Consider the following 72,089-nt stretch of genomic DNA (forward strand, 5'->3'; position numbering starts at 1 on the left):
CTTTTCCCTTTCGGCTTCTATTTCTTCAAGAATCTCCTGCAAGAAAAAAGGTGAAAATGAGATTAAGCAATTAGAACTATCACAATGGGAGAAAAAAAGTACAAGTTCAAGGGGAAATTGTTCTTAGTAATAACTAATAACTAATAAATCCACATGTAGAGACCTCAAAACTTGAATTATATATATTTATTGCACAAGTTTAAATTGATGTCTGCAAAATATTATTCACAACAAAAAGTTGAACTCACTCACTCACACGCAACACCTTCCACTTTGGTGCCTCCTCCAAGACTTCCTCCAAAACTACACTACTATTGCCATTTGTCACCGGAGAATCTATAAATTCACACAAAGAAATTGGTCATATAGGCTACAAAGTAGTAAGTGACATGAATGTTTAAAAAGAATTAACAGAATTGTGGCCAATTCTGGAGTGGTAAGGCTTCAAATTAGAAAACATTATCACACATAAACATTTCAAGTTACAGGAAACATCGGAAAGTGATTGGAAAGTTCACATGCAAGATTGTCACCTTCTTTATCATTGCTGCTATCATCCAACTTCCTCTTTTTGGACTTCACATTCTTGGCTGAGGTGGTCAAATCTTCACCCTTTGACCTACTAAAGTGATAAACCCGTCTTTTCGCATATTCAAAGATCTTATAACTGGATTCTGCAAAGATCCATACAGAACGAAAACTCTCTGATGCTCTCAATGAATCTAAATACTTTAAATAAGTCACTGCATCATACCTGAATCAAAATAGAAACATCAGAAAGTCAGATTTTAACAACATAACTTATCATTGTAAATGGCTAAATGCACTGAGAACTTACTGATTATCAGTCTCTATTATTCATAAGACAGATGCTACAGTACACATTGAAACCAATAAAAGCCAAACATGTATATGTTTTGAGTAATACCTAACAAGATAATCAAGCAACTTCCGCAAGGTTTTCAAATCTGAGACAAGCTGCTTAGTCTTCTTCCCCAATGTATGCCAGATTGGATCTAGTTGCCGCCTTACAATCTCATCAAATGACTTGAACAAGCCATTCTCCACAGTCAAATCCTCCACGTCAACCTTGTTAGTCTTCCTCATCTCCTTCAAACAAGCATCCATGACCTCAATCACAGCTTTCTGAATACCCACCATGTAAGCAGACATGGGGACCCTGATGTCCACTACTTCTGGTGGATCCCTCTCTAGTTCTTCTGATACATATACCTGAGAGAGTACATCAGAGATTACAATTGAACTAATGACAATTGGGACAAATGTTTTTTTTTGTATATTGAAAGCTTAAACCAAAACTCCAAAAGTATATTTTTGTAGTTTGAAATATGGAAAAACAAAATGGTTTTGACAACAAAAACGAGCGACTATCAGTTGAAAACACAATGGCTAATCAGAAATTCCAAACATCACAAACTCAACTACTTCCATACCTGAAACCTGGGCCACAGATGGAGTTTCCTGAGAAACAAGCATTTGAGTGTTCTCTCGGCCTTGGCAAATCCAGAGACCATAGCGTGGGGCTTATCCGAAAACGCACGAACATAAAGATTCTTATTCGACGACCTAAGAATTCTGACAATGAAAGCCTCAGTACAAGTTTCTGATAAAGAATGTGCATTGAGGAGGATGATCCCAGCCACGGCAGATGTAGGAAGGCGGCGAGTGAGGAGGTCAACGATGAGGATACGAGAAGTGATGAAGAAGGTGTTGCCGGAGGAGTAGAGAGAAAGGCGATGATGTGAGGGGAGGTCAGAAGTGATCTCGGACGGAGAATGGGTGATTTCGTTGTTAGGGTTAGGGTTTAGGGAGGTGAGGATTGAATGCTTCTGGGAAGGGGATGCAGAGAGGATGAGAAGAGTGCCTTCGGAAGTGTCGTGCAGGTGGAGAAAACCGGCAATAAGTTTGTGTAGAGCAAGCCCGGAAGAGATAACGACTAGGCCGCCGCCGGTGGTGGGTTCTTCAAGGAGATCGGCGATTATGTGTTCGTGAAACTGGACCATTTTCTTCTTTCGTTTGCCGGTGAAAGTTGAAACGCAGATTAATTTATACGGATGAAAAAGTGATGCTTAGATTTCGTAAACTGCAAATTTGGTACCTGTGGTTTACTATTTTTCGTGTACGGATGGATTCGTTTGCAACATCTAAAATCGTGAATATGTAAAAAAAAATAAAAAATAAAATAATGATTTCTATGCTATGCATTTTTTTTGGGTTTTAGTCCAAACTATAATTTTTTTGGATTTGTGGTCCTTTTAAAGTAGTTTGCTTGTAATTTTGGTCCTCCGGTAAATTTAAAAGACTAAAATACCCTTCAACTATTTTTTATGTTTTCTTCTATTTAATTTAAAGTTTTACTAATAAAAAATATGGGATCTCTCTCTCTCTCTCTCTCTCTCTCTCTCTCTCTCTCTCTCTCTCTCTCTCTCTCTCTCTCTCTCTCACACACACCAAAAAAACCCACCTGAGTATCATAGGGGTGAGCATTTGGACCGAACCGGACCGGACCGGCTCTTGGACCGGACCGGTTATGGATAATATTGTGGACCGGACCGGATGAGTCGTGTCCGTGTCCGGGTCCGGGTCCGGGTTTTCCGGTTCTTGGACCCGTTTGGACCGGTACAACTTTAATTGCATAGAGTACAAGTCATTAAAATATGTTTTTGGGTTTGATAGAACTCATTAAAACGAATATGTTATTGGATTTGATACGATATAACTTGTAAAAATGATTACGTTTCCGTTTTGTGCATAGAGTACAAGTCGTTAGAATATGTTTTTGGGTTTGATAGAACTCGTTAAAACGAATATGTTATTGGGTTTGATACGATATAACTTGTAAAAATGATTATGTTTCCGTTTCATGCATAACTAATCTACCTTGATGTTAGAATATTATAACTTGCAAAATTAATTTTCCAAATAAAAGCAACTAACATATAAATCAAGTTCACCATGATCCCTTTCATATGATTTACCTTTCAAAGATACATAAAATTCATAATTATAGTCTAAAATAATAGTTAAAAAGTTGAAATATTTCAGTTTTGATAGCTTAACTTTGAAGGATTGTAACTCACTGAATATAATACCAAAATCAACAAAATTATAGTCTAAATTCATCTACAAATTGTAAACTAAATGTTGGAAAAAACCGCAGGTCAATCCGACTTAAAACGAACGAGTTATGATTGTTTAAAAAGTTTCACAGATTACAAAATTTTAAAAATCTTGCTGAAAAACTAAATTTTTTTAGTTTTGACAGCTTAACTTTGGAAGATTGTAACTCATTGAATATAATACCAAAATCAATAAAATTATAGTCTAAATTAATCTACAAACTGTAAATTAAACTTTGAAAAAAACCGCGTGTCAATCCGACTTAAAACGAATGAGTTATGGTTATTTAAAAATTTTCATAGATTACAAAGTTTTAAAAATGTTGCTGAAAAGCTGAAAATTTTCAGCTTTGATAGCTCAATTTTGAAAGACTGTAACTCATTGAATATAATACCAAAATCAACAAAATTATAGTCTAAATTCATCTACAAACTGTAAATTAAACATTGGGAAAAAACCGTGTGTCAATCCGACTTAAAACGAATGTGTTATGGTTGTTTAAAAAAATTCACAACTTACAAATTTTTTTAAACCGGGTCCAACCGGTTCTAAACCCGGTAAAAACCGGACCGGACCGGGATGGATTCCTAGAACCGAGAACCGGCCCGGGGGTCCAAAAAAACAGTCTGGTCCGGTCCGGTCCACCGGTCCAAATGCTCACCCCTAGAGTATCATCTTCTTCCCACGGGTTCGTCATCTTTTCACCATCGACACACCACCTGCAACCTCATATTTCTTACAGTTCATCAACAACCAACACCCCTTTCACATCATCATTCTCATCGTCTACCAACACACTCTTAAACTAGATCTGCAAATCAGAGATAAAAGTCACACAAGTTCATATTTCTTCAACTGGGTTTATAACATTTTCGTCTCCTTTGAGTGTATGTTTTTTCAGTTTCATGTGTGTATTTAACTTAGATCTCAAAACTTCAATTGTATATGGAGATCTGCTTCGATTTATGTTGTTCTTCACCAATTTCTTCTTAAGAACCCTAATTTCTCTGATGGTGGTGGTCTAGTGGTGTTGAGAAAATGGGTTTAGAGTTGCGACAACTTGGTGGTAATAAAAATTCTAATATGTTCTTGAGTGAAAATGGAGCCCTAATCGTGGGTATTACCGATGATGAACAACATGGACAAAAGCCCTTACGCAGGTCTGGATTTGTAAACGAGAATAGGGACAGAGGTGAGTTTGGTTTTGAAATTCAATGCATTGTGTTTGAGTTTTGTGGATTCCGATATGGTATTCTTCCTTCACCGGGGAAGTAGAAGCAATGACCCAACCCCCCATCATCGATGAGCACACAAAAACCAAGAACCTGCAACATGTTTTGATTGATTCTTCTTCCTAACACCATTAACAGATTAATCCTCGATGGAATCGCATCTCACTGATGGATAATTGATTGTTTCACATGGCTACATCTTCGACTCTATGCACCGCCATACCGAGCACTGATTTGCATCTAATTCTTCATCATCGTTATCTAGTCCCCGATGCCCCTGGTCAAATGGTGGAGATCAAAGTGTCAGATTACACAGAAGAAGAAATGGTGTAGAGGAGCGAAACTTAGTTGTTACCGATGGAGGCTTCGTTAAAGGTTGATGCTTGGTCTGTACAGAGATGGTGATTTCGATCTGGTAAGGGGATGAACTTAGAGACAAATTGGAATACTGAGAGAGAGAGAGAGAGAGGGAGAGAAAGAGAGTCATTTTTTGTATTTATTTATTAATTATAAAATAGTTAAAAAGGAAAGAAAAATGAAAAATAAATATATTAAGCGTATTTTAGTCTTTTCAATTTGGAGAGGGACCTTTTCCACATACAAACTAACTCAAAAGGACCATCAATCCAAAAAAATTATGGTTTGGGCTAAAACCCCAAAAATATACATACTATAGGGACCATTTTTGCAGTTTTGTCAAAAAAAATTACAAGGAGGTCTAAAACATATACTCGAAACTCGAATTGAAATTTTATATTTATAGAATAAATATGCAATTCAGTCCACTTATTGTGTGGTTACTATTATAAATCAAGCATGGTAATAAAAAAATAAAAAAATAAAAAAAAATTGACCATTTGAATGAATAGCTTTTACCTTTAATAAGATTATGTTATTAACATTTTACATAAATATTATTTGTTTGATTCTTTACAAGTCGCATTGTGACTATATCAAAACTATAATGTAGAATTAATATTGTGTTTATATAACTAGTCACTAGTCAAATGAGTAATGATATGTTAAATTAGAATCCCAAAATTGGAACAATAACATCCCGAGAGTTTTTAATATAAAATACATTTAAATACCGATATCTAGAGTTCTACACCTTCAAATACAAGAATACAACCGTATAGACCTAAACGCGCCTAACAAACACAAAATCGGATGATTGGATTAAATTGGGTGTTACAAAATCCCTACTAACATTTATAGGATGTGATACAGCCAAGAACTTTCAACTGGAAACTAGACACATCATCAGCTGATATCGTTGCTACTACTGCTAAAGATGTTAGTAGTGAAAGCAATTGCGATACTATGAAGAACAACAATGTCACGACAGCAATAATAGATACAAAAAAGAGATTGACTTCATTCTCGTTGAATCTAAAAGGAAGGAAAAGATTTATGAGATGTGCTAGAATGTATATGAAGCAGATACAAAAACCCATCTTTTTGATCCCCGAGTGAAATCAGCAGTAGAAAAATAAAAAAGTATTTAACTTCTTTATAAATTATACAGATGTAATGTGAAGAGTGGTTTATATAGCTAAGGAATCAACCACGAGGCTTCCATGGGAAGTTTTAAATAAGCTGGTTTCAACACGAGTGCTTTAGGTATCTTGTTGGTAACAAAAGTAACCCTTTAAATATCTTGTTGGTAACAAAAGTAACCCTTTAAGTATCTTGTTAGTAGCAAAGGTAGCCCTTATGCTTTAACGTGGGCTACTTTCCGTTAGTAGCAAAGTCAATCCTAACTTTTTCTAGCTGCCGACAAAGTATAGTTGTTATTTGTGTCGAAAGGAAACTATTGATATACCTTTGAAAATTAAAATGTTTATCGAACTCTCACTAATTATCATTTTTTTGTACGATTATAAAGTTAACATGTGTGTCGATCTCTTTGTTGAACAAATAGATAAAACCTCAACTCTTGTAAACTAATGAAGCAAATATATAATAAAGAAAGGAATAAAATATAAGTCAAAATTATAGAAATTGTTAGGCCTTGATCGAAACCTTGTTAAACTTTCGAACCGAAAAGGACACGGGTTTTTCTAAGACGGATACGTTAATGTTGTTCCAAACATCTGGGATTGTGGGAAGTGTCGCAATTTTCTCTGCAATTTCCATATCTTCCGGAAGAACTTGTCCAAAAACCGTGTACGACTTTTTCCATTCTTCATGATTCGCTAAACTTATAAAAAAATCGGGACCCGAACCGATCCATGCAACCGAACCCCTTTGGATAATGGGACATTCTTCGGTTGGTATTTTGTTGAAAATAACTCCTTCGGCTTCAAGTGATCCTTGAATCAATGCAAATGGAGGTCCGAATGAAGCCTGAGAAAGAGGATGATTAGATTTATTTGTTTATTATAGCATCCTGCTAATGTTTCTTCTTATTACAGTATTGAAAAATCTAGCCAATTATAGCAATGTCATCCTATAACCCGGGAGATTATGGGATTGACTTAATATGAAAAGAGAAAAAAGTAGAGTGTTATAATTGGGTAGAGTTTTCAAAATACAATGTCTTAATAAGAAAAAAATATATATTGAAATCGAAAAGTATAGAGAAATGTTACCGATTTCAAGTGATGTCCTTTTGAATTCCAAGATTGGCCACGACCTTCAGCTCGATAAAATTGGCAACCGACACAATGACGCATTGTCAGCAACTCAAGAATGTACATAACTGAACGTGGAGCACATTCGGGGAGAAGCTGCATCAAACCATGTATTTCATTTTAGAATCACGCAAAAAAATAAAAAAGATGTATTTTGACTTTTGAGGTCAAACATACCGAGTTTGACCTCAAAAGTCAATGTTGCTAATAAGTGGCATCATGAGATGCAAAATTTGAAAGGTTTTTTACAGTCTCCACTTACTTTTATGCGAAGAGCACCATATTTTGTTTCCATTTTCACAATGCCCTGCAATGAAGAAAATAAAGAAAAGTAAAGTCAGCACATTTCATTAATCATAGGAAGCCGATTCTAAAAAGATTCACAAGGAATAAAACTTTGGTTGTGTAATTTCAAATCAAAATTTGAAAATATATAGGGCATCCAGTAAAGCAATGCAGTTTTCAACTTTAGTAGTGATATGAATTCTTCAGCTTTTTGCCAAAAAAAACTGATAACCAAATCAAACTTAATAATAAATGAAATATGAGGATATATTTTGATATCAAGAAATCTTATAAACAATTTTGGATCTGAAAACTCATAGATTAGACCTCAAAAGTCAAAAGTCAAAAATCCAGCATTCTCATTTTGTATCAAAAGGATCATGGAAATCAATGCTTAGGCAATTGACAGATTTACCCTTTTGGGAACACAATCTATACATTAGCCAGTTATTCTACAGTAAGAGATTAGATTACCAATGTGGCAATGTGTTACATTACCTCGCCTTTTCCAAAAATAAGGCCAGAAGTCCAGATGGTGTTTTCTCCTGCTTCTTGCCTATCAGGAGCCATAGGATCCTTCTGTTTCTTCAACCAACACTATATTATGTACAAACCAAGTGTATTAATTAGTTTCAAAGATCACAAAAGTGATAAAACAGATTTTTTCAAATGTTATTTGCCAAATCCCAACAGGATTCTATTCGATAAGGCCTTTTAACATTTCAAATACGCAAGATTCCTATTTTGGATCAAAATTTTCAAATGGATTGAGTTATCATACCTATCAAACTAAGCAATGTCCATTCTCACAATACTATTGTTTGATTTATAGAAACCTAAAGATCAAATCTTGAACTTTAAAGTATGAATCAACACAAACGTTAATGCTAAAACAAAGACCAAATTCAGCCTTTTCCTAAATGGGGTTAAGAAATTCTAACTTGCTAGTTTTTTAAGACACTAACAGAATCACAGTTTAATTGAATAATAATCTCAATTCTCAAAAGTCAATGATCGAAAAGTCAAAATTGCAACCTACCTCGCCGAATTTTGACCCGCAAGCATCAGGGTTGCCGCAGAACACCCAAGAATCACACAGACAAGGCCCATCATTGACATTACACATCGCCTTACAAGCATTACAGCACTCAATTGACGAATTGAACTTGTGATCCGAACCCCACTTCACAGCAGCACCCCACAACTCAAAGTTAGCAATTCCTCTGCAACAGCCACCATCGTTTTCTTCCACTTCCATAGATTCAACTTCTGGAATTAATGAAAATTTGGCGTCTTCATTGGGTCTTAAAATCGAAGACATGAACATATACACAAGAGAGCAAGAGAAAAGACCCATCACGAGGAGGATCAGTGAGACCCAACGCGTTGGTTCAGAATCGATCTGCCTCCGACCCATTAGGGTTTGATCAGTGAGAAACAAAACCCAGCAAAGATTTCAATTGATTTTGGGTTTATATTGTGGGTTTGGTGTCAATTTGGCGGAGGACGAAAAAACTTTGACCAAAAAAGGGGAAAACGACTCTGTTTCATAAAATTCTTGTACATTGTAGAGTATATGCAGAGATATGGAGGATTCTGATGCCAAATTAATTAATTTAGTCAGAAATTGAGGCACGATGTTGTCTGATCCTGATTAAATTAAGGTGTAAATTAATGGGAAAAGGAATCGCAAGAACCTAACACGAATTGGTCAATGAAGCTTTTTGAGTTGCTAGTGACATGTTTGCTACAAGAAAACAATTTGATCATCAATAATCTATTTATAGCTATTTGACAGATTACCCATGTGCTTGCATCGTCTATATATGGAGGTGTTGAAAATCATCCCATGCTTTGAAAAAGGTTGTTTTGCACGGATTCTTTCATTTGTTAGTTTTGAAAGATCTGATTATAAGTTGATTGAATGGACGTTTGTATATTGGCACCTAATTCAGGAAAACTATTTATTAGTTCTTCGATAATCATGTAATGTTAACATCAAGATTAACACATTCAAGTTGTAACGTAATGTTTTATCACAAATGAGTCCAACCTTAATATTAAAAAACAAACATAAATGGTAATTTTAAGCACCAATAGTGTTTCACTCCGATCGTATACTAAAACATAGCACGTCTCATTTGTCTTGTCAGACAAATTGTCATTTTCAACTACCACTTGGAAGATGTCATTTTCTTTTTCAATCTCATTTTGAAGTTCTTTTTTAACAGAAATATAGTTTTATTGACTTGGTTTGAGACCTTGATGCACTTAACAAACACATCATCAAATCTCTCTCGTTAACCCATGCTCCCCCGGCAAGTACTATAAAAAATATTCACCTAAGTTGCATATCAAAATAATACGTTAAGAAACTTACTAAATATTTAATGGGGTTAGACATAGTAAGCATTTATATAAAATTCAGTAAATTTAGTATGTAATACCAAAAAACTCAATCTCAAAATACTCTTAAAACTCATCTTTATAAATCACGGTTGGAGAGTTTATTTTTTGTTAAAAAATACTCTTCAAACCCCTCTTGAATACATTTTTAATATTAGGTTAAAACATGTGGAAACCATGGTTAAAAGAAAAAACACTATTAATAATTTAAAATTATAATAAAAAATAAAAAAGTATTAAATTATAAAGTTGAAAATTTTGTCTATAAGTTTATAATGATTAGTTAAAATTAATACATACCTTATTATAAGCTTATGGTGCTTGTTGTTTAGATTTGGTTTTTTGCACTATATAGTTTTTAAAAACAACATCAAACAAAAATCACTTGTTGATTCTATTACTAAACATAAATATGATAGGTAAAACTTATTTAGTCAAATATTTGTTTTCACTTGTATATATCAACATGTGATTACCTTTGGTTGGTACATATATTCGCCAATATAAACATGTTCTATTGCTAATTAATTTTGTCCATTTATGAATATGCATATATATCCATCAAATTTTCTTCATCAAGTAGATTAAAATATATTTGTTGCTAACAAAATAATTTTATATCCCAAATTTACTATAATATTATATTCAAGATGTCTTTAGTTATCAAAAAATAAGTAAGAACACAGTTTATGTAATTAATATGGCCATAAGGGTAAGAAATTGCAAATACATTTCCAACATGTGTGAGTAATAAAAATATGTTGTTATTATAGGTAAAGTGATATAACTACATTGCCTTTATATGTAGAAAATAAAGTATATTACCTATGTTGGTTGAAGGGGCCGGGTAATGTATGCTGCAATTTTCTGCTATCATTCATATCCACACACCCAAAAGGAAAGAAAAGAAAAGAAAATTACATGGCTAACTCCTTTCATTTTCATTAAAGTAAGGTGTTAGAAAATAAAGCTTCATATATAACATGCACTTACAATGCTATGCATGTGCTTTTTAATTATGTCAAACTAAAATATTTATTGAACACTTTACGTGTAAGGCCTAAAAGTTTAACATAATACTCTTGAAATAAATTGAGCATGATTAAACTGCTAGTGCAATCCCCCCACCTAAATATAGCAATTGTAGTTCTAGCTTCCACATTTGCTTCTTTCCATGCTCCAACCACCCTTAAAGACACAATGTAAAATTGGAATGGATTATGTTACCCATTTATCATCAACTTAGTAAAAATACCATAAAAATATAACATAAAGAAAAGGCAGTTTATAAATCGATATTGAAAATTCATGTCCTTTTGAAGAAACAAATAATATTAAATTTTGTAGTGTTATATAGTTTCTGTTACAGTTGTGAAACCATGTCCTTGACGTCATAAAAATACCATAATATGGAGAAAACTTTAGAAATGCATCCATTTAAAAGGCCTAAACACAAGCTTATAACCGTTGGGGATCATGTATGTGACACCACTTAATATCTTTCAAATATATGAGAGTTTTTTCACCTCTCTTTGAAATATGATGTAAAAAATAAGTTGTAAAACTAAACACTGCTTTTACTTACAAAAAAATGTAACAAAATGCACCTAATTAACAAAATTAGTACATCCTTAACCACTATTTCATTGTTTTTCATTGCATTTAACCATAATTTTGGCACACGCTTTTCTTCATAAAAATTTTGGTGATTGTTTGCCAATTAAACTGCTCTTTCTGACTTAAAGAAGTAATTAATAAAGAAAATCATGGAAAACCTAAGTTCCAAGCTTTTACAAATGTGTGATCATTTACTTTTTCCTTTCATTTCGAAAAGTATATTTACATTGTTTATCAAGAAAACATGGAAAATACTGCTTTTTAGTTGACATAAGCAAAAAAATTATACATTTTTTAGCTTTATCATCTACCGCATCCATAGTAACTTCATCATTGCCTCCATCCATAGTAACTTCATCATTGCAAAAAAATGATCATTCTATTTCAAGATTTTTCAAAATATCATGCTAATTAAGAAGGAATTAAAGTGAGACGGTATAAATAAAACATATAAATAAAAGTCTATTGTTATTTCTTGCATTTAGCACAAAGAATAACAACACATTTCCATATAAGTGTTAATGTTTCAGATTAATAAAGGATCCAAATTAAAATTTTAAAACATTTTTCTATTTTTTGAATGCCTACAGTCAAAAAAGTCAGTTAAATCTAGAGAGCAGACCTTATATAAATCTATAACAATAAAAACCAAACAAATATCTAAGTGAGAGAATACATTAAGCACCTTATGTGCAAGAAACCAAACAAACTCAATAGATATAACTTTATATGTTTATAACTGATACCAAATAAGGAACAATTTCATATAGAAAATATCATATTTACACAAACAAAAGCATTTAATTCAAAAGAAAAATTCATAAACCCAACAACAATATATCCATCTGATCCCATGTCTTTTAGAATCATCATACACAGTCCAAGGCTTTTAAAAAATCACAAAATAAGCTTTTACAAACACTATGGTCTGTTAGTGGGGGTGTGGGTCCTAATTGATGGAGATTGTTATATAGACTGAAACATAAAGCAGTATATAAGGTTTACTTTTTGTTACCAGCGATGATAAGATGGTGTTGAACATACCGATAAAAAGATGGTGGGACGATGATCAACAAAGTGAAATGAATTACCTTTTCTTACCTAAGATAGAAATGTTTGACCTAAAAAATCACCATGGAAAAAACCCTTCCACTACAATGGAGGACGAAATTGGCTTTTCGATTTTAAGCAGGTTGAAGAAGGTGAAAGGACGGTGGGGGTTTGGCTTTGATTAGTTCAAAGTAGCTAGACAAAAGTAGGAGAGTTTCGGAACTTCACTTTGGAAAATTAGGCGGGAAAAACAGCTGAAGGGGACGAATGACATGCCATGTCGCGACTCCAAAACCAATTACATAAAAGAAATTACACCCAAATCGATTGTAGCTTAGTTCAAATCTGAAACCAAAGGCTAATTACCTGGATGTAGCGTTTCGAACGTCGTTTCTTGCAACGAACCATTGATAGAGAGGGGAGAGGATTAGGGTTTAAGAGAGAATCTACATCGGTGATTAAGGTTGGATATGACTGATTTCTTTCTATGGAATTCTTGATTTCTTGCTATCAAATTTGGAACGCCCATAATTTGCTATATCAATTAAAACTTCAAACGTAAATGCATGACTATTAAAGTCGAAGGAGAAGGGTATATGGAGAAATTCACTTTAGTGTTTTGAGCGGGATAAATTGATTGGAAGGGGCTAATTGAAAGCCACGTGGCACAATTGCTCTTGTTTATCAGATTAGGGGACATGTCATTTTAAACCTTTAAAAAAATATGCACTTTAAGACGTCCTAAGAAATCATCATCTTTAAAATATCTTTGTGACTTCCTAAGAAATCATCTTTAAAATGTCTTTGTAAAACACACAAGAACTGTTAACAAGGAATCGCCTCTTTTACTCGTATATTAAAAAATAAACGTCCTACAAAATATCTTTTCAAATAAATCATTCTTATAACCCAAAACATTTTAAACACTTCTTAAATGACACCTATCTGGAAAAACCTTATAAAGATAAATATCTTACATAATCACTCTCTTAAAACATCTTAAACAGTCATTGTCTTAAATTACACACACTTTCCACTTAACTCGCCCTCTCATATTGATTAGAATCAAGCTTGTCAAGATCGGAATCTTACGTAGTATCGTTTTTACGTTTGCAAGGTCAAGATTGTAAGATAGGGATCGGAATCTTAAGATCCCACAAAAATGAAATAAAAGGTAATTGATCATATATAAAACTTTTTTCCGTATATCATGGTTAAATAGCTAAAAAATGTAATTTTCATGTAGTAGTTATCATACAATAGTAGCAACTTGCAACCTTCATATTATTTGCTTTAAATACTTAACACGTTAATTGTTTCAAATATAAGTAAGAAATCAGTAACAGTTTCAATATTTGAAACTCAATTAAAAATGTAATTTCTCAAGCTCTCAAAGAAAAATGGGACTTAAGCAGTAAAAGAAAATAAATTGGAAAAGGCTCACTTTATTGTTGAGCTTCAATTCTACCATCGAGTGTAAAATGTAAAAGGGGAAAAAGAATTGTATTTTGTTGGTCATTTACGATTTATAAAACATGACAATAATAGGGGTGTTCTTATCGATAAACGGGTCAAGATAATAAAAAATAGATTAAAATTTGGCAATTTTCATTGAGTGGTAGGATCGGAACAGATCTCGGTCATAATCCTACGATCATGTATATGATCTTACGTATAAAACGATCCTATTACGATCCGACAAGGTTTTCATAGGTAGGATCGTGGGATCTTACAATCAGGATCCCATGTATATAGAGAACTTGGACTTATGTATATAGAGAACTTGGAATTATGTGCCTCCTCCAATATCTTCTGTCTCACTCCCCCAATCATTGGTACCCACACCAGACACACTGCCTATCCTGAACAAACAAGGGATACTGATCTCGAGTTCGCTCTATCTTCCAATTATCTTTCTTCACCCCCTCGACCCGAGCTTGCTTGATCATATCCAACAATGGAGAGATCACCGTCATCCTCAAACAAACGTCCATAATCGAAGCACTTGCCGCCTTGCGGATCAAAGCATCGACCACTACATTGGCCTTCCTTGGGTGGCATAAAATCTCATAGTCATAATCTTTCAGTACATCCAACCACCTCCTCAGCCGCATGTTCCAGTTCTGTTGATCCATCAAATACTTCAAACTTCTGTGATTAGTGAAGATGGTGCCCCAAACTCCATACAAGTAGTGCCTCTAAATCTTGATGGTGAACACCATTGCCCCTAATTTCAGGTCGTCAGTGGCGTAGTTCGCCTCGTGAGGCTTCAACTACCTCGAGGCGTATGCGATCATATGCCCTCTCTGCATCAATACATCGCCTAACCTTGTGATAGACGCATCACAGTACACCACCAAATCATCCAACGCATCGGGTAATGTTAAAATCGCAGCCTCACATAACCTCTGTCTCAAGGCCTCGAAAGCCAACTACTAATCTAGGCCCCATTGAAATGTCACATTCTTCTTGGTCAAGTGGATCAAAGGCACAACAATCTTGGAGAAATCCTAAATGAATCTCCGATAGTACTCTGCTAAACCCAAGAAGCTACGTATCTCTGATGCATTCTTCAGCACCTCCCATCGCATCATTGCCTCAATCTTGGCTAGATCAACCAAAATGCCTTCTTGGTTGATGATGTGCCCCCAAAACTACACATCTCTCAACCAGAAATCACACTTTGAGAACTTGGCATAAAGCCTTTTCGTCCTCAATGTCTCCAATACCCCCCTCAGATGTTGCTCGTGTTGTTCCTTGGTCTTAGAATAGACCAAAATATCATAGATAAACACGATCACTGACCGATCCAACATTATCGTACACACCCTGTTCATGAGATCCATGAACGATAATGGGGAATTTGTGAGCCCGAATGGCATTGCCACAAACTCATAGTGCCCATAGCGAGTCCTGAAAGTTGTCTTCGGTATATCCTTATCCTGAATCCTCATATGATGGTATCTCGACCGAAGATTAATCTTGTAAAACCAAGATGCACCCTGCAGTTAATCGAACAAATCATCGATCCTCGGAAGCGGATAACGTTTTTTCACCGTTAACTTGTTCAAATCTCGATAATCAATACACATCATGTGTGACCCGTACTTCTTTTTTCACAAAAATGATCGGTGCTCCCCACGGAGAACTGCTTGGACGAATAAACCCTCGATCTAGCAGCTCCTGAAGCTGCGTAGATAGCTCCTGCATCTCGGGCGAAGCTAACCAATACGGTGCCTTGGCTATCAGAGCGACACCCGACACCAAATCAATACGAAACTCCACTTGCCTCTCCGGAGGCACTCCAGGCAACTCCTCGGGGAAGACATCCCGAAAATCTCGTACAACTGGAACACTATCCAAATCTGTCGAGGCCTCAACCCTCGTATCCGAGATATATGCCAAAAATCTCGTACAACTGACACATTGGGTTCTAATGATATGTTCACCAAATGTTCAAGTGAGGAAATTTTAAGTCAACCATCTTTCTCTTATTGATTTTACATCAAACTCTTGTTTTTGTTGAATTTTCTACTTAAATCTTAGTTTAATTCTAGTTTTATTTCAAGTATTTCAAAAGACCAAACCCCCCCCCCCCTTTTATTTTTATTGTCATTTTACAAGTATTTTTGCAAAGAGATTTTCATAAAGTTATTAAATTGAACCAATCTCCGTGGATTCGACCCTTTTACCACTATACACTATTTTAGTGTACAAGATTTAGGGTTATTTATTTTGTTGGCCTTGACAACCACCACTAACACCCATATTCGTCGAGATTAGGGAGAAGTTGACCATAAAAAGTGTGACACGTGACAAGCTCCGGATGGAACCATGAAGAAGTGCACGTCGCGCATGAAGTGCGCCGCACACACAACCACTATAAATAGAGGTGCTCACTTTCTGATTTTCTCACCCAACCACTCTTTTTATACCTCTCAAGCTATTTCGAAGATCCTCTCAATGGCGTGAAGTTTGGATGCAAAGGCTTGGATGCTTCAGAATACGTTGTTGCCTACTAGGGTAAGTTCACGACCCCAATTTCACTATTTTAAATATTTTACGGGGGAATACATGCTTACCAAATGGTTTTATAAAAGTATATTTGTATCTATAAATATCAATCGTTTTATAAAGCTTAAAGCCTTAGGATAATGTTGATATAGATACTATGCCTAATTTTAAGTTATGATATTATACCAAATAGTTATGATGTCCGATAGTCTAAGAAGAGATAATACGTAGATGTTATAATGACCAAATCCTTATGATAACATAGTATGTAGTAGGGATGTTATTCGGGTCGGAACCGAACCGAATCGAACCGAACCGAATAAACCGAAAACCGAATAAAGCAAATTGTATGAACCGAAAACCGAACCAAATAAGCAATACAGGTTCGGTTCGGTTCGGTTCGGTTCGGTTCCGGCCCGAATAACCCAAATAACATGTGCAAGATGATTAAGGAGTCAAATAACCCGAATAACCCGAATATTTTGTAGTCGGATAACCCGAATAACCCTTGTAGTCGAATAACCCGAATAACCCGAATATTTTGTATTACTTTTGAAGCTTATGATTTCATAAGTATATAACCCGAATAACTTGAATAACATGTACAAAATGAATTTGTAGTCGAATAACCCGAATATTTTGTATTACTTTTGTAACTTATGATTTCATAACAAATCTTTTAAAGAAACAAACTAAACACTAAATATTAAACATCCAAAACACCCAAAAATCTATCTATAAGTATATAACCCGAATAACCCAAATAACATGTACAAGATGATTAAGGAGTCGAATAACCCGAATAAATATTGTATTTTTTATGACTTTTGTAGCTTATGATTTCATAACAAACTTTTTAAAGAAACAAATTAAACACTAAATCGACTCACGCAAGTCCGTGAGTGGAGCGGCTATTTGAGCATAATGTTTGACCAATCGACGATAGTAGCCGGTCAAACCAAGAAATCCTCGCAAGGCGGTGAAGGAAGTCGGGGTCGGCCATGTTTGTATCGATGTAAACTTTGCCGGGTCAGCAGTTACTCCTGTGGCAGAGATAATGTGGCCCAAGTAATCGATTTTGGTGACTCCAAACTGACATTTAGAGTATTTCGAATGAAAATCGTGTTGTGCCAGTGTTTGAAGAACGGTCTGTAGGTGATGGTAGTGTTGTTCGAGGGATGTGCTGTAGATGAGGATGTCATCGAAAAAACCAAGACATATTGTCTAAGGACGTGGCGGAATAGGTCATTCATTGTTGCTTGAAACGTGGATGGTGCGTTCGAAAGGCCAAAAGGCATGACGAGAAATTCGTAATGCCCGTCCACTGTACGAAAAGCTGTCTTGTGAGTATCACCGGTTGCCACTCGAATCTGATGATATCCTGCTCGTAGGTCAATTTTTAAGAAGACGGTTGCACCATAGAGCTCATCTAGTAGCTCATCAACTGTTGGAATTGGGTATCGGTCTTTGATGGTGATGGTGTTTAGGGCTCTGTAATCCACACAAAAACGCCATGTACCATCTTTCTTTTTGACGAGAAGAACGGGTGATGAGTAAGGGATTTGGATGGGTTTGATTATACCGTCTTCAAGCATTTTTGTGATCATCTTTGTCATGACTTGCTTTTGGTAGTGTGGGTACCGGTAAGGTTTAACATTGACCGATGTAGCTGTGGGAATGGTGGGTATGTGGTGATCTTGGGAGCGTGATGGTGGTAAGTGTTTAGGAATGTCGAAAACGGAACCATATTGCTGGAGGATTTGTTGAATGGCTGGGTTGGGGTGTAGGAGAATCGTATCTTTGGTTTGAGTGTGTTCTATTTGGAAGTACAGGGCATGGAAGGACGCAATGCTATCTGTATGGATTAGGGTTTTAAGTTGTGGGTTGGATAGGGCTGTGGTGTGGGTTTCGCCTCTCAAAGTAATAGCCTTAGGCCCAACATTGAAGGTAATTTGTGGAATAGCAAAATCTGCTAAGATCGGGCCCAAAGTACGTAACCAGGCCAAACCTAAGATGAGGTCGGCACCCTCAGCTGGCAAGACAAAAAATGGTATGGTGAATGGCGTCTCTTCCAGATGGACGAGGAGGTCTGGGCAGAGTCCATTACATTTGAGATTGTCTCCATTTCCAACCATCACAGAGAACTCAGGGATTGGGTTTGGGGTGAGTTTGAAAAACGAAACAACCCTGGGTTGTATGATGTTGTGTGTACTACCACAATCAATTAAAATAGTAACTGGGTGTTTGCGAATGTACCCGGTTATTTGGAGTGCTTGTGGTGATGTACGACCAAAGAAGGCAGTTGTGGAGAGGGAGAAGAACTGTGACTCTGGAGGCTGGTCAATGTTGATATCCCCTGTTGTGTCGTCATCTTGTTCTTCATTGTCAATCACCATGAGAAATTGTGGTGGGTTACACTTGTGCCCTGGTATGTATTTTTCTGGGCATTTGAAGCACAATCCTTCAGCCCGTCACTTCTGTATTGCTTCAGGGGAGAGGCGAGTAATTGGTAAGGTGGTTTTTGGTGGTGGTGGAAGTAGTAGTAGACCAGCAGTCGGTAGACGAAGAGTGGTGTTGCTGGTAGAGAGTGTTGGTAGTGTGGTGGTTGGGCTGCCAGGGACCATCGTGGTATATGGACAGGAGTAGGGAAGTCTACTTTTTGCCATTTGTAGTTTGTCTTCCACAAGTTTTGCCAGACCATAACCTTGGTTAAGAGAAGTGGGGTGATGGAGGGCGAGCTCGTTGTGAATATCAGCACGAAGGCCCGAGAGAAAACAGTTAATGAGTGATTCAGGGTCGAGTTTGTTGACATAATTACTGAGACGTTCAAACTCAGCTTGGTAGGAGGCGACTGAAGTCGTTTGACGGAGCTTAAAGAGTGCCGCCTGGTGGTTTTCGTATGTTGATGGTCCGAAGCTGAGTTCTAGCGCACGTGAGAATGCATCCCAAGTGCTCAGTAGGTCATTAGTGGCTTGGTGTTTGTACCAACATAGAGTGTCGCATGTGAAGTAAAAAACGGATAAGGATAGGCGTTGATCTGGTGGAATGTCATAGTAATGAAAATAATTATTCGCCTGGAACAACCAATCCAACGGGTTACTACCATCGAAATTTGGAAGGGATATTTTAGGTGGGCGGGGTTGGTGCAAGGGCTTTTGTTCTAGTTTAGGGGGGTGGAGGGATCTTGCTGGTTTGTCAGTGGGTTTTTTGAGAGTGGCGATGAGGTTGTTGGTTTGTTCATATTGGGTTGTCAGTTGTTTCATAATGATGTCAAGTTGGGCTTGGGTGTTAGATTGGCTGGTGGAGGAGGAGGTGACCAGTTTGGAGATACTGTCAGCCAAAGTGGCCAAGGATGCTTCTAATGTCGAGCTTTTTTCGATGGTGGCAGATGAAGAAGATGAGTCGTGTTTAGGAGGCATGTTGAGGACGATGAGATGAAAGCACCAGAATGATAAGAGTCAATTATGGATGACCAATCCCCAAATAATAAGTAGGAAGGATAAGAGTTTGGAACAATTTTCTGATATATTCTTCACCACTTCCAGTTACAATTTATAAGAATATGAAAACCAACTAAGCTCTAAAATTAAGGAACATTCATGCATAAAAAAAAACGTGGCCCTACGAGAAGCACTAGCTTCTTTATTCAGTCAAGAAAAGAGAATAAGTCTCCTCCTAACTTTGTGCAGAGTGGTGAGTGATCCATGACTTAGTCTTTCAGCCTAGCTGGCAGCCTCCGGTTCCTCCTGGGTCTAGCAAGTGGGTTCTCTTCTGTTAGGCTTACATCAGTGGTCTCTTGGGCTGCATCAAGGAAATTCCTGATTTCAAAAAATTGACCCCCATAATTAACGGTACCAGAGGATGTCTGTGGCTGGAAGACACTTTGCTAGTTGAATACCAAAGGATGAAGAGTGATTGAGGAGGTGGTAGGAGATTTGTGGCTAGGGTTTCTTTTAGAATGTCCATGATAGTTGAACCTACCATTTTCGGATCAGCAGAGAAAAAAAAGATGAATGCCGATGATTTCTGAGATTTAGGAATAACTACCATTTTTGGATTTCAAATTTTGAAATAAGCCCTCTTCTTATCCTTAATTCGTGCAAACTGATAGTCACTTGCCGTTTAAAGTCGCCGGGATTGGGGGATTAGGCTTATTTACTGTACAGCTGTATGGCCACATGGCAAAATTGCTAAGGAAGCGACATGTGGCGGAATGGCTATTAAATTGACACGTGGCATAGAAAAACTACTCTTTTATTAAGAAGGTAGATATATATATATATATATATATATATATATATATATATATATATACACACACACACACACACACAAATAATTATGAGATCAAAAGATATAATTATCAAATATGAAATTAAAAGTGTTTATATTAGGATAATTATAGGAAATATAAAACATAAAACACCTAAGGTTAACGTGTTAGTGGGTTGTTAATATTCATCCAATAGCTGTGATTAAATTCGGCTTCCCCGATACCTATAATCGTTAATCATGTGAGAGTTAGAAAGATATATATAGATCTATATGAGGATTGACACCCCCACCTGCGATTGCTAGCTATAATCCCGACATGATAACTTTCTTATATATCACTATGCGGCGTCTGATGAAACGTCGTGGTGGGGCAGTTATTAGTCAAACAACGTTGATTATGGGGGCTCATGGTAATACATTGCAAACACCTTAGAGATCCGACTACTATTAGGGGCACCTTAGAGTGGTAGATAAAATATGTTAGGATCGTTAGATATCCTAAAGGATGATAAGATAAGATCGTTAGATATCCTTCAAAGATAGTAAATTAGGATTAATAAAATATCCTAAAAAGATAATAAGATAGGATCGTTAGATATCCTGCAAATATAGTAAATTATGATAAATAAAATATCCTAAAAAGATAATAAGATAGAATCATTAGATATCATGCAAATATAGTGAATTATGATTAATAAAATATCCTAAAAATATAACAATATAGGATTGTTAGATATTTTGCAAAGATAGTAAATGAGGATTAATAAAATATCCTAAAAAGATAATAAGATATGATCGTTAGATACCTTGCAAAGATAGTAAATTATGATTAATAAATATCATAAGAAGATAATAAGATAGGATTAGCAGAAGGTCCTAAAAAGGTAATAATGTAGGAAGTGATATAATAAAACACAGGAAGCTAGGAGATCAAGAATCATAAAGATTTCTAAAAAGTTTTCAAAATAGTTTATTATGCCTTTATCTCAAAACATGTGAACTCACTAACATCAAGTTGACGTTTTCAGAAAATCGTATGTGTTCCTATGATGGAGTAAAGATCAAGTCAAGAAAAAAGTTATCAGCTTGAAGATACACATGCTTTCATTTAAATAGATAGTTATGATTGACACTTTATGATTTGGGAAATCTAGTACCGTCACTACTCGACATTTTCGTCGGCGGGCGGGTAAGGTGTGACATTGCCACGAAGTGGAAAGCAGGGATTGATCGGGATTTAGTTGAATGAGCACGACGTGGCCATTGGTTGGGTACGATGTAAAAGTCAGCTGGAGTGGACTTTGACTGTTTACTTTTTGACCTGGGTTGACTTTTAATCAAATTGCTAGTTTTTTAAGGTTGACTAAGAGTTTACCTTGTATGATCCCTTAGGAGGTGTGTATCATCCAATTTTAAACGGTGTGAGCATGTTATCTATTAAATGTGTTTGTCATGTGAGTCTTCTCATTATACCATGCAGGATGCTAGCTGTCTGTATGACTTTTACATGTATGTTGGGGAGGGGGAGGGGGAGGGGGAGGGGGTATGGTTATGTGGTATTTTGGGGAACTCACTAAGTTTTTTGCTTACGGTTCTATGGTTTAAATGTTTCGGGTACTTCTGGTTCCAAAGGGAAGTGCTCGACATGATCGCACAACATCTCCTGAAGTTCATTTCACACTATTTATTTGATTCATTATAATGTTTGAGAATACTTTATACATTGATTGGTTTTGGAAACAAATGATTGTATTGTTTTGGTGTTTGAAAATGAGAAATATTTACTAGTATTTTGGGACCTTACAACCTCATATTAATCAATTTGGAAAAAAAAATTGTATGGTTAATTATCTCTTGATATAATATAATACGTAAATTTGTGTTTTGAAAAAAAAATATTAAATTCAACATTTTTTTACAAGCAATTAACACTAGGGGTGTTAAAAACCTTTGGATATTTGAAAATTTCGAATAATAGATACTTATATGAAAATCCGTATTCGAAAAATCGAAACTTTAAAGAAAAATCATCTTCCTCTCTCTTTATGTAGACATTATATATCATAAACCAATATTATTTTATTTTTTATTTGACTACATCAAAGTCCCTTTAACTCTCCAATCTATTATATTTTGAAATAAAAAAAATTAAAAATGATTAAAAAAATTAGTTTATTTAGATATCAGACATTGAAATACCTGAAAAACCTGAAAATTCAGAAAAATATTATCAGTATCAAATCCAAAACCAGATATCTGAGAATTCGAATTAGATTTTGGCATTTTTCTAGGTACATATATCTGTGAACACCTAGTTAGCACTATCAAAAAGAAAAAAAAACTTTAGGATAAGAAAAAGGGAAAATGACTATTGAGGGTAATTAACTTTTGCGTTTGTACTCATTTGGTCCCTTTTTTTTGTATTCAATATACCATTGAACTTGTTGTTGGTGTTTACCATAGCCCTTTTGACCGGTGATAGCCGGTCAAAGGGTTATGGTGAACACAAACAACAAGTTCGATGATATATTGAGTACAAAAAAAGGAAAGAGACCAAACGAGAACAAACGTAACAGTTGGTTACCCTCCTGATTCATTTTCCCTTTACTCATTTTACAACAAATCCCACATCATCTCCTACTGATATTAATGACTTTATGAGATTCATTCTTGCTTCTCTTCAAAACATAACCTACGAAAGGACATTATTCATACATGTACGCCTTTGTAATGCACTTGAATATTTATTAGAAGAATCTTGACTAAGCAGGCGCATTTCATGACTACATTTACATTTGCAATCAAATGATTTGTCGTATCATGGATTCTAGACAAGTCTACAAACGAGTGGAATCACAAGTGTTGTGATTTTGGAGTTTACTTAGCTTTAAGATCGAACTCATGGGATAAGATGCAATATCAATATGTACAATATCATGCTGCTTTTGTAGACACATCACCATCATATTGTACATATTGATGTTGTATCTTATCCCATGAGTTCGATCTTAAAGCTAAGTAAACTCAAAAATCATAGCACTTGTGATTCCACTCGTTTGTAGACTTTGTCTAGAATCCATGATACGATAAATCATTTTATTGGAAATGTAAATGTAGTCATGAAATGCGTCTGCTTAGTCAAGATTCCCATAATAAATATTCAAGTGCATTACAAAGTTGTACATGTATGAATAATGTCCTTTCGTAGGTTATGTTTTGAAGAGAAGCAAAAATGAATCTCATAAAGTCATTAATATCAGTAGGAGATGATGTGAGATTTGTTGTAAATGAGTAAAGGGAAAATGAACCAGGAGAGTAACCAACTGTTGCGTTTGTTCTCATTTGGTCCCTTTCCTTTTTTTTTTTGTACTCAATATACCATCGAACTTGTTGTTTGTGTTCACCATAACCCTTTGACCGACTATCATAGGTCAAAAGCCGGTCAAAAGGGCTATGGTAAACACCAACAACAAGTTCGATGGTATATTGAATACAAAAAAAAGAAAATAGACCAAATGAGTACAAACGCAAAAGTTAATTACCATCAAGAGTCATTTTCCCTGAGAAAAAATAAAACTACTTGAAATGAACCCGTATATTTTTGGTACAACACAACCAAAGAAAAAATTTTATAAGCTGCTCTAAAAATAATTACAAAAGTAAAGGGGGTAAGTGAAAATTCTCAAAGGTAAACATAAAACATCTATCCTTCAAAGACGAAATTTAAAACGCAAGGGGAAAAAATAAAACATATTACTCTCACCAAAATTTAGGGTTTTGCGAGGATTAAAGCAGTAGGGTTTGCGTTCATCTGCTGCGCAGCCTTAAATCTTCCCCTTCGTTCTCTTCATTCGCTCGGCACTCACTATCCAAGAATGGCGGTTGGGTAATATCGCATCTCCTTGCATTTTCTTTATGTACGCATTATACGATGGCTCATATGCTAATGCTTTTGCTCAAATTTTAATATTTTGCAGAAAGAACAAGCGTATTTCCAAGGGGAAGAAGGGTGGCAAGAAGAAAGCGTTAGTTTATTTTTCTTTTCTACTTTCTAATGGCCATCTTTCCATTGTTTTCGTAAATAACTTCAGGATTCTAATATTTTAAATATGCATATTTAACAGGGCCGATCCTTTCTCAAAGAAGGATTGGTATGATATCAAAGCGCCATCGGTGTTCAACACTAGAAGTGTTGGCAAAACCCTCGTCTCACGTACCCAGGGTACAAAGGTATTTTTTTTTTGTTATCATCCCCTTTTATTACTTCACATTTGATTTTTGTTATCGTTCAAAGTTACTGGTAAATTGATATCTTTAAGTTCAAGTTTGATATTAAAAACATGATTCATATGAATTCAGTTCGTTTTTTGCTTCATTATCAGATTAGTTTGATCGGTGTTTATTTGCTTGAGAAGTTATTTTTGCCTAGAGTTTTTTTAGCCGAAATCACGATTATTGTGTACTCTAATACAGTCTCATGTTCTTGAAGATTTCCAAGATTTATGTATACTCTCTTAAGTCTGCTATATGCGTTTAGGTATTAAGAACTGAAAGTAATGTTCTTTTTTTATCAGATTGCTTCAGATGGTCTGAAACACCGTGTCTTTGATATATCTTTGGCTGATCTCCAAAACGATGAGGATCACGCCCACAGAAAGATCCGTTTGAGAGCTGAAGATGTTCAAGGAAAGAATGTTTTGACAAACTTCTGGGTACACAATACAACACAACGAATATCTATTTCCATTTTTTAACTATATACAATCCAATCATTCACATTCATTTTATAACTTTACATTTCTTTTTAGGGCATGGACTTCACAACAGACAAATTGAGATCACTTGTGAAAAAGTGGCAATCTTTAATTGAAGCCCATGTGGATGTGAAAACCACAGACAGCTACACTCTAAGGATGTTCTGCATTGGCTTCACCAAGAAACGTGCTAACCAAGTGAAAAGGACATGCTATGCACAATCTAGTCAGATTAAACAGGTGAAAATCTATCCTATTGTCACTTTTGACTATTTTTTATATGATGAATGACACTTTTCTCTATTGGGTTGTGTTAGATTCGTCGCAAAATGAGGGAGATAATGGTAAATCAGGCACAATCTTGTGACCTAAAAGAGCTTGTGCAAAAGTTCATTCCTGAGTCAATTGGAAGAGAGATTGAGAAGGCGACATCCAGCATCTACCCTTTACAGAATGTATTCATTCGCAAAGTCAAGATCTTGAAAGCACCAAAGTTTGATCTTGGAAAGTTGATGGAGGTATGCTGTTTTCTTCAACCTCATGAATTATAGTTGCATTATTAAAAAGTAAAAACGAATTATAAAATTGCAACTATTCTTTTCATGTGTAGGTTCATGGTGATTATGCAGAAGATGTAGGTGTTAAAGTGGAAAGGCCTGCAGAGGAAGCAGAGCCAGAAGCAACTGAAGTAATTGGTGCTTGAATGAGAGTTATATAGTTTCTTTATTGTTCTCTTTTAAGTTGTTTTAATTCACAGACATGAAATCTTGGTTTTGTTTTTGATTATTGATTGAGTTTTTGATTTAGATTGAGATGTTGAATTTTTGTAGTGATGTCTTTGGAAGAGGATTATTGCATCTTTTAAAGCTGTTATATATGCTGATTCAACTTCTTTCTTTCCATAGAGCTTTTTTGTGAGTAAACCAAGCGTTTTACGTATATCTCTTGGAAACTTGAATGATCATATAAATATATAGTTTTAAATGCATTTTGTTAAGGTATGTCTAAGGTAGTTTTGTTGTAGCTAGAGATGTTCTTTTGAATTGATGTGTTCAACATGAAATGATTGAGTAAACAAATTGATTTTCGATTTTAAAAATATGGATTTGAAATTATAATAGTTTGAACAAAATTGAAATTTGATCTGAACCAAATGGTGATTCGGTAGCATGAACATATTTTGAGTAATTGTTATTATATTTCAAAAAAAAATTCTTATTTATTTTGTTTGTTTACTTGTTAGATATTTAAAAACTCACTAAATATTCAAACAAGTAATAATTTATTTATTGTAAGTATAAATAATGAAAGCGAAAAGTGATTATATTGTTGATAAGTAGTAAGTACACAAATTTAGGTATTAAACCCATTAACTTTGCCGTTTTGTATGATAATCAACTTTTTCATCAAAATCATGTAACCTAAAGCATCACTCATCCTAAAAAAATCTCTAATTTCTTCGATCATGCAAATATTTCTTCATTGATTTTTGAATCTGATTAATTGTTCTCTCTTTTATGAGATTAAAGAAATTAGAGAATTTTTAGGATACATTATGTTTTAGAATACATGATGTTGATGTAAGAAGTTGATTTTCATACAAAAATACATAATTATTTGGGTTTAATATCTAAGTTTATGTATTTGTCATCAATATATTCACTTTCTACATAGAAAAAATATATTTAATTTTGAAAACTTATTATTTGTTTTTTAGTACAATTCGGTTTTGATTTCACAGTCAAAACCAAATTGAAATTCAAAATTTTAATCCAATTTTAATTAAAACCGATGATAAACTCGTGATCATGATCATATGATCATACAACCTTGTGATCATATCATATAAAATGTCGATTATAAGATCGGTTTATGGACAAAATCAATATAAGATTGTAAAAATGATCGTTAACAATACCATATTATTTATAATACAAAAATATCATTAATAGAATTATATTTAACTCTTTATCTTTTTTTATTAAAATGTTATTTAATCTAGAAAAACATTTTAAATTGATTATTAATGTCATAAAAAACCATTATATTTGATATTTATATCTTTTCAATGAGTTTTTCTTTTTAATTAATTTTGATTGAATATTTAGATTGAGTTTACTTTATGTTATGAAATGATATTGATGTATCATTTGTCATCTTATATTATATAGCTAGATTTATAGTTTTGATTCTAAACTTATAGCCCGGTGTTTTAATTTTGTTATGTTTGTGGTAGGATTTTTTGAGATTATAAAATAAAAACAATCACATGTAAGATCTTATCATGACAACTTTAGACACAAAACCATCAAAAGTATGAGTGGGTTTTTGAGATTTGTTTAATTTAAACAACTTGTGTTTTTTTAAATGTTTTTTTGCTTATGCTTATCGGGTGTCAAAACTATAATTAAAAAAAATATTATGAGTTTGTTTTTATCTGGTATTAAAACGTAATAATCTGATAAATTATTTTTTAATGTTTAGTAAATTATTCTTATATAATATAACGAGGAAGTAACTTAACAAAATTTCTTTGTTTAAGTCAATACATTAGAAAAAAATAATTTATCAAACACACATTAATTAATTTATTGAGTGTTTTCAATATTCTCATATGCAAACATTTAAAATGCTAATTACTAGTATTAAGCCATAATAAATCAGAAAACACTTCAAATAAGCAATCTAAAACCTGAATATCCTAGTCATATAGTCCTATGACTCCTAAGTGGACAATCCACTTTTATCAAAATAGCAAACAACTGTAATTGCAGTTCAAACTATTGTAATTGCACTTCAAAGGAGTTCAAAAATAATAAAATCCGAAAATTTGAATAGTTGCTTTATCTTAAGCTACAATTTAAGGACATCGATTAACTATGCTAGGGTGCAAACGAGTCAAACTACTTGTGAGCTACTCAGAGTTAACTCATCAAAAAGTTTGACTCGAAATCAATTTTAAACGAGCCCGAGTCATGCTCGACCTTAAGATTATGCTTGTTTATTAAATGAGCTCGAGTTCGATCTTGTGTTACTAAACGAGCCTACATATATATAATATAAAATTTTGATATTTTTTTGTATGTTAAAATAAATAAATATTTAAAAAACGCTAATTTAGGGAATTAAGTACAATATACGAACGAAGCCCAAACGGAACCCGAGCCTGTATTATGCTAAACAAGCTGATCTCGAGCTGGTCCCATAACGCTCAAGCTCGCGCCCAGAATAATTTAAACAAGCCAATCCCAAGCTAGTTTAGGGTCAGACTCGACTTGTTTGCACTCCTTAGTTTACACACTTCTCTTTTGCATGTGAGCCATTTAAAAATTGGTTAAAATTATGTTTTGCAAATTTGTTTTGCCAGGTCAAATAATAAGTAATAACCTAATGATAGTGTTATTGATCAACTCATTATATTCGTTCTCCACTTGCCAGCTTTAGTCACGATTAACCACCCTACGATTTGATATATAGGTGGTTGATGAATGATGACTATCATTATATAAAAAGGAATATTGCGTAATACATACATATACATAATGGTTAATATTATCAACCTCCTATGACATATTAACATTAAACAATGAATCCTTCCTAGGTAAATGTTGCTTAGCTTTTTAATTACTTAATTAAATTGACAAAAACAAAATCAGATCATCCGAATCAATTATATCTTGTTTAACGTAATGCAAAAATAAAAGAATTAATTTACATTCAGAAAAAGAAAAAAAGACTTCATAATACCTAACTATTTAAAAATTGTCCTTCAATTTCTTTCTCATTCTCACGTGTACTCTTGTTCGAAAAACTATGAAGTAAACACAATTTTGAACAGGAATCAAACAAAAAATTAGACCAAAAAACAAGTGGAATCCGGATTCTTTCTTGAAACTCAAAACTTTATTTCCCATTACATATATTAATATGTGATAATATATAAATATCCAAAATCCGAGACACAAACTTGGCACATTTTGAAAACACATGTTTGTGAGAAAGAGAAGGAGAAAGATGTTCAGATTTGAGCAGAATGATCTCCACTGTAATCAATCTCATTCTCCAAGTCAAAGTCATCCTCATCAGGATCCATGGATCCGCCAATCTCCGGCCGCCCATCCGTGGTGGTGGAGCCTTCTCCGGGAACCTTTGCCTCTTGTATGATCCGGTTGACTTCCTCAACACTTTGCAGTGATTGGTCAAAGCTTGCATTCTCATAGTTTGTTTTCTCACCTTCAACCAGATCCTTAGGCATGTTCTTCACAAACCATGGATGTTTCTTGATTTCTGGTATCGTGATTCTCTTCAAAAACAATTCATAAACTTCAGTTATATATATATATATATATATATATATATATATATATATATATATATATATATATATATATATATATATATATATATATATATATATATAATAGCTTATTGGATTAAGTCATGCTTCTATATATAATTAAGCCCATTAAGTGAAAAGAAACAAGATATGAGAGAGGAGGCACCTTAGAGGGGTTTGCAACAAAGATATGAGAAAGAAGGTGTCTACAATCAACAGAAACACGCACATAATCTGGTATTGAGTATTGAACGCTCACAATTCTCTGCCAAAATTATCAAATTAAGATCACAAACAATGAGTTTGACTTTTTGAATGTCATATGTAAGAATCTCCAAAGTTCAAATTCTGAAATCTTTTGGGAAAAGTATCATAAACGTTTTGAGATGAAAACAGTAAACAAAGCCACAAAGTTATTTGTTGAATACGTGATCAAATTCACTTCGATTTTGAAACCTAAAAGTGTTAGAATTGACCCGAAAGTCAAAGAGATTACAGCTTCTCACCAAAAGGTAATTGACTTTTGGAAGTCAAAAGCATGAATCTTCAAGCATCAAAATCAAGTGAAATCATTTGAAATTTTTCGGGAAACGGATCATAGTCTTTTTGAACTTATAACAGAAAACAAAGACAAAGTCGTTGTTTCTTGAATTTGTGAACAAATTTATTCCAATTTCGAAATCAAAAAGTGTTAGATTTGACTGAAAAGTCAAAGAAAGAAATCTCACCCCAATGGTTTTACGAAAATTCCTAGGATCTTCAGGGTCCTCAAAAGGGTAAGCTCCAACCAACATAACATACAGAGTCACACCACACGACCAAACATCTGCAATCTAACAACAAACAAGATTCACAATTTCATTATAATAAAAAAAAAAACGAAAACTTTAATTAAAAAATAAAATTATATTCAGGTATTTATTTAACCATAAAAAAAAAAATACCTTTCCATCATATTCTTTCCGAGATAGAACCTCAGGGGCAATGTAAGCTGGTGTTCCCACAGTAGATTTCGGTTGCGAGTGCAATAAACCAGACTACACAAAAAACAACCATAAAATATAAAATCCAAAAAACATATAAATATGTAAACTTTACTTTAAAAGATAATATTTTGAGAATATTATTAAACCTTTGAATAACCAAAATCACATATTTTGAGACGTGGGGATGGACTCCCATCTAGGAGAGTGTTCTCTAGCTTCAGATCTCTATGACATATTTCCTGAAATTAAAGAAAATATAGTGTATTACTTTTATCTTTTTCTTTTTACCATGAAACTAAAGTAATTATTATTATTATTATTATTATTTTTTACCATGGAATGGCAGTAACTGACTCCGGATAGAAGTTGTTGGAAGAAAAACCGAGCCTGTATTAAAAAAAAAGATCTCCCAACTTTAATGCTTCTGGAAATTTATAATAAGATGAAGATAACGAAGTTTAAATGTGTAAAAAAAAGAAAAACCTCATCTTCACTGAATCTTCCAGCACTTGTGATCTTACTAAAAAGTTCACCCCCAGCTGCATATTCCATGACTATAGCCAAATGTGTCCGAGTTAATAACACCTGCATGATTGGGATTTCAAGAATGACACATTTTCTTCATAAAAGGGCATTTACGTCTTTTTTGCACAGATGAAAGTTCTAGAGCTAGTCCATGTCCCACCCAAAGTGGGTGGGTCACATCAAACACAGTACAATGTCCCGTCTTTTGGGTGGGTCACATCAAACACAGTACAACCTGACAGACAAAAAAGGACTAAAAGATGAAATTTAAATTTACCTCCTTGAACCTAACGATGTTGGGATGCCTTAATGACCTGTGGTTAATGATTTCCCTTTGAACATTTTCATCAATCTGAAAAAAATAAAAAAAATATGTGGTCATAAGTTGCTATTGAAGTGGAAATAGACATTCAAATGTTGGAGTTCAAGTTCGATCGCATGAAATACAAAAAAGTTTTACACTTAGCAATGTATATGTGATCTTTAAAATCAATCTATTCAAAAAATTTAAATGATTTTTTTGGCTTAACCCAATAAGTCGTTTGTCAAGATCAAATAAAAAAGAAACAAACATATTCAAAAAATTCTTGAGAAGCCCATGTTTCCGAAGTAACATTTATCATGAGAACCCTAAAGTTTGCTCAAGGAAGAAAACCCAAAATCTTGAAATTAAGTTGACTTGAGGATGGTCAAACCCTAGTCTATAAAAAAGATTCCATCTTTTTTCAAACTTCACTGAATTCTATGAGGTAATACCAAAATCTGAACTCGTTAACTCCACAATGCGAATCTTGTAAAAACAACAAAAGATATATTTGTTCTTGATCATCGTTTTCAGCAAAAAAAGAAAGAAAAAAAAAATCCTGAATTAAAGGGCGGGTTAAAATGATCTGAAACTTGAAATATAGAATCAAACAAAACCCATCAAGCAATTCCAATAAAAAAAAGTGAAACATCAAACAATTAGAAACTATCCAACAAATTAAAAAAGGAAATTAAACTTTATACCTTTTTCCCTCTTTCAATGTATTTGACGGCAAACAGCTCTTTAGTCTTCTTATCTCTAACCAGCCTTGCCACTCCGAAATTCCCAGAACCAAGCTCTTTCAATGGTTCGTACTTCTCCTCCATTGTAGCAGAAGAAAATTATTCAGTAAAATCCCCAAAATGTGAGAGCACAAACGTTTGAACTCAAAACCCACTAGAAATGAGTCAAATTTTAAACAAAATCCAGACGAAAGAATCGGAAGGTTTTCAGAGAGGTTGATGGCGATTTGTATGAATCAAGACATAGAGACTGGGTTTTAGGAGTTGTATTATAAAGAGAAAGGGTCAATGTTAGTGGAATTTTTTAAAAGAGTAGCTTAGAAGTTAGAAATCGAGCTCAAATTCAAAGGATCTAATGAGGGTTTTGTTTTCAAGAATTAAAAAGGGAATTAAATAAGATTTTGTTAAGCATCCGATATTTTATAAAACAATCTATTTCAATTTGATTGTTGACTATTGCATTTTATTTTACAGTTGCTTTAGTTTTTCATGATTATAAAGAGTAAATTATAAATTTAGTCCTTAAATTATTAGAAATTTACGCTTTAAAATGCTCATTTGGTCCAAAATCACTTGCATCATCTCATTTTGGCCCCTCAAAATTTATCATTTCTACAACATAAAAGTTTCAATCAAGGATATTTTTTTGTCTACGCTATTTAGCATCTTTGATTTTATATATTTTTTTCGAAAGAGACATTATTTTATATTTAGTTCTTACTTTTTTGAATATTTTTGATGCCTTTTTAATATGGGTTATTGACATAAACATACATCAAAGTTTCACGTTTGGTTTTAAATAACCATTTAACTATCCTTTTGGATCTTTTACACCATTAAACTAAAAAATTACATGTCTAAAATACAATTTTTTTCAAATTTATCAGGTTTCCCTGGTTACATTTGTTTATATTGACTTATAATAGTCAAAGGTTTCGTAGCCACGTGGATCAAACTATTTTCTATTAAAATTTACAAAATAAAAATGAAAACCCACCGTCTCCCACCATTAACCTGGTTTCCCATGGAAAGCTTCACCCTCTGTTTCACACTCCTCTTCCTACGCAGTAAACACCAGGAAAGAAACTGTGAAGCACTAAACTGTGTTTGCCACCAATCATGTCGGAAAAGTCAGTAATGTTGCTTCTCCCTCTCCATCTAGTAACGATGGGTTTTAAACCCATCCCCACCTCGACATAACTTCTTCTTCGCGCTTCTCTTTTCATGTGACTATCTCTCTGTATCATTAAAAAACAACCACGAATAGTAAGTTTCCATTTATCTCACATTCCTTCCCTTCTACTCTCCTTAAAATCATTTTGTTAAGACAAAGATCACCACTTTTGTTCTTCACAGTTATAGATGTTGTAGGAGTAAAATATAATAGATTGATACCTTATTTGCTTGATTTGGAAGAAAAACAAGCAATTTGGGTGTTTGTTGGTGAAAGAACTCGAAATGTAGTGGATTTCAGAGATTTTTTTTTTGAAGTGTGGTGGTTACAAATGAGACTGCGATCGGTATTTGTAACAAAAACACAACCTGCGACCGCAAGGGGGGAACCTGCGATCAAAGGTTTTGAAAAGTTGACCGTTGGGCATGTTTCTCGAGGCAGGTAACGGTAGTATGATAAGAACTTGATACATGCGATCGCAGGTTTGGAAAAATGTGCTTTAATCGCTTATTTAACGTTCAAATGTGAGCCAGGAAAAAAATTGTAATATATGCGATCGCATGTACTGAACCTGCGATCGCAGGTTTGCCTTTTTTCGTGAAAAATGTTCCAAAAAACCTCGATGACGTGCTGCAACCCAAAATGTATAACCTGCGATCGCAAGGACTGGGCTTCCGGTCGCAGGTTCCACCAAAACTAAAATTTTCAATTTTTTTTTTTCAAATTCTCTCTGTTCCTTCTTATTTTAAAAACACGATTCAGTTAAAAAGGGACGACCTCAGTAGCTAAAAACACACAAAAATTAAAAAGAAGTTGCAAACACGAAACCAAAACAAACGCCCGGGTTGCCTCCCGGCAAGCTGCCCGTTTTTATTGTCGTTGGCTCGACATTGTTATTTGGTTTCCTCAATTGCGGTAAGTCGGGACCTCAACTACCTCCACTTCTTCATTTGTAACTTGAAACCCTTCTTAAAATGGTTTGAGACGATGACCATATACCTTAAATATCTTTCCTGTTTGTTCACTCTTAATTTTTATAGCACCATGATCAAACAAGTTAGTAACAACAAAAGCTCCCACCCAACGAGACCTCAATTTACCGAAGATAAGTTTGAAACGAGAGTGATATAAGAGTATCTTTTGACCGGTAGTGAATACCTTTCGCGAGATCATCTTGTCGTGAAACGCTTTCGTCTTCTCCTTATAGATTGCTTCGTTCTCGTAAGCATCATTCCTGATTTCTTCTAACTCTTGGATATCCAATCTTCTTTTCTTTCCAGCTTCATCCATGCTCATATTCAACTTTTTGATAGCCCAATATGCTCGATGCTCCAATTCAACCGGTAATCGACAAGGTTTTCCAAAAACAATTCTATATGGTGACATACCAATAGAAGTTTTGTATGGTGTCCAGTGAGACCATAACGCATCATCCAATCGAATACGCCAATCTTTCTTGACTGGATTGATGGTTTTTTCTATAATGCCCTTGATCTATCTGTTTGAAGCTTCAGCCTACCCGTTGGTTTGCGGGTGATATGTTGTGGATACCCGATGTGTGACACCATATTTCTTGAGGACTGCTTCGAGGGTGCGGTTGCAGAAATGTGTGCCCCGATCACTAATAATGGCCTTTGGTGTTCCAAACCTAGCAAATATATATTTTTTGACAAAATCAACTACAACCTTGGCATCGTCTGTTCGTGTAGCTTTTGCCTTGACCCATTTGGACACGTAATCCACAGCAAGTAAGATGTACACAAACCCAAAAGATGGCGGAAACGGACCCTTGAAATCTATACCCCAAACGTCAAAGATTTCACATACCAAGATTGGAGTAAGTGGCATTTGATTGCGAGATGTCAAAGACCCAGTCATTTGGCACCTTTCACAAGTTTTGCAAAATAGAAAAAAGTCACAAAAAATATAAGGCCCATAAAGACCACTGTCCAGGACCTTGCGTGCGGTTCGTTGTGGACCATAATGCCCTCCACAAGCTTATGAATGGCAGAAATTCAGAATTGACTTGACTTCATCTTAAGGCACACATCTTCTAATCACCTGATCAACACAGTGTTTCCATAAATATGGCTCGTCCCAGACATATCTTTTCGCCTCCTTCTTTATTTTATCTTTCTAGGCTCGGGTAAGATCTGAAGGGAGTTCTCTGGAGACCATGTAGTTCACTATATCAGCAAACCAAGGAGGGTTCTGAACAACGAATAGATGTTCGTCAGGAAATGTTTCATAGATCGGTGTTGGGTCTTCCGGTGGAGTGAGTCGACTCAAATGATCAGCTACCAAGTTTTCTCTGCTACTTTTGTCCCTGATCTCTATATCAAACTCTTGTAGCAGCAAAATCCATCTAATCAACCTTGGCTTTGAGTCTTTTTTGAAAAAAAGGTACCAGATAGCTGCGTGATCAGAAAAGATTATAACTTTCGTGCCCAACAAATGTTGTCTGAATTTTTCCAATGCAAAAACGTTTGACAACAACTCTTTTTCTGTGGTGGAGTAATTTGCTTGAGCATTATCAAAATTTTTTGATGCATAATATATAACGTGGGGAACCTGGTCTTTTCTCTGTCCTAGAACAGCTCCAACAATAGTATTACTGGCGTCACACATTATCTCGAATGGTAAACTCCAATCTAGGGGTTGAATGATGGGGGCAGAAGTAAGAAGATTTTTCAGCACATTAAAAGCCTTCTTGCAATCTTCATTGAAGTCAAATTCAGCATCTTTTTGCAATAATTGGTACATGGGAACTGATATCTTTGAAAAATCTTTTATAAACCTCTTGTAAAACCCTGCATGGCCAAGAAAGGAACGTACTTCCTGAACATTCATTGGGTAGGGTAAGCTCTTTATAACATTTATTTTTGCTTTATCGACTTCCAAACCTCTTATTGAAACAATATGTCCCAGAATCAGACCTTGGTCAACCATAAAGTGACATTTTTCAAAATTTAGGACCAAGTCTGTTTCTATACATCTTTGTAAAATTTTTGTGAGGTTTTTCAAACAGATATCAAAGGAGTCTACATAGACGGTAAAATCATCCATGAAGACTTCTATGGTATTTTCGACATGCTAAGAAAATATACTAACCATACACCTTTGAAAGGTAGCAGGTGCGTTGTAGAGTCCAAATGACATATGTCTATACGCGAATGTCCCGAAAGGGCAGGTGAAAGTCGTTTTCTCCTGGTCTTCTGGAGGAACGGGAATCTGATGGAAACCTGAAAATCCATCCAAGCAACAGTAGTGGGATTTTCCAGCAAGCCTCTCTAGCATCTGATCTATGAATGGGAGAGGAAAATGATGTTTCCGAGTGGCTGCGTTTAATTTTCTGTAGTCAATACAAACGTGCCATCCGTACTGAACCTGAGTTGGAACCAACTCTTCTTCTTTGTTCTTTACCACTGTCACTCCAGCCTTATTGGTTACAACTTGAACTAGGCTTACCCATTTGCTGTCAGAAATTGGGTATATCATCCCAACATCCAATAACTTCATAACTTCTTTTTTAACCACCTCCATCATTGGTGGGTTTAGTCTGCATTGGGCTTCCCACGATGGCTTATAATCATCTTCCATCAAAATTTTATGCATGCATAGAGATGGGCTGAGTCCTTTGAGGTCTACAATAGTCCACCCAATTGCACTTTTATACACCTTCAAAATTCTGATCAGCTCTAACTCTTCTTTTTCTGACAGCTTGTTGGATATGATAACTGGTAATGTTTCTTCTTCTTCAAGATATGCATATTTCAGGTGTTCTGGAAGTGTCTTCAGCTCCAAGATGGGAGCTTGCACTATAGACGGAAAAAGCTTGGAGTTAGAAATTGGTAATTTAAGAGTTTGGGTACCATACCTCAACTTTCTCTGCTAGTCCATATGAGCTGCCATCTCTTGAACTTCTCTATCAACCACATAATTTTCTGATATAACCTGAGCTGCATTAATAGACAAATTTCTATGGAGCACTAATGCTAGTGACTCACGGTTAGTAATCTTAAAATATTTTGCAGATAATGGTTCAATTACATCAATGAAATTAAGGGCTGAAACATCATCAGGGTAACGCATGACATCATAAATATTGAAGTTGATAACTTCATCATCAAATTCCATTAAAAGAGTACCATCATAAACATCTATTTTGGTTCTGGCAGTTTTTAAAAATGGTCTCCCCCAAAGAATGGAACTTGAATTTGGTGTATCGTCATCTCCCATATCCAAAACATAGAAATCAGCTAGGAATATGAGTTCATTCACTTGAACCAAAACGTCTTCCAGCACACCTTTTGGGTGCACCAGAGAACGACCAGCTAACTGAATGATGACTCCTGTTCTTTTTAATGGCCCTACCGCAATAGTTTTAAAGAGTGAAGATGGAAAAACATTTATAGAAGCTCCTAAGTCCAACATAGCTCCTGGCACCGAAAGGTTCCCCAACTTGCAATGAACAATAAATACTCCTGGATCCTTACAATTTGGGGGTAGCCTTTTCTGTAAAACAGTTGAAACATTCTCGCTTACTTTAACTGTTTCGTTTCCCTTTAACTTTCTTTTTGAAGTACACAACTCTTTCAAAAATTTAGCATATCGGGGGAGTTGTTTAATTGCATCAAGAAGGGGAATATTTACCTCAACCTTTCTGAATAAATCCATGATGTCTTTGTCTTCCTTTTTTTTTTTTTTTTTGTATTTTACGGTCTTGAGGGAAAAGGAGGAGGGGTAATTTTCACTTCAGTTTCAGCAGATCCATCTTTTTTGTGCACCTCTTCAGTTGCTTCAGATTCTTGCTCAACCACGATCACTTCTTCCTTATCTTATTGCTGATCCGGTCCTTTGTAGTTTTTACCCCTTCTGAGGGTGACAACACAAGCATTGTGATTCGGGTTCTTCTCACTCTGAGATGAGAATTTTCCTTGGGTTTGTGCTTCTAATTTGCTCATGGAGTCCGCGGGTTGTGATACCTGCTGCTCCAGATTTTTGATGCTAGACTTTGTTTCATTATGGAAAGGTTGGGTACTGGTGGCAAGACTTTTAACTATGTCTTCCAAAGACATGCTGGAACTACTAGCTTGTAACTGAACAGGTGGTTGCTGGAAATTGCTCTGGTGCTGATTTTGCTGAAAAGGTTGCTGAAACCCAGGTGGAGCTTGATATTGGTTTCTTTGCTGAAAGTTTTGTTGAGTTCTTGGCTAGAAATTGTTATTTTGAGGCCCTCCCCAAGCTTGGTTGTTGCGATGTTGATCAAATGGCCTTTGTTGAATTCCTCCCATAGCTTTCACAGATTCACTATCTTCTTGAAGTAGTGGGCACATATCATTTGGGTGGCCGGTTTTGCAGCAGATCCTACAAGGTTTGACCTTTGGCTCAATACCTTTTTCTTTTGTCAACAAAAGGACAACTTTAGTCAATTCTGAAATCTAGGATTCGAGGTGTGCATTGCTCATCTCCTTGACTCCTCTTGGATGGTCTGGGTACCACTCTTCCTCGGTTGCTGAATGTTTTGATTCATTGGCTAGCTTCTCTATTAATGCCCTAATCTCTGTTGGTGTCATGTCAGAAAGTGACCCTCCACTTGATGCATTTATAAGTCATCTCTCCATAGGTATCAATCCTTCGCTGAAACACAAATATAACTGATAATCATTAATTCCATGTTGCGGACACCGGACCAACAACTTCTTGAATCGCTCCCAATAAGTGTGGAGAGCCTCTCTTTTGCCTTTCTTTATAGCTAGAATCTCTCTGCACATATTTGACACTTTCGCCTCGGGAAAATATTTTTCTAAAAAGAGTTTGGCGAGTTCGTTCCATCTTGTTATTGAACCAGATGGGAGGTCATATAGCCACTCCTTTGCTGCATCTTGAACTGAGAAGGGGAATGCCCTTAATTTGATATGGTCTTCAGTAACTGTATGGGGCTTCATTCCAGAACAGACGACATGTAATTCCTTGAGAAATTTATGAGGATCTTCATTCTCAAGGCCTCGGAATGGTGGCAGCAGATGAATTAATCCGGATTTGAGCTCAAAATTCTGAGCTTCTGGAAAGGTGATACACAGAGGCTGTTGAGTAACCTCTTGTGTTGCCCACTCGCGGAGAGTTTTTTCAGCTTCGTCTTCGTTTTCGCTCATGATGAATTCTGATTAGGTTTTAGAAGAATTTGCGAGTTCGGATTTGTCTGAAGATGATGATGAGTATGTTTTGAACGGGCTGTTAATGGGTGAAGTATGTGGTGCTTTTGGAAAGGGTTGAAATGAGGCTTCAAATTCGTTCCACAAGGGAGTGCCTTGTGGTGTGGGTATTTTGTAATGTGAGGGGTGGGGAGGTTGAGGTTCCTGCTTGTTGCTTCTGGAGTTTTGCCTCCTTCTTTAGCTTCCTAGCAGTCTTCTCAATCTCTGGATCAAAAATCAGATCGCCTGTATGTGAAGATCTTGGCATAAAACTATTAGTGTTTTACCGTATCCTCGACAACGGCGCCAATTTGTTAAGACCGCTGTCATACATGATTTAAACAAATAAAACTATAAAATAAACTGCTTTATTGCACTAACAGGTAGTACAGATAAGCAGGGTCGTATCCTCAGGGACACGCATAAGGTGTGATCTAATTCTTGATGAATGCAATAAACATAAAGGGGGGGGGGGGGGTGTTATTTCCAAAAGTTAAACTAATAGAAATCGAAAATGACAAAAGAATAACTAAATTCAAAGTGGTGAAAATTCAAATAAGAGAAAGCGATTCCAGTTTCGCGATGACTCCCTTAATCATATAATTAACCTTCAACACAATATTTGACTATGCACTTGTTTGAATCGGTACTAAAGTTCATTAACAAGATTTAATGACCTTTATTACAAAAATCATTTAATCAAAATAAGTTCTTTGAGTTAAATCTAACTTTTTACTGAATTCACCAAACAAGCTCTTGATTAACAAAGAAAAGTTGCATTAGACACGGTATAATTCCCAGTAAAGTTCAATACCTCTCATAATCTCGGAGGCATTAAAACTTGTTTGATCATTTCATATTAGAGTTAACCCTAAACTCATAATTAATCTAATACTTGTCACTTTTTACTAATTAACTTAGACAATTATGGATCTAAACAACCAGATGACTTGAATGATTCACAAACAATTTAAGTGGCCAACAGAAATTGAAATCAAAATCAAACACTCAATTTAACACAGAATTGATCAAACTAAACAGTAATCATAGTCAAACATAGTGCCTAATGATTAATCATACGAAAAGGTTACGTCTTGCGAAATTGAAATCTGAGTTTTTAGCCTGAGATGGCTAAAAACGGATTACAAACAGTGGAAATAGAATCTAAACGATAAATCTTACTAAGCTACGAATAGAAATTGAATCGTCTCCTTTAGATATGCGTTCTTCACTTGAAAATCTCTTAAAATCGCCTCTAAATCGCCAATTAGGGTTACTGGAAGAGTATCAGGTTGTATTTATACGTCTAGCTATCAAAACGCCGTGCCTGCGATCGCAAAGGGCATACATGCGATCGCATGTATCACCCAAAACGTGTCACGAAACTTTTTAATGAAGTACGATGCCATTTCGACGCAAATTGACCAACTTGCGATCACAAGGGCACAACCTGCGATCGCATGTATCATTTTTACCAAGCTGATGAATTTTTTGACTCGAAAAAACCACGAAGGCAAGCTGTGACCAAACCTGCGATCGCAAAGGCAAACCCGTGACCTCAAGGAGACAAGGTGCGATCGCATGTACTGCTTCTCGGCTCTTTTGTTAGTTGTTCCTCCTTCCAAGAAATTCTTGATCATTTCCCGACATCCTTCGTTGGTCTAGACTCCAGTTAAGCTCCAAAGCATCCACAAACGCATCCCGAACTCGCACAATCATCCATGTACTCTAAATAGCACTGAAAAGTCATAACAAATATGAGTAGTACGGGCATTCTATAAAATAATCATGAAACACGAAATAGGTAAGAATAATCAGGAATTAGTTAGCTTTTTATAATGAAATACATATGAATTTGTGCTAAAAGATGCATATAAAATGCATCTAACCGGGGTCCGTTGTAGCATTTACACGGATCACTAGAGTTTAAGGTACTTGATGGACCAACCAAATCTGAACATGAGGCATCGACGATGGTTGGACGTGGTGAAGGATTACGATTGCGAGATCCTCTACCACCTGAGGAAGGCCAATGTTGTGGCCGATGAACTTAGCCGCAAGGCATTTGCAGCCCCGATCAGAGACATCTTCCTAAGGATGATAGTAATGACTTTGCTTTTGGAGCGGATTCGGGAGGCTCAGTAGGAGGCTATGAAGGAGGAACACCGGAAGAGTGAGTGTATCATGGGTCAGATTTCCTCATTCGACTATGATAGTTGCGGGGTTTTGACACTCTATCGTAGAGTGTGGGTTCCGTATGCGGGCGGTGTGCGCTAAATCCTGATGGAGGAGGCGTATAAATCAAGATTTTCCATCAATCCCGAGGAGACGAAGATGTATAGAGATCTCCGTCCTGATTACTGGTGACCCTGTATGAAGCGAGATGTAGCCTGGTACATCGAGAGGTGCTTGACCTGCAGGAAGGTCAAGTTTGAGCACCAGAGACCTAACGGAAAGACGCAGCCATTGGATATCCCTGTATGGAAATGGGAGGATATTACCATGGACTTCATTACAAAGTTACCTCGGACAGTTCACGGACTTGACGCGGTATGGTTCATCGTGGATCGATTGACCAAGAGCGCCCATTTTATACCGATTCGGGAGAGTATCTCAGCCGAGAAGCTGGCAGACATCTATATCAGGGAGTTAGTAGCTCGGAATAGGGTGCCGGTTTCGGTGATTTCATATAGGGATGTGCGGTTCACTTCCATATTCTAGAAGAAGTTCTATGATAAGTTAGGCACTCGTCTGCACTTTATCACGAACTTCCACCCACAGACGAATGGTCAGAGCGAGCAGACCATTCAGACTTTGGAGGTATGCTGTGGGCGTGCGTTCTAGACTTCGGTGGTAGCTGGGATATCTACCTTCCATTGGCAGAGTTCTCTTATAACAATAGCCACCGTGCTAGTATTTATCGGCATCCCTTTGAGATGCTTTATGGGAGGAAGTGCAGGACCCCGATATGTTGGGGTGAGGTGGGACATAGGGTTATGGGGAGTATCAAAGTGCTACTCAAGACGATGGAGAAGATCCAGCAGGTCTGGAGTAGACTCCAGACGACCCGAAGTTGGTAGAAGAGCTACACCGACAGACGCCGATCGGAAGGTGTCATCCGCTTCAGAAAATGGGGCAAGTTGGACCCCAAGTATATTAGACCTTTCAAGGTTATAGCCCAGATGGGCAAGGTGGCGTATAGGTTGGATCTTTAGGAAGAGCTTAGACAGATCCACAACACTTTTCATGTTTCGCAGCTGCGGAAGTGCATAGTCGATGATACCACGGTGGTTCTTTTGGAGGATATTCAGGTGGACGGCCGTCTGAATTACATTGAGATACATGTGGAGATATTAGATTAGAAGGCAAAAGCCTTGATGAATAAGGTAGTACAACTTGTTAAGGTATAGTGGCAGCACCGAAAGGGTTCAGAATGGACATGGGAGCCAGGGGAGGAAATGAAGGAGCATTACCCCGGGTTGTTCGAGGCGACGGACTTCGAGGACGAAGTCTGATTCAAGTGGGGGAGACTTGTAATGATCGGACATTCCCCAAGGTATTATATATATATATATATATATATATATATATATATATATATATTGGGTTAATGAATTGATTTGTCTTGGGTTTGGACCCTTGGGCCTTATGTTTCGGCTTAAGAGTGCGTATGCGGGGCGTACCACTCTAAGTACGCATTGCGTACTCACGAGTGATGGACGCGGATTCCATGCGCGTACGCACTGCGTTCCAAAGGGAACGCACAGCGTACGCATGCATTCCTAAAACCCTAAAATTTGGGTTTAACCCCTATATAAAGAACATTATGCCCTAAAGTCCAGCCACCCTCTCACCCTTAAGCAGATCCCACAAAACCCTAAACCCTTGTTTACGTGTTTTGAGCTTAGAAGGCCCTTTTGGAGTGCATTTTGGTGTTTTGAAGAAAGGTGGCCATTGTTGAAGCATCACCAAAGGAGCAAAGGCTTATAGATCCATAACCTTGTCAACATTTGGCCTTCATATAAGGTATAAAGCTTTAAACTTGGTCTTTGTTAGCTTAGATCTATTGAAGTATGTGTTTATGGACCTTTTTGGTCCCAATGGTGGAGTCCCTTGAGTCCATATCATTATTGGGACTTAGAGTTGCTACTCTTAGTGCTACTTGGGACCTAGATCCAGAAACTTGCCATTTTGGGGGTTGAAATCCACCCATGCATGAGTTAAGGTCATTTTCATGAAAGTCTATTGTTATTTCTTGATATTGGAACTTTTGGGGGCATGCAAAGTCACCAAGTCCGTGGCTTTATAGTTCTAGAGGTCCTAAATGGTTTGGATCTACGTTTTGGGTGGTATGGCTTAAGCATTAAGTGATTAATGGTGTTTTTGGACTCTGGCTACGAACGCGCTGCGTAAGGTCCAAGAACGCGTCGTGTTCCGATCAGAACCCGCGATCTGTACTAATGAGGAATGCCCAACGTTCCATATGGGAATGCCCTGCGTTCGATCTGACAGTGGGCCTCCTTGGGACATTTTATTAGACTTTACTACTATGGGCCTTAGTGGATCATCATTTTGGGCTTTATTGGACTATGTCTTATTTTGTGTCTAAGGTAAGGCCCATTAGAGGGCTTGGGCCCAATTTAGAAAATTAGGCCAATGGTGGGCCATTAGTAGGCTTGGGAAGCCTACCTAGCATTGGGTCTTTCATGTTATGGTTTTGGGCTTTAGGCATGGACTAAATTAAATAAGGGGTAAAATGGTCATTTTACCCTAAGAAAGATTATTGGTTTTTGACTAAGTGTTATTTTGTACTGATAGCTCGGGGAGTCGTCGGAGCAGCCGTTAGAGATTTCTTACTGTGAGATTCAGTATTCATGTAAGTTACCTTCTCAGTATGAGTAGGTCGAAGACACCAATGCCGACCCACTAGTAGTTGTTTACAGTGGAGATGAACGTCTTTATGATAATTGCCTGGTATACCATTATCTGTTGAGATTTATGTGCTTGTACACTATCTTATTACGTGGTAGAGGTAGGGGTGAAATAGTCCCCGTAACCGGTCGAAAGGACTGAAGGGGTAGGCCATCACCCAGATATGCTAGGCAGTATGTTATTTATGTGTTTATATGCTAAGATATTATGTGGTAGTGGTAGGGGTGAAATAGTCCCTATATCCGGTTGAAAGAGACCGAAGGGGCAGTCCAACACCCAAATATGTTAGGCAGTTACCGGTTGAAAGAGACCAAAGGGGTAAGCTAGCACCCAGATAGGCTAGGTGATTACCGGTTGAAAGAGACCGAAGGGGTAGGCCAACACCCATATATGCTAAGCGGTTACCGGTTGAAAGAGACCGAAAGGGTAGGCCAGCACCCGGATATGCTTGGCAGTATGTTTATTGTATGGTATGTGGTATGATGGGGGAACTCACTAAGCTTCGTACTTATGGTTTCAGTTTTGGTTTCAGGTACTTCTTCTTCGAAAGGAAAGGATCTGACATGATTGCAATGCATCACACCATGATTTCCGCACATGAGATCTTTGGGAATTATACTCCGATGTTGTTTATTTAAGACATGTTTTGACTATTGATATATTGGTTTTGATATGGGTTGACACTATGAATGTTTTCAGACTATTGGTTTTCTAATTACTTAATTAAAAATGAAATTTTTGGTCTTGAATTTTGGGATGTTACATATTACCCTAATTATTAATTAGGGTTGGTTTTGATTATGTCAAGTATGAGGAACCTTTGTAGCAGCAACTCGAGTGTGTGATTTGTTTATCATCAGATTGATGTGAGTATCCTCCCAGTATTTATGGGTCGAAGGCACCAATTCCAGCCCATTGATTTATTTTTATAGGATGTTAGCTGTCTGTGTGACTCTTGCATGTATTGTATGTGTTTGTATGTATATTGGGCGGGGCACGATGCCAGACGGGGCTTGATGAATGTGTTGGGCGGGGCCCATCGAATGTTACTAACAGACCTGTACCGGGTGGGCCTGATGTCGAGCGGGGTCCGTTGTATGTATGGTATGTGGTATTTTGGGGAACCCACTAAGCTTTGTGCTTATGGTTTATGTTTAAAATGTTTTTCAGGTACTTCTGGTTCAAAGGGGAAAAGCCTGACATGACAGCACAACATCCACCCGTGTTCTGCATTTTATGATTTTGGATTGTACTCTGATACCTGTTTTCTACATTGACATATTTTGATGGTTTTTGAAATGAATGATTGATGGTTTTGGTTGATTTAAAAACAAAATTTTTTACTTAGTATTTTTGGGACGTGACAAGTATAAAGGCAAGTTGGCTAAAGTGAAGGGTAACCACAAGTTGGCTAAAGTGAAGGGTAACCACAAATGTTATGTACGATAAGAAAGTCTCAGTTAATACTAAAGGTAAAATTCTACAAAGTGCCAATTTGACCTACTATGTGTATGTTTCGAAATGTTAGCTAATGAATAAGGAGAAATATGAAAGTTACAAAAGCTAGGATGTTGTGATGCATGTTGTGGAAAAACATTGTTGGATAGAATCATGAATAGGATAATCTGAATTTTGTTTTGAATGACAATGATCTAAAAAGGAAATAAAGTTATGGCGCTCTGTACATGTTTAAAGAAGCTCCTTAAAAAAATAGGTTGAATTCATTAGTAAAATCATGAAAATGTATTACACATAACCCGTGTTTGTAAATCAAAATTCTCAAATACAATTCCCAGAGTAAACCAACATAAAGGTATAGATAAACAGGAACAAAAGAAATATCCTTTAATTCGTTAGTTGAAAACCAACGAGGTGTAATTTAAACAGCAATTATTTAAAGGAAAGTGAAAAGTTAGAATAAGAAAAATATATTGACAATTATATACATTAGTTGTCATCATCAAACGCTATTTTATTATTATTTTTTAGTTTACTTTTCACATCAAAATCAAAATGTTAACCCTTCATCGAAATAAACAAATTCTGATCTATGTGTGATGCAATGACAAATAACATATATAATTATAAAATAAAAATGTAAAAACAAATTGGCGCTCCTAGATATATATTTTAAATAATTATTCCCTTTAGTCGGTTGTATCATTTGATATTAAATAACAAATTTGAATTACCAAATGTATTTCTGGAATTTTTAATGGTTTTAATATCATTATCAATATTAATCTCAAGTCGGTATGGATATTTAACATTTGTTTTATTAATTTCGGAATTAAAATATTTTATATAACATTACGTGGTCATTGCAATATCACTATCACTATTAGCTCGTCATTTGACTCCATCATCATAAGGCCCACTATGCCATAAGTTATAAGCAAATTTACTTATTTTAATTATGTTTATTTTAAAAGAATTATAGTCACTTATATTTTGATATAATTCTACATTATACACATATACATAGAGTTCAAAAAAGCACCCAACTCTTATAGTATTTCGGTCAAATTAATCAAAATGTTGTAATTTGTAAATGATTCATGGTTGCACTCGTGCAATCGTCTTAGTATGGAGACATAATTGTCGACGATTATTTTCCTTACTTCATTTCAATATGATTCTGTTGTTGTATTGTTGTAGTGTAACTTATAAATGGTTTTCAAATTATGGACCCTACAAATCACTTATGTTTATAAATAGCCATGTATAACTATATATTTCTACTTTTTCCATATATATTTAAAAAAAATTACCAATGATGTTCACAGTATTTTAGTTATAATTAAGAAACTGAAGTTGGTCGTAATGAATATACAACAAGGATTATCTATCATCATACGCCAAACCTAGATGACCAAATCTTGAACGATTATGCTATTCATCGTTTAACTTTTAATCAAATTTTCATACACGTTCTAATCATTTTATAGGATATATTTGTTTAATGTGTGGAATATTATTTTCTAAAAGTCTTAAGCATGAAACTTAACTTCGTGATAGTCTTTTACAAAAAAAATCAATTATGATTAAAATAACAAAAATACTGTAAATGCGACTTGAAATTTGGTAAACCGGATGAATAATCGGACTTGAAACGAAGTGAAGAAAACATGAATATCGATTTCAGAGGGATAACTGTTTGGAGCAGGCTGAGAGTCGTTCGGCCAAAAGGCTTACTCCATGTGGTATGGACTTGTTTAATTATTTCAGGTTATTTGTATATGAGCTCAGTCCTATAATTACTAGGGTTTATGATTCTAAGTTTATAGTTAGAAATTTCAGTATAGTCACTTTTGAAACATTCAAACGATAAAAGAAATTAACATATGTTTATAACTAGGGGTGTTCGTTTGGATGGATCGGTTTGATCCGATCCAATTAAGTAAATCCAAATTGATTTCGGTTTTCAAAATATAGATCCAAATAGTCCAAACTAAATTCAAATCCGATCCAATCTGATCCAATTACAATTCGGTTGGATCGGTTTTTATAATTCGGTTTTAAAAAACCATAACATTTTAAAAGGACATATAATTATAATATGATCTAATTTTACAGAAGAAGCAAAAACAAATTATTTACTTGTGCTTTAAATTTATAAACAACCACTAAGAAGGCATATTATAGTTTATTATTTAATAGATAAAAAAACTTTTGAGAGAAATTACATATTAATGTCTTTTATTAAGTAAAACCTTTCGAACTTATTTAAAAAAAATTATAAAATTAATAAATAACTATATATATATATATATATATATATATATATATATATAACTATATATATTGAAAATAAATACATAACAAATTGTTATTCGGTTTTTTTGGACTATTCGGTTTTTATTTTATAAACCAAAACCAATCCGAAATCCAAAATAATAATTCGGTTTTGTTGAAAACCAATCCAAAAATCCGAATATCCGAACCAAATAGTCCAATTAGACAATTCGGTTTTATCCAAATAGTGAACAACCCTATTTATAACACACAAAAATCTTCAAACAAATAAAACAACTCAAACTAATTATAGCTTTTAATTGTGGAAAAGTATTCAACAAAAGTAACGGTTAAATTTTAGATTTATAAAATTAAATAATAAGTAAAAACTCATAGTTAAATGCTCCCAATATTATTTGAAAGTAGCTTTTGGTTTAGAAACAATTCTCTTTAAAATACAAGTTAAAAATTTGTGCTATAATAGATTACTTTGAAACACAAACTTTCAGTGAAGACCAAGTTTTGTAAAAATGTCTTATATTCTTTTAATCTAATAAACATTTTTATGGTTAAAGCATGAGTATGAGCATTAATAAAATATAGGTAAGTTGTACTTGGATTCAAAGGATAATGGTAAAAAGTTGAAGGTTTTGAACATCTCAAGAGATTAATAAGATTTAGTAGTAGTGGGCATGGGACCTTGTGTGAAAATGATCTCTAGAAAGAATAGAATATGTTGTAATCATCCAATGATATAATGTCTTTCTTTCTCATAGAATAACTACCCACGCTACACGCTTTGCTTACAAAAAAAAAATATTATTAATAATCATATCTATCAATATGAGACTTTTGTTAATTTTTGATAATTTAAAGATAATACCGAGATATAAAGTTTAAATTTGAGATATAAAGTCAGATTTTAATAAAACAGATTATGATTTTAGTTATCTAATTATTTAAGGAAACTAATAATGCTTGGTACGAATAGGACACGTTTGGTACTAATAATGTCTTGAGAATACTTTCAACCTTTTTTTTTTTAATTTTATAAATACATTTAGTACATTTTGTCCGCGTAGACCGTTTGTTTTTGGATGTTATATTCCATCTACCTTTAGCTTCATCCATAAAGAACACTAAACTCAACATAAATAAAAACAAACACAAAAAAATATATTCTATTGTTAAACAATAGAAAAAAAACAACAATATTGAAAGACAAACACGAACAAATATGATGTTGGTTAAAAAAGCAGGTCCTATTCATCAAATCTCGATATCATATGTTTTATACTTCGCCAAAATTTGGAATATAAGAAGAAATTCATGTCTAAATCGAATTACGAATAAGTGATTCAAATTCATATGTGTTCAATTTGATTGGTGTGAAAATATGATAGGGTAAACGAACATATTAAAAAGAGTGCTATAAAAGGAAATTTGTTATTGTCGACAGTTAAACCCCCTCCCTCCCCCTAGTCTGACCACCATCAACACAACAAAAGATGATGGCTATAAGTCGATACCACACTCGCTTAACAAACTAGTAAAATCAAATATGACACATTTGGTGAGTTTGGGCTCTAGTAGTTGAGAAGATTTGTGTGCTTAGGTTGGAAAAAACATCATAAATGGTCAGTGTGGTTACCCAAAATTTGAAGTTTAGTCCTCGTGGTTTAAAAACGTCATAGATGGTCCCTGTGCTTTCAAAACTTTTGACGATTGGTCCTTATTGCTAACTCCATTAAGTTCTGTCCATTAACTAAAGGGCATTTTCGTCATTTCACTGCCATATGAACCATTTATGATGATTTCTCTTATTTTATAAAAAATGAAATAATATACAAAAGGGTCCTCTCTTTCTTTCTCTCTCTCTCTCTCTCATGTTTTCTTCTTCGTTTAGCACCACAAAAAACACCCCCGATACTTGCTATTGTTGTCCCCATTTCTTCTTCATTAGACTGCCAAGACTCACCCACCGGAGGTGGGTGGTCCTCTGATCACCGAAAAACGCAAAGATGAGAGGAGGTTGTTGCCTCCATCCCAACCTCCAACAGATCCCTTCCCATCGAAGCTCAACCCCCAAACACCACATGTCGTTGCTCTCATTTTCTTCTCCTTCTATCTGATGAAGACGAGGTCCAACGCCCCCACTCGACTTCTGATTTTGTCCAGTTCTTTCTCAAACAGGTGAGGGTCGAAGTCCTCCCTTCTCCTTTCGCGTTAGCCGGAAACGAACAGACAAGAGAAGGGCCGTCGGAAAATCCAACAACCCCTTTTCTTCTTCATCAATTTTAGTCGCCCTTTCTCGTGATCTCTCAGCCTCATCCCGATTTTTCCTTCTGTTCGTTTGTTTCTTCATCGACCCGATGAAGACGACGATTCTTTTCCCTGTTGTTTGTACCAATTTACTCAAACCCCACCTCCTTATTGTAGCACTTAACCATCGACAACTAGGTTAGAAATAACCACGAAGCTTCTTCCTTCCTTTCCTATACATCGATTCAAGAACCCAAAATTCAGAACATGTTTAGTATTTTAGGGATTGTGGTGGTGTTCATACCCAAATCCGATGAGGTCAGGATGGGAAGGAAAACCATACTCTTTTTTCTGATTCTAAATTTCTCCCCTTTCTCATTTGATCCTCTTTCTCACTCAGTAACCTGCACCAAGAAACCCACCAACTCCCTTGAATAACTGTTGAGTGATCAAAATATGATGGACATAAGGGAATGGAGGTTGTTGGTGAATAGACACGAGAATATGAAGGAATAGGGTGGGGTACTTAAAAAGGGTGTTTTCCGAGAGAGAGAGAGAGAGAGAGAGAGAGAGAGAGAGAGAGAGAGAGAGAGAGAGAGCCTTTGCATATTATTTCCTTTTTTTAAAAAAATAAGAAAAACATCGTAAATGGTCTCTGTGATAGTGAAATGACGAAAATGCCCTTTAGTTAAAGGACAGAACTTAACGGAGTTAACAATAAAGACTAATCGTTTTGAAAGCACAGGGACCATGTATGACATTTTTAAATCACGAGGACTAAACTTCAGATTTTGGGAAATGTAACACCCTAAAAATTCAAGCCAATTTAAACTTTTAAAAACATTTCAAATCCATTACTATTACAAACTTGTTTTCAAAATGTATCATATCAGAGTATCCCAGAAACAAAGTCATAAAAGGTGAGGAGAAAGAGAATCTAGGGTATGTTGGCTACCGCACGGAGCAGTAGCACCTTAACCCATCCCACATAACATGTCGACATGTAACAGATAAATGCACATACAGGTAATCAATCAATATCACAGGTAGTCCCACCGACCTACCAAACTAGCATAACAACTGGCATACATTACTAACTCAACTCAACATATCAGTAACTACTAAGATATTGAATCCAATGGGCCGGCCTTGGTGCCTTAGACCCCTTAGTATATTGAGGATAACTCACCTTGCAACCGCCGAACCGAACCACAAAAGCACAATCCTGAAGCACTGCCCCAACTATAGCCATCAATGATCCATTGACATAAATATCCAAAATTACCATAACACCCCTGAAGGTCAAACATGTCAAAGTCAAAGTCCTGGCCAAAGTCAACCTTCCTGATTGACTCTACTCGCCGAGTTCTCAAACTCAGAAAACTCTCATAGCACGACTCAACTCACCAAGTCACCCCAAGACTCGTCGAGTCCAGCGATTTTTGAATTCCATCTTGTCCAACTCACTGAGTCGCCAACCAACTCACTGATCCGAAACTTTAACCAAAAGAGATTGGGGTTCTGTGACCTGACTCACCGAGTCCAAGGCAATCTTCAACATAATCGCCGAGTTGTTCTTCCAACTCGTCGAGTTCATGCCTATCTTCATATGACTCGCTGAGTCCACCCAAGGAGCTCGCCGAGTCTCTTCAATCCTTCATTCATACAGAGGCTTTTTGAGCCATGCAGGGGCTCCAAACTGTAGATCCACTCTTCTAGGGCATGATTCTCACGTAAAGTTGCAAACTTTACGTGAAACCAAGGAGTTAAGGATCCAAATCACTCTAGGGCTAGGACTTAAGACAAAGGGGCTTCACAACAACTCATTGACTGATGCTTTATGACATTCTAGACCAACACAAGTCTAGATCTGGAGTAGCAACTTCATATCTGAACTCCAAACCCGAAATAGATCTCAAACATACCAAAATGGCCCCAAATCTCATCCATGAATAGATCTAGATGCAAAAGAGTGAAGGTAACAACTTATTACCTCCAAGATGTGCCCAAAATGAAATAGATTCGGGATCTACACCACTTTCTTGATGCAAGCCCTTTTGATCTTCAAGTTTCTTCCATTAGAAACAACTTCCAAAGCTTCAATCTCTTTCCAAAGGCCTCACACACACGAGCTTAGGGTTTTCTGGTTCTCAATGGCAATAAGGAGGCTGAGAGAAGGACATAAAGTCCTTTAAATAGGGTGCAACCTTCGAGATTAGGGTTTTTCTCATTCCAACACCAACTCGTTGAGTCCAGCTTCCGACTCAGCGAGTTGGTCATTTAATTCGCGACCCAAAACCCGCTCCGAATCGACGAGTAAGCATACCTACTTGTTAAGTCCCTTCTTCGAAATTACACTTTAAACTCTTAAATCATACTTCTGAAATTCGACATATTACAGGAAACCACATGGACCATTTATGATGTTTTTTTCCTTAGGTTGTAAGAAAGGCGGTTGTCATCATTGATTTTGTTATGATGTTCCACAAATCACCAAGTAATATTTATTTTAATTTTTGTTCATGGAGTTTATTTCTAGAATTTTTATTCTAATAGCATTGGACACTAGTGGTGTTTATAGTGGTTGTGGATGGTGGTGGTAGTAGACACCAGTGGACATTGGTGGCCACTGCTCATATCTTCAAACTTTCAACATTGATTTTGTTCATATTTTATGTACAAAGATGATGAAATGGTTTGCCAAAATTTCTTTCGATGAGGCTTATGTCTTTCTGATTGAAGAGTTGTAATGGGATGTCGTATATGTTAACCAATACCATAACATAATCATGTTTGGGCATTTAAGGAACGTATATGGTCCTATTTCCATATAAAAACTAGAGTGTTTTTAATCATTCATGGGTCATTCTCAAGAACATGACATATAACCAAGACATTTTCAATTTTAAATAAGAAAAACCATAAAAACTAATAAAAACGTTTCAAAAAACCATATTTATATATGGTATCTCTATATGAAAGTTAGAGTCTTTTTAATCATCCATGGGTCTTTCTCAAGAACATGGCATATACCCAGGTCACTGTCAATTTTAAAAAGGGAGAAACCATTAAAATTAATAAAAACATTTCAAGTACCTTATTTGCCACGTATTTAAAACATGGTAATTTACAATAGGAAAGAAAGACATTTTCCCACAAAATAGCCATTATGCTTCCTTTTTTCCATAGGGTTCATACGGATGACCAAGATGATTTATCAATCAATGGTAGAGTATTAGGGCTGTTTCGCTGACATTACGTTTTGAAATAAATTTGAATTTTTCATATGAATTGGAATTTAAAGGAATCTAAATCTATAATTTAAATAGAATTTGAAATGTCAAAATTAAAATTAGGCATTATTGTTTCTTTATAGAATATTATTATTTTGATAGATACTTATTGGAAATAAATTCTTCATACATAATATAATATTTTTTGTAAAGAGATGTAAATATGTATCGTTAAATAATATTTTAAAAGGTTGAAATACATAGTTTTTTTTTATTAAATATTGAACTTTAAAAATAATAATGGTGTATTTTATAGATAGTTTCATCAACAAAAATTAACGTTTTTAATAAAATAAGTTTTCGATTAAAAAAAAAGGCAAATTAGATGCACAAAGTGGAACACGAGGGAATAAAGTAGTGATCGGCGAGAGCAATAGTAGATTTAATGGTTTAATTTTGAAGAAGGGAATAATGATTAAAATCCATCAAGTATGAATCCAAAGAGGCAAATTATTCAGTGGAAGTGACTAGTGGAGTCCTTTCGAGGCCCACCATGAGAAATAAGCCCACGATATGCTACTTTTAGAATTGAGAATGTCCACAAAATAAATGTGCCTTCTAAAAATAGTGTACAACACTATTGATTTAGAAACGATATTTTCCCAAATTTTTTTTTTAAAACTATGATTATCGGTTTCTGGTTAGATCATCAAGTGAATTGCCTTTTATAATTTTTATAATTTTTCTTATTTTTTCTTCACACATATATACATATATGTATACATAACTCAAGAATTTAGCGTGTATAAGTTCAAACATTAAAAATATACATAAATCAACATGTCAATTCAAATATATTAAAAAACTAGGTGTGAGACTCATGTATTACAGGAAGTTATTTAAAAATAATTAAATATAAAATTTTAACAATTTGAAAAGTTTAAATTTATAAGAAAAATGAGAAAAATTTTAAATTATTAAAATTAATGAGGCTTTAATGTATTGAATACATTATATATATAAACTATTTCTAATAAATACTTTACATATATATTACCTAACATATTAAATGTAGAATTTTAATTTAATAAAATAAAAAATACAATAAAATAACAAGTGAAAAATAAAAAAATTAAAAATTTTAGAAAATGTCATGTGTCCAAATGAAAGAGAAGATGACATGTGACAAAAAGTTCTTTATTTATTAGGTAAGAAGACAAAATTTCATATATGCTCTTGTTAAACATCTAAATATCGTATTTGTTCGACCTAAACTCTAAATATCGTATTTGTCCGACCTAAACTCTTAATATCGTATTTGTCGTTTTTAAAATTTTTAATATCATATACACCCAAATCTATTTTTTTATTTATAATTTTAACATTTAATAAAAAAAATTTATACTCTTAAATTATTATAATTAAAATAAAAGATGAATGAACCATAATGCCCTTTAATCTTAAAATTCCTTTTGACTACTTGATACATCGATTGTATTTCTCCCCACTCCTCCAAATCCCCAATTGTTTGTTCGTCTACCTTAAACAGAAGGAATATTGTCGATCGACCAGTTCCCCTGTCTTCACAAACATTCATTATGAATGGCTGCACAAACATTCATATTATGTTGAAGAATTATCCATCTAGGTTTTCTCCAATTGCAGGTAGCGGCTACAGACTCCGAAAAGGGTAAAGAAGATAAACATGCCTACAAATTGTGTGAAGACAACCATAGAAAATAGTAACACATTTTTGGCAGATGCAGCCATAGTTGCTATCCCTTTAGGAATTTTGAAATCAAACACAATTACTTTTGAACCAAGACTACCAAAATGGAAGGAGGAAGCCATAGTTAACCTTGGAGTTGGAATCGAGAACAATATAATTTAACATTTTGAGAAAGTATTTTGGCAAAATGTTGTGTTTCTAGGAGTAGCTACAAATACTTCATATGGATGTAGCTACTTTCTTAATCTCCACAAAGCTACATGTCATCCTGTTCTTGTTTACAAGCCTGCAGGAAAACTAGCAAGAGATATTAAGAAATGTTAATGAGGTTGCAGCTAGTTTTTGCTTTTACACAACTTAAAAAGATTCTTCCATCCTGATAATTCTATAAAAAATCGACTTACTTTCACGTTTACTAATCGAATACGTGCATACTAAATGTTTTTTTCTTCTTCTTTGATTGGGTTCATATAGCTATGATACAATAGGAAAACACATGATATGTATGATAAGCTAAGGATTCCTATGGATAACTTATCCTTTGTAGGGGAGGCAACTAGCCTGCTTTAACAAAGACTAGACCAGAGTCTATGTGGCTTTCATTGAGTTCATTATGCTTCGTGCTAGTATTATCATTTATTAATGTTGTTGTAAATGTAAAAATGGTTTTTATAGTATTTTTTTTGTAAGTTTGTGAATTCACCGGTTTATGTTGTGTGGTTGTTGATCAATGGAATCTGTTGTTGCGATCCGACATGCAACATAAAGGGTTTATGTGATTTAGAGAGTAAGGGTATTCTTGTTAATTTAGTTATTTTTTTTAATTTTAATGATTTTAAATTGTAAAAAAAGATTATTAAATGTTAAAAATTATCAAAAAAAAAAAAAAGATTTGAGTATATATGATATTAAAAAACATTAAGAATGGAAAATATCATATTTAGAGTTTAGGCCAGATAAATACGATTTTAGATGTTTAGCAAGAGTATATACGAAACCATAAGTTTTACACCAATCCACGTACATCGAAAAGAAAATAACGTATAATATCAAAACAAAATACAGTTTATATGTATGCAAACGCATCAAAAAAACTTTATAATATTTATCATGTGTTTGTTATACAAAATGGTCCATTTCTATGTGTTGTTATTCAGTTTAACCAGTTCAATTGAGTTTTTGTAAAAATTGACCGGTTCGTTCCGGTTCAAAAATAGACGTAAAACCAGTGTTAGCTGAACCGGTCATTTCTTCGGTTCCCGGTTTAAACCGATTTTCAAAACATTGCTTAGAAGTTGCTTCATCTATAAACTTTTTTCATCTTCCATTGAAAATGATCAAATATTCAAATGGCAACTTATAATCTAAGATTTAACATATATATTATATTTATTCATAAATCCATATGATATTTTACAAAAGTGAACATGTATCGATTTAATTTGGTTTAATTTTGAATTGAAACAAAAAATCAAATTGTTTGAATTTCGATTTGAGAACTTGTTGGATACCTATTTAATAAAGAAAATAATAAAAATTTTAAAATATAAATGTTAATATAATTAATGTGTCTAGTAATAAAGTTAGTGGTAATTAATGTTTTTCTTAATCTGTGTGTTTTTTGTCTGTGGACAATAATATTGGGACGGAGGGAGTAATATAAAAGTAAAATTATTGCACGCCATAGTTTTGTCAATTTTTGTATTGTAACAACTTACTATAAATACTTGAAATGTCCGAATACAACATTGATTTTCAATGTTTAAACAATGTGAAGATAAAAATGTAGTTGATTTTCAATAAACATTGATTTATTTACTAGTTTATTGAAAAGGAAGAATGACGGCTAATTGTAATGGACTAAGGCTATGTTTGGCGTACTAGCTGAAAAGCTATCTGCTGGCTGAAAAGCTAGCTGATAGCTGAAAAGCTAGTTGTTCAATAAAAAGCTAGCTGATAAAAAATAACGTTTGGTAAAACTAGCTGAAAAGTTAGCTGAAATATAAAAAATTACATAAAAGGGCATGTAAGAGTATGTGTTTCTATAATTAATTAAGGGGTGTATTTAGAAAATTTTAAAAAAGCTCCAAAAAAGCTAGTCTAAGTAGCTTTTAAAAAAGCTAGCTTATAAGTTACTTTTTGGCTTACCAAACACGACAACATAAAAAAGCTCGAAAAATAAGCTAGCTTATCAGCTAGCTGTGGCGCGCCAAACACAGCCTAAATGAGATAAGAGAATACTAACTAAGGAGTTGTCAGATAGTTGCTTATTGAATCAAAGGCTTGCCCGAGTCTGATGTCAGATAAAATTTACATATGACTGAAATCATGTTGTTTGATTATGCGACTTACTAGCTATGTTGAATGATGAAAATGACAATTTTACCCTTCTATTCTATTTGCAACTCAACATACATCTGTTCATAACAAAAAAATGTGCAACATCCTAACATAAAATGATACAAATTCATCTTTTTTATATAAATACAAAAGTAACTATCAAATAGTATCATTGAATATATCCAAGTAACAAGTGCATAGAGTTTCTGAATCTTCGGTGAAACCTCTTATGCAACATTAGATTAAAAAGATCAAACCCCATGTCAAAAAATGTGGCCCATTACAACATTGGATGAAAAAGATCCAACCCTAAGTCATTAACAATTGTTTAGAGCATCAAATTGTAAATTTTTTACACCTAAAACAAGGTGACATTTAAAAGTTTAACATAAAACAGTACATGGATGTTATGTGAAATGTATAATTTTCTGTTTTTTTTTGTTAAGTTGGTTTCTTTTAACTTAATGAAATCTAGTTCCTAGCTTAACAAAAAAAAAAACAAGTTGAAATTATCATAATTGGAATTAAACAAGAAATCTAGTTCCCAGCATTCAGAAAATCGATAATTGGAATTAAACAAGAAATCTAGTTCCCAGCTTCCATAGTTTAGATAATGTTTAAGAATTCCATCAATGTTTCTCCATACTATTCATATGATAAATCAAGTTGAAATTATCATAAGAACTAATGAAAGATCCAAGCATAATATCTATTGAAAAACTCTTGTCAAGGACAATATTGAGATTCTCTAGTTTGTCTATGTTGCTCTCATTGAGAACATACAAAACTCTATCCTTTAGCTTGCATGCAATTAGGAACTTTTGGTGATTTTCAAATCACTTTTGCCTTGCCTTTTGATGAAACATTTCACTCAATTGCAAATTCATGTCATATGTTCACAAGTTCACAAAAACCCTTTGGAACATCGAGGATATAGATATGCAAGAGACCTTATTTGAAAAATCGATATGTTTATGGGAATAAAAACTTTTCTAAGTTAACACATTATTGATTTGAAGGATATGTACATCGAGGGCATCATTCCTTTGAAAGAAGATTCCATAATAAATGAGCAATTCTCAAGGGATAACAGAGAGAAGCTAGAATTCAAATGTGAGCGAGGATGTAGGAGAGAAATTCCATCAAATCTAAGAGAGAAAGTTTAAAGAAGTCGATTCAATCCTTAATTATTAACCCAAATTTAAATTAAGGCTAGGATCCATATTTTTGATTCGTAACATGAAGAGGGATGTCGTAGTCACATCACAAATATATTTTTGGTAGGTAAACCACTTCACTAATTTCAATCACAATGAAACTCCTAGATCTCTTGAGATTCATTGAACAATCAATGAAGTGCTAATTTTAGATTATGCTCTTCTACTTATGACTGGGATACCGAGGATCAAAAACAAGATCTAAATAACCATGCAAACCTGCATGACACCCTCGATGTCGTGTATGATCTCACGTTGATGTTCCAGTTAACAACACACACTCCACCAATAATCATAAATTTTGAGTATGTACCGTCATTTCAACGTTGTAGTCCAAATTAGTATGTTGGTTAACCGCACACGCCCCACTAACGATTCACAAAGAAACAATGTGTGTTTTCATGGAATAACATACAATTTCTTATTTTTCCCAAAGTAACTATAATGAGATTTTATAGAATGTTCTTGTACTTTTACAATATACTTTTAATGTGATTAGTGTTCCATTAGAACCCTTTCGGCTAACAACACTCAACCACATAAAGAAGCGGTGGGTGAAAATGAAACTCATTCAACGATCATTTTATAGGCCGTTTCTGTATACGTCCCTTATAGTGTGGCATTATGAATGAGGCATAGTCTTGGCTCGAATGACTTAGTGCTTTACATATAGTATTATAAATCGTGGTTCAATTAACTTAATTAACCTTAATTAATTAATATTCAAACCAATCTTAGATTTAATATTTATCTCTTTAATGAACATTTATATAATCATATTAAATCTTTTTAAGGATTAATAAATTATCTTGAATAATCTAATAATTAAATAATATTAATTCCTTTTATACTTCCTCAATTTTTGAATTAGGGTTTTATAATTTTCTAGTCTAAAGGTTCAGATTTTAATCAAATAAAATAACAATTAAGATATAATAATTATCCTACAATTCGAAAAAGGCAATTAAATCCCAAAACCCTACCACAACCAAAAGCGTGTCGCACCAGATAGCAGGCGTGATGCGCCCTGTGATTGTCAGGTTTTCTTGGTTTCTTCAGGTATCGATTTCTAGTTCCATATACGCACAGATAATAGAAAACCCTAGGCTCTAATACAACTAATGGGTTTTCTAGGTTACAACAAGAATAAATTATGTAGTGGATTCATAATCATCTTATGGGTACATGCAACCTAGAAGTCTATGGCATTTTCTCAAGTTATAGCAACATACTTATGAAACAATCAAATTAACCTACTTGTAATCAAAATTCACAAGTATTAGTGTACATACATTTTGTATTAACCGAATATAACAAATCATATCTTCAAGTCTTCTTAAGCTCCATGGAAAGCGAATATTCAATAGTATGAATGTCTCTAATGGTTCACACCTAAAACCCTAGAACACTATAAAGATAAGAGGAAAGAGGTTGGAGGAAGTGAAATTTCTTTCTCCACCATATAAAAAGAGAGGACCAGGAAATTCGATTCCCAAGGGGTCCTATTTATAGTTTGGGAATCTTGAAGGTAAACCCTGATTTGAATAATAAATTAATTAGATTTTATCTATTCAAGGGAGTTATCTTTATCAGTTGTAGGAGGCTTCTAGAAACCTTAGGAACCCCTCCAAAACCATCTGTGCCCATGGAGGGTTCTAGAATTGTCTTTCTTTGCTCAATTATGAACAATTACAATTCAACCCTTACACCTTTAATTAATTCCAGTTAATCCCGAATTAATTTTAGATCAATTTAGATTAATAATTAATTAATTCCAACCATTTCTAATTTATTTATTAACTATTTATAATTAATATATTAATCATATAATATATTAACAAATCATTTTATCTCTCTCTCTCTCTCTCTCTCTCTCTCTCTCTCTCTCTCTCTCTTTTTCCTAATATTAGTTCTAGCTATTTCTGGTTATGAGGGCACCCCAAAAAGGATTTTACTTTAATTCATTAAAATTATACCAATTTAGTTAATACCTTAGACACTATAATCCAACAGTAGTGTATTAATAGATCACATACATAATATATTTAAAGTGAGTAAATACCAATAATACATGTGTCTATCACGTTATTTGCAAATGGTTTTGATATAAATTTATATTATAAGTATGTTTGCTTATTTAGTGACATTTATGGTATGATTGCATGAAACTTGTATCGGAAAATTTTGCTAAAAAAATGTTAGTTATAAACTTGTTTGTACATCCTACTTATAAATAGCATGTTAGGATAGGTTGACTAGAAGTCTGATGCACTTGGTGTTGAGTTTTCTAAGCATCTAAACACATGATATTGACAGCGGAAACAAAACAAAATCATATGTGTTCATGCAACCTAAAGATCTACGTTTCATGCTATTATTGATACCTTAAAATAAAGAAGAACCACATACATCTCTTGCAGCAAGCGACGTTCGAGCTTGAGATCTTATGCCTGCCACCTTGTTTAGATGAAAGGATCCAAACCAGAATCCATCTATTGGCTCACACCCAATGCCCTTAAAAGAGCAAAATGAAAACAAGTAGTAGGAAAGACAAACTCACTAAGAATTCGTTCGTTATAGAGGGGGGAGAAGGGTGGCGAAGAGTCAAGTGAATAAGTAAGGAATGATGAGATTCCTAAGGCTATATTTATAGCCTTGAGTCCCTTCCTAGGTTTTTTTCTCAATCCCATGTGGGATGAATGCATATTTCTAATTCACTCCTCATCCCATATGGGATAAGGTAGTTTTCGTCCAACCCTAATCCATAAGGGTTCTAAAATATTCTAATCAACAAACTATTGATTAGCTTATATTCAATCCTTTAATTAGTTAAACTGTTTAATTAATTCCCAATATATTTTTCAAATTAGTTTCTAATTAATTATTAAACCATAATAATTAATAAACTAGTTTCTCCTTTATTCATTCTACTCAATTTAAGTTTTGAGGGCAACCCAAGAGGACTCTGCTATTATTAATAATATCACCAATAGTTAATGACCTTGGATACTCGGTCCAACACTTGGAACGGTTAACACAGTATGAGTTTGGCTTGCCTATCAGACCCACAAATAAAAGACTAGATTAACCATCCCACAGTATAACTGACGTACTCAAGGACCATTCGCGACCATTTCACCTATTACGCCCTGCGTTCACAATGAGTATGCCATGCATACTCACTGAACCTCAAAAACCCTAAAACTTCACTTGGCCCTAACTTCTTCGTTCTAAGTCCATTTCCGAGGAAGTTTATATCCACGAAAAGGTGAGGAGAAGCCATACACTTCCCACAACTCACCTCCGTCTTAAAACCTCCCGAACAACAACCTAAAATTGATAAAGACCCGAACTGCCCAAATTACGAATATCCCTTGGGCTCTTCAATAAAATCAAAACTCTTAGATCATCTAATCTATAATACCCACATCCAAAAAGGACCAAATTGTAACGCCCGTAGATTCGGGGTAGTCAATTTAGAGACGATAAGCATCAAAAATAATTTTTTGATGGAAGATTATTTAGAAGGATTAATCTTAACTAAGTTATAGTATATGTTACAAGGATTTCGTACATATAAAGAACGCCGAAATCCGAGTTATAACGAAGAAGTTATGACATGTCGAAGTTTCGCGACAGAACCGGTACGACACAACGCGACGTAAATAGTGAATTTATGTTAGAGCGATATTTAGCCAAAACTTTGTATATGAGAATCAAAGATCTCATCGATAGTAGTGCAACGACGGAAAGACAGACGAAAACGGACGTCAGACGAAGGAGTTATGATTTTCTAACGGAGTTTTCCTGTCCCGGCCTACTAAAAATAATATAAAAATAATATAATAAAAATAAATTCAAAATTAGCCTACAAAGTCTAAATGAAAGTTGTAGATCTTGTTTTTACCTACACGTTGATATAAAGAACATCGAAAACGGAGTTCGTATCCGAAAGTTACGAATTTATGAAATTCGGGGCGCGAAACCCCAAAACTGTCAGAGACCACGACGTAAAAACAGTGTTCATGACGTGAACTGACTTCTGATGCCTTCTGGAGTCTGACAGAGCAAGTGGACCTATAACGCATGCAATGACGTTTATGCCCACGACGTGGGAGCACTGTTCACGACGTGAAAATCAAGAAAACATCCCTATAAATAGATTTGAAGGGGCAGTCGTTTGTTGTTGCCAAATCTCTTCTCTCTCACCCGTATTACATCGATTTACATGCAAAGAAGTACCCCCCCCCCCCAGAAGCCCCAATATCATCCCGAGACCCGAAGCATGTCCTGAAGCTCCGAAGATCCCGAGAAGAAAAGAGTTTCCGAGCCGAAGCTCTGCCCGCGAGAAGCCCGGTGTTTGAAGATATTCTAGTTTCACCGAAGAATACTACTCTTAGAGCCGTAGTGTTGTCCGAGCATCGTCTAAACAAGTGATAGTGTAGTTACTTTCTTCTACCTCATAGATATGAAGTATTTGCTATGAAATACATGCTATGTGTTTATACATTGTTTGTTTACTTGAGATGGATGTTGAATGAATGTTTTATACAGGTTTTTAAATGATTTAAACTATATATGTAATTTTATATCTACTAATATGTCGGGTAAAACATGGGTAGATAAGTGATGTGGTATGAAAGATGTTATAGATAATCTTAGCAGATGTGCTTAATAATAAATGTCATAATCCTGGCAGATGCGCTTATAGGATAAGGTCGGCAGATGCGCCAAATAGAGAATGTCATAATACTAGCAGATGCGCTTATAGGATAATCCTGGCAGATGCGCTTATAGGATAAGGTCGGCAGATGCGCCAAATAGAGAATGTCATAATCATGGCAGATGCGCTTATAGGATAAGGTCAGTAGATGTGCCAAATAGAGAATGTCATAATACTAGCAGACGCGCTTATAGGATAATCCTGGCAGATGTGCTTATAGGATAAGGTCGGCGGATGCGCCAAATAAAGAATGTCATAATACTAGCAGATGCGCTTATAGGATAATACTAGCAGATGCGCTTAAAGGATAACATCGACAGATGCGCCTAATAGAGAAGGTCATAAACCTGGCAGCCGCGCCTCATGTAGCAATGGACTTAGTGCCAAATCCTAAGGTCAATCCTTAGGAATAAATGAATGAAGGGTTGTTGATTCTTCGGGTAAAACCTTAGGAAATAAAGAAGATAATAGTGATGGGTAATTGGGTTGATTGTTTGATGATTAAATATAATAATTATATTATTGTGGGTTGAAAACCATATATGCTCACCAATTCCCAAGCCTGACCTACTCAGTTTTCTTTGTATCACAGGTATCGATACGAAGGCATATTTCACTGAGAGATTAAAGGAGATGTAAATCTTTAGTGTAAAATAATGTAAGGTCTGTTTATGCTTATGTGTATGTATCGGAACATGACATCCCGTGATTTTGTTAAATAATGAAAATATATTTCTTTAAGAAATGCTATGATAAATTCTTACCATTTTTGTTTTGGGAACAAATTCCGCAACTGTTTTCTTTAAAATATTACTCTGATTTTAAATACAAAGCATAAACATACCGGTTTTTTCTGGCCGTGAAATTGGGGATGTCACACAAATCTTGTCTTCCCCAAGGCCCTAAGCCTTATGATAGCTGATGATCGGGCCACAACCCCGAATAATGAAGCGATTTGAAACCGAATGTTACACAAGTCCATCCCATAGAGATATGTAGATGGTCACATGTTAGAGAATCGACACAAATAATAAGTGATATTGCCACACACACACACACATATATATATATATGTGTGTGTGTGTGTGTATGTGTTATTTCAATACATTCTAGCTATATTTTGGTAAAATACAAAGATATTTGGTACTTATAAGTTTAATTTCTATTTTATAGCCAAATAAAGACATTTTTGAAGAGAAGGGATGAAACTGAGCAAAGTTGGAATCTTGGGGTTATATTTTGCGTGAAGTGGGAAAACAAGGAGAAGAGCGTGTATTACGAGGAATCCATGACATGGTTAACTCTACTGCACACCGTGGCGATGAGGAAGTTTGTAGATTGTTTGAAGACTTGTTGCCTACACATTTTAAGAAGTTCTCACGGCGTGACGATCATATCGCCATGTCGTGGGAGACATAATTAGGCAAGTATAAATACCGGTTTTTAGATCACAATTTAGTGACATACATCGAGAGCTGCTGAGAATTTCGACATTAAGCAACCAAGGAACCCTTGGAGACCAGGATTCTTTAAGGGGAAGAGCTTTAAAGAGATTGGAGTAAAGATCTACATAAAATCATTCGGTTTGCATAGTGATAATCATGTTTAATCTATATTACTTTGAGGTTATGTGTTCTTTTGATGTAATTATGGGCTAATAGCCCTTTGCTTTCATTTAGATTAGATAAACCCTAACACTATGAGTTGATTTCTTATTTTTTATGGATTATTGAAGTTGGATTTAACTTATGTTTGAAAGATCATCTTAGCATGTTAAAAGTTTCTATCTTTATTGCTTTGTCCTCAAGTTTTATGTAGTTAAGTGGCCATGGATTTCATGAACTTGTTATCCTAGTTGTTTATGATCTTTAAATTTCTAGAGCTAGAGGTTGATCATGATGGGTTTTACATGTATTAATGTGGATAAATCCTTAACACTTAAGGGTACATACAACCTAAAGATCTAAGTCATAACACTATTGATGTAACATTCTATTGAACAACAAGAACACTCTAACCCTATGTAATTTTGAAAATTATAGAAGGAACAACATACCTTTTGATTGTTGTAATAAACAATCAAGAATCCTTTCTTTAATAACTTGGAAACTAGCAACAAAAATGTCTTGCCTCTGATGGTTCACACCCAACACTAGAAACAATAAGCTTTTGAGAGAAGAGAGGGGATGTAAAATTTACGGCCCACGGATCTTGAGGATCAAGTGGCCAAAAATTGTAGCCTAAGGAGTCCTTTTATAGTGCAGCCTAGAAACCCTGGATAACCCTAATTTGAATAAAATAATATTAATTCAAATTGGTAATTATCAAACTTCCTATTTATCAGCAAGGAATATTCCAAATGCCCTATAATACCCTAATTTTGTCCACATCCTTCCAAGGAAGGTTTTGGACTCTTTCTTGTTCAATTATTGAACAATTTCAATTTAATCCTTGTAGTTTTAATTAATACAATTAATCCCAAAATTAATCTAATTAATTTTTGATTAATTATTAATTAAATATTAATATTTCTAATTAATATATTATTTTCGTAACATATTAATAAATTCATTTATGGCTATTTATTAATCATATAATAAATCAATAAATTAGTCTCTCTCTCTCTCTCTCTCTAAAAGTCATCCTATTTAATTACTAGGTTTGAGGGCAACCCAAAAGGATTTTGCTAATAATTCAATATTATACTAATTCAATTATTGGCTTAGACACCTAATACAATAGTCTTCCACTTGGATAAGTCTATAAATACAATTACCAGTATAACTTTTAAATTAAACAACAAAGAGTGCTTCCATAACAACTGTTGAACTCTGAAATAAACAAAATTTGTTCTTAAGATAAGTGATCAGATATTCCTCCGTTCTACTAGATATCATATAGAAATGAGACATGGATTAGAATCAATCTTATTGTCTGAAATTTTGTTTCCCGATTTCCCGATTTGTGATGACGAAATAAGACTTTAAATTGAACACGTCAATTGAGTCTTGGTTGGGCTCAACACTATAAGTCAACACCAAATCACCTAGGAGCCCAAATATATCACTTTTCCCATTAGATCAAAAGGAACGAATAAACTTTGACTCATATGCTTGTATCCTTTACTTACCAAATCATATATGACACTGCGTTTTATAACATCATGTTACTGATGCATTTACGCAACACCAATATTGCACAATTGACTTGTAAATTACAGCTCATATATCTCCGTTTCAAGAATATAAGATATTATCGTCTTAGAATTATTCGTGATATAATCCATGAAGTAATATTATGAGCGGTTTATCCAATACTTAAATCTCAATTTCTAAGTACTCATGAATGTTGTAGCAATACTATTGCTATGTCTAACTTCTTTAGCTAATCTACAATCCAACTCATGATAGTCTTAATTTGTTGATACATGAAAGTGAACCTCTAGAAATCCGAAGTCAAGCTATTATGAAGTGATGAGCATTCCGAAGCGTGATGAGTTCTGAAATGAAGCTACTTCCGAAATGAAGTTCTATCCAAGAAAAACCTTATATTCAGTGCTATTTTGAGTCTGTATTAGCATTTAACGTTTCTTGTTTTTTAGTCTTTGTTCAATTCTAAAGTTCATGGGACAGGATCGAGAAAATCCCAGCTTTTTGACTTTTCAGCTTTACATAGTTCATACAGTCTTGTTAATTTGTCTTTTTGTCACTCCTGAGCTATTTAAGTAGAATTGATTTTCATGCAATGTAACTACTAGGGTAACATTCTCTTTCATATCAATACCAAGTATCTTGCAAGTTAAATCATTCACTCTATCATTCTCATTGTTCTTAAATTTTCTTTACATTGTTCATACTCATTCTTACATTCTTGAATACTTTGTTGAACTTCTCATTTCAAGACAAGAACTAGTTTACCAGACTTGACTAGACTATTAATATTAGCAGCAAACATTGATCTTAATTTAACTCAAGGTTTGAGTTTTCAAACCTTGTCTGCGCACATATTCTTGCACTCTCATAATTCACTACTTACTTCCCAAAGTATGAGCGATTGTGGAATTTAAAATTTTAAATTATTCAGGAAGTAAAACATGAAAAATGAAACACAAGAATAAATAATTGACAAAGGAAGTAAAAAAAACTCATAAACAATCTCTATTATTTAATCACCAAAAGTCAATAAATTTATTTTTGTTACAAGTTTCAAACTAATAATCTAACTACTAAAACTAATGTCATCTCTCAATCCAATGCTCCTAGCATGTCGTCTGTGCTTAATCCTACTCAGAGCCTTTGTGAGAGGATATACAAGATTATCTTTTGACGAGACTCTTTTCACTATGAGATGATTTTCTTCAACTGTATGTCTGATATAATGGTATTTTATATCGACATGTCTTGATTTTCCATGATCTCTTGATTATTTAGTTAAATCAACCACTCCTTCATTATCGCAAAAAAGTTCCATTGGTTCCTGAATGGCTGAGACTACTCCAAGATCTCCAATGAAGTTCTTCAACCATGGTGCTTCATTTAATGTTTCACTTGTCTTTATGTACTCGAATTCACAGGTAAAATCAATCATTGTGTTTTGCTTGGAACTTTTCCAAGTAACTGCTCCTCCATGTAATGTAAATACCCAGCCAGATTGAGAACGAAACTTGTCTCAATCTGTTAGAAAGTTGGTGTCACTATACCCGGTCACTCTTAACGTATCATTGCCACCAAGGACTAGAACCATGTACTTTGTCCTTCGCAAATACTTAAGAATGTTCTTAACTACTATCCAATGAGCTCTGGCAGGATTTCCCTAATAGTGACTGGCCATGCTTAAAGCAAAGGATACATCAGGGCGAGTACATGTCATAGCATACATGATCGATCCTACAACTGAATCATAAGGGACTCGACTCATATCAGCTATCTATTCATCCCTACTTGGGCTTTGAGTCTTACTCAATTTGGCATTTCTTTGAATATGTAGCTCTTCTTTCTTAGAATTTTCCATACTAAACCATTTTAGTACCTTGTTCAAGTATGTACGTTGACTAGGCCCAATTAGCCTGGTCTTTCTATCTCTCAAAATTCATATCCCGAGAATATAGTTAGCCTCTCCTAGATCCTTCATAGTGAAACACTTTCCAAGCCAATATTTCACCTCTTGTAAGGTTGGAATGCCATTTCTCATGAGTACTATGTCCAACATACAACACTAGAAAAGCGAGTATACTCCCACTAGTTTTGACATATACGCAAGACCATCATCACTCCTAGAAAAACCAAATTCTTTGACTTTTTCATGGAAGCAAAGATTCCAGCTGCGAGATGCTTGTTTCAATATATAGATGTATTTCTCAAGCTTACACACTCTATTGGGAAACTTTGCATCAACAAAACCCTCTGGCTGACTCATGTAAACATCTTCAGCCAACTTCCCATTAAGGAAAGTAGTTTTGACATCCATCTGCCAAATTTCATAATCATGAAAGGTAACTATCGAGAGCATTATCCTAATAGATTTTATCTTAGCCACTGGTGAGAAGGTCTCATCATAGTCAACCTCTTTGGTTTAAGTAATTACCTCTGCAACCAGTCGTACCCTGAAAGTGTGAACATTTCCATCCATGTCGGTATTCTTCCTGAAGATCCATTTGCAACCAACTGTCTTTCGAACAGTTTGTTAATCAACCAAATTCTAAACTTGGTTGTCATACATGGATTTGATCTCGCTTTCCATTGCCTCTTTCCATTTAGCAACCTCGAGGCCTGCCATTTCTTCCTTGTAATTAGTTGTCTCATCCAAATTTATTAGTGTTTGATCACTGATAAACGTATCACCGTCTGAAGTTATATTGAAACCATATAACTCAGGTGACATGCTAAATCTACTGGAACGACGAAGAGGTAATGAATTTGTTGAAACATATAGGTGACCCTCTTAAACTTAAAAGAGATCCAAAGTTATCTTCAGCAAACCGCAGTCAATCTCAACACCGCAACCAAGTTCAGCAAACCGCAGTCATAGTCATCAACTTTTTGTCTTATTCTTATATATGTTTTTCTATAAATACTTTCTTTTATCCAATATGCCATGCGTGGCAACTCTTAACAGATTAGACTATATGTAATCTTTGAGACTCTATAAATAGAGTTCTGTCTTTCTCAATGAAAAATACATCTCTTACGCATCTTGATTCTTATCACTCTTCTTACTTCGTTCTTACGGATTATTTAAATATAAACTTAACTGTTTGAAATCTCTCTTCGAAGCAAGTCCTTCTAGACTTAATCACTAAGTTTGATCTCACTTACTAACTTGGTCTGATTGCATTCCTTGTTAAGAACCAACTTAAGTGTATACTTGATATAATACTTACTGTCTTTTATATTTCCGCATCTAACTTTCTAACCTTCTAACTCTAACTTATTATTATTGTTGAGCTTTAATGATCATTTGAGTTAAACTTTATTCCGCATGATCACTTGATCTAACGTTTGTTAAAATGTGACTCAAGTTTTCCTCTCAACAATTGGTATTAGAGCCAAAGTGGTTGCTTTTTGAAGCAAAACTCTGATTTTCAAAAGGCCTTCTATACCACTGAAGTTCATTTCTCAAAAAAAAAACACAAATTTTTTTCAAAACAAGGCAATATGGCACAAGCATTATCTCTCAACGTTTCCAATAATGTTGGTGGTTCTAATAGAGCCCCAATATTGGTGGCAAACGAATATCATCATTGGTCTCAAAGGATGGAAAGATACTTAAGGAGACTTGGAAGAGATGTATGGCGATATGTAGAAGAAGGGCCACATGTCCCTGTTCTTACACCCGTTCAAACCGACGGTGTCACAGCCAGACTAGGAGGAGGTCAATTAGCCATGAATCGTCCCACCAAATGTGACAACCGTCAATTTTCGGTCAAGTCAAAGTCAACTAAAGTCAACAAGTCAAACCGGTCAACTCAATTTACCGTGAGTATTAGAGTTTACGTTATGTAATTTCTAAACAACTCTCTATTCTAATGAGAAATCATAAATTGAAAAGTGCGTACATCTAGATCTCCTTAACCTAAAACTGTGGTACGTGGCGAGCCAAACCGATAAAACAATGTTGCATACTCATCGAGAGTATGCAAGATCCTTAAACAAGGCTTAACGGGGCTTACGGACCCTACATTGCGAAGCCGAACACTCAAAAAGGTCACCAATGAAACCTCTCTCAATCGTGTTCACTCCATCTCTTCTTATCAGAAATCTCTCCCAAATCTCTCTAAGTATGTGAAATCTCTCCCAAATCTCTCTTTGTATGAGAAATCTCTCCAAGAATGTCAAATCTCTCCCAAATCTCTCTAAGTATGTGAAATCTCTCCCAAATCTCTCTTTGTATGAGAAATCTCTCCAAGAATGTCAAATCTCTTCGAAATCTCTCTAAGTATGTGAAATCTCTCCCAAATCTCTCTCTAAATGAGAAATCTCTCCAAGAATGTCAAATCTCTCCCAAATCTCTCTAAGTATGTGAAATCTCTCCCAAATCTCTCTTTGTATGAGAAATCTCTCCAAGAATGTCAAATCTCTCTGAAATCTCTCTAAGTATGTGAAATCTCTCCCAAATCTCTCTCTGAATGAGAAATCTCTCCAAGAATGTCAAATCTCTCCCAAATCTCTCTAAGTATGTGAAATCTCTCCCAAATCTCTCCTTGTATGAGAAATCTCTCCAAAAATGTCAAATCTCTCCCAAATCTCTCTAAGTATGTAAAATCTCTCCCAAATCTCTCTCTGAATGAGAAATCTCTCCAAGAATATCAAATCTCTCCCAAATCTCTCTAAGAATGTGAAATCTCTCCCAAATATCTCTTTGTATGTGAAATCTCCCCAAGTATGTCAAATCTCTCCCAAATCTCTCTGAGTATGTGGAATCTCTCTCAAATCTTTCTCGAAATCTCTCCCAACTCTCTATAATCACTCGGGGCATCCCGACCCTCGAATTTGGCGAGAACAGTCCAAAAACGGAAGTCTACGCGAAAAACGGGCATGAGGAACCGAAACCCCTCTTAGGACCCGAAAGTCCTCTTAGGAACCGAAAGTCCCCTTAGGAACCGAACCCTCCTGATGAAGAAGGCTGCTGAACCGAACCGAACCTCACTCTAAGAACCGAACCCTTCTGAGCCGAAGGCTGCTCAACCGAACCCGAACGTTTGGCACCTTTCGGTTCTGACCATTTCCTCTTCTGATGACTAACCGAAC

General features: G+C 35.0%; 5 protein-coding genes across 5 annotated transcripts in view; 1 reads left to right on the top strand and 4 right to left on the bottom strand.

Moving 5' to 3' along the window:
- The window catches only part of UVH1 (Restriction endonuclease, type II-like superfamily protein), a 4,397-nt gene extending 2,341 nt beyond the window's left edge, over positions 1–2,056 (bottom strand). Inside the window, exons 1-5 of the mRNA XM_079029412.1 lie at positions 1,455–2,056; positions 929–1,233; positions 534–754; positions 257–336; positions 1–36 (exon numbers count right to left, since the gene is read on the bottom strand). The exon at positions 1–36 is cut by the window's left edge and continues 129 nt beyond it. Coding sequence (XP_078885538.1) covers positions 1–36; positions 257–336; positions 534–754; positions 929–1,233; positions 1,455–2,024 — 1,212 coding nt within the window. The 5' untranslated portion in view covers positions 2,025–2,056. The remainder of the gene's footprint in view (positions 37–256; positions 337–533; positions 755–928; positions 1,234–1,454) is intronic.
- A 4,256-nt stretch (positions 2,057–6,312) lies between these two features.
- On the bottom strand, positions 6,313–9,052 carry LOC145091648 (peptidyl-prolyl cis-trans isomerase). Its single transcript, XM_079029415.1, has 5 exons — positions 8,334–9,052; positions 7,793–7,891; positions 7,272–7,316; positions 6,968–7,105; positions 6,313–6,722 (listed from the first exon to the last, which is right to left on the bottom strand). Exons 1-5 carry the CDS (start codon positions 8,709–8,711, stop codon positions 6,381–6,383), a joined length of 1,002 nt encoding a protein of 333 aa, XP_078885541.1. The 5' UTR covers positions 8,712–9,052; the 3' UTR covers positions 6,313–6,380.
- A 15,353-nt stretch (positions 9,053–24,405) lies between these two features.
- Positions 24,406–26,216, top strand: LOC145091649 (small ribosomal subunit protein eS1). The gene is made up of 7 exons (XM_079029416.1): positions 24,406–24,542; positions 24,634–24,681; positions 24,781–24,886; positions 25,231–25,368; positions 25,465–25,650; positions 25,728–25,928; positions 26,021–26,216. The coding sequence occupies exons 1-7, from the start codon at positions 24,532–24,534 to the stop codon at positions 26,111–26,113; spliced, it is 783 nt and encodes a 260-aa protein (XP_078885542.1). The 5' UTR covers positions 24,406–24,531; the 3' UTR covers positions 26,114–26,216.
- Positions 26,217–29,263: 3,047 nt separating this feature from the next.
- Positions 29,264–32,738, bottom strand: LOC145091650 (serine/threonine-protein kinase SAPK3-like). Its single transcript, XM_079029418.1, has 9 exons — positions 32,266–32,738; positions 31,535–31,609; positions 31,216–31,317; positions 31,066–31,119; positions 30,879–30,971; positions 30,691–30,783; positions 30,475–30,579; positions 29,913–30,011; positions 29,264–29,713 (listed from the first exon to the last, which is right to left on the bottom strand). The coding sequence occupies exons 1-9, from the start codon at positions 32,386–32,388 to the stop codon at positions 29,429–29,431; spliced, it is 1,029 nt and encodes a 342-aa protein (XP_078885544.1). The 5' UTR covers positions 32,389–32,738; the 3' UTR covers positions 29,264–29,428.
- Positions 32,739–33,350: 612 nt separating this feature from the next.
- Positions 33,351–38,155, bottom strand: LOC145095077 (uncharacterized). The gene is made up of 6 exons (XM_079033019.1): positions 37,433–38,155; positions 36,590–37,312; positions 35,679–36,316; positions 35,044–35,363; positions 34,478–34,938; positions 33,351–33,542 (listed from the first exon to the last, which is right to left on the bottom strand). The coding sequence occupies exons 1-6, from the start codon at positions 38,153–38,155 to the stop codon at positions 33,351–33,353; spliced, it is 3,057 nt and encodes a 1,018-aa protein (XP_078889145.1).
- Positions 38,156–72,089: the final 33,934 nt, after the last annotated feature.

Source organism: Lactuca serriola, chromosome 3 (genome assembly GCF_051521515.1).
Source record: "Lactuca serriola cultivar US96UC23 chromosome 3, Lser_US96UC23_V15, whole genome shotgun sequence".
Classification (NCBI taxonomy): Eukaryota; Viridiplantae; Streptophyta; class Magnoliopsida; order Asterales; family Asteraceae; genus Lactuca; species Lactuca serriola.

Coding starts and splice junctions, on each gene's coding strand:
- LOC145095077 (XM_079033019.1), bottom strand. CDS start 38,155: ATGGATTTATTCAGAAAGGTTGAGGTAAATATTCCCCTTCTTGATGCA. Junction 36,317..36,589: donor CTACCTTTCAAAGGTGTATG/GTTAGTATATTT, acceptor ATGAATGTTCAG/GAAGTACGTTCCTTTCTTGG. Junction 35,364..35,678: donor GTTGTTCAGAACCCTCCTTG/GTTTGCTGATAT, acceptor AACTTGTGAAAG/GTGCCAAATGACTGGGTCTT.
- LOC145091649 (XM_079029416.1), top strand. Junction 25,369..25,464: donor ATGTTTTGACAAACTTCTGG/GTACACAATACA, acceptor ATTTCTTTTTAG/GGCATGGACTTCACAACAGA. Junction 25,651..25,727: donor AATCTAGTCAGATTAAACAG/GTGAAAATCTAT, acceptor GGGTTGTGTTAG/ATTCGTCGCAAAATGAGGGA.
- LOC145091650 (XM_079029418.1), bottom strand. CDS start 32,388: ATGGAGGAGAAGTACGAACCATTGAAAGAGCTTGGTTCTGGGAATTTC. Junction 30,784..30,878: donor GTGATTTTGGTTATTCAAAG/GTTTAATAATAT, acceptor TTTTTTGTGTAG/TCTGGTTTATTGCACTCGCA. Junction 30,580..30,690: donor GGAAAGAATATGATGGAAAG/GTATTTTTTTTT, acceptor GTTTGTTGTTAG/ATTGCAGATGTTTGGTCGTG.
- LOC145091648 (XM_079029415.1), bottom strand. CDS start 8,711: ATGGGTCGGAGGCAGATCGATTCTGAACCAACGCGTTGGGTCTCACTG. Junction 7,106..7,271: donor ATGGTGCTCTTCGCATAAAA/GTAAGTGGAGAC, acceptor GGTTTGATGCAG/CTTCTCCCCGAATGTGCTCC. Junction 6,723..6,967: donor AAGGACATCACTTGAAATCG/GTAACATTTCTC, acceptor CCTCTTTCTCAG/GCTTCATTCGGACCTCCATT.